The 60,948-nt window shown below is 37.9% G+C and overlaps 4 protein-coding genes across 6 annotated transcripts in view; 2 read left to right on the top strand and 2 right to left on the bottom strand.

The window, feature by feature from the left end:
- Positions 1 to 1,297: 1,297 nt before the first annotated feature.
- LOC146456645 (crk-like protein) lies at positions 1,298 to 12,487 on the bottom strand. Of its 2 annotated transcripts, XR_014858807.1 has the most exons (9): positions 12,215 to 12,487; positions 12,025 to 12,144; positions 9,370 to 9,511; positions 7,084 to 7,122; positions 6,157 to 6,285; positions 5,499 to 5,663; positions 4,310 to 4,390; positions 3,560 to 4,182; positions 1,298 to 3,462 (listed from the first exon to the last, which is right to left on the bottom strand). XR_014858807.1 is itself a non-coding variant. In XM_085093047.1 (8 exons), exons 1-8 carry the CDS (start codon positions 12,241 to 12,243, stop codon positions 4,048 to 4,050), a joined length of 840 nt encoding a protein of 279 aa, XP_084949173.1. In that variant the 5' UTR covers positions 12,244 to 12,487; the 3' UTR covers positions 1,298 to 4,047. The 2 variants fall into 2 exon arrangements, 1 of the variants encoding a protein (XP_084949173.1); XM_085093047.1 differs by having other exon boundaries at positions 1,298 to 4,182.
- A 56-nt stretch (positions 12,488 to 12,543) lies between these two features.
- LOC146456644 (NSFL1 cofactor p47-like) lies at positions 12,544 to 23,622 on the top strand. Its single transcript, XM_085093045.1, has 12 exons — positions 12,544 to 12,692; positions 13,224 to 13,304; positions 14,684 to 14,727; positions 14,927 to 15,025; positions 17,100 to 17,180; positions 17,807 to 17,883; positions 17,973 to 18,055; positions 19,489 to 19,598; positions 20,123 to 20,263; positions 20,477 to 20,602; positions 21,409 to 21,468; positions 23,218 to 23,622. The coding sequence occupies exons 1-12, from the start codon at positions 12,582 to 12,584 to the stop codon at positions 23,348 to 23,350; spliced, it is 1,146 nt and encodes a 381-aa protein (XP_084949171.1). The 5' UTR covers positions 12,544 to 12,581; the 3' UTR covers positions 23,351 to 23,622.
- A 1,790-nt stretch (positions 23,623 to 25,412) lies between these two features.
- On the bottom strand, positions 25,413 to 28,019 carry LOC146456643 (uncharacterized). Of its 2 annotated transcripts, none has more exons than XM_085093048.1 (5): positions 27,861 to 28,019; positions 27,546 to 27,732; positions 27,374 to 27,455; positions 27,152 to 27,289; positions 25,413 to 26,351 (listed from the first exon to the last, which is right to left on the bottom strand). In XM_085093048.1, exons 2-5 carry the CDS (start codon positions 27,705 to 27,707, stop codon positions 26,317 to 26,319), a joined length of 417 nt encoding a protein of 138 aa, XP_084949174.1. In that variant the 5' UTR covers positions 27,708 to 27,732; positions 27,861 to 28,019; the 3' UTR covers positions 25,413 to 26,316. The 2 variants fall into 2 exon arrangements, with proteins under 2 accessions (XP_084949174.1, XP_084949175.1); XM_085093049.1 differs by having other exon boundaries at positions 27,834 to 27,974.
- Positions 28,020 to 45,718: 17,699 nt separating this feature from the next.
- The window catches only part of LOC146456642 (uncharacterized), a 23,354-nt gene continuing 8,124 nt past the window's right edge, over positions 45,719 to 60,948 (top strand). Inside the window, exons 1-2 of the mRNA XM_085093046.1 lie at positions 45,719 to 46,411; positions 48,294 to 48,428. Coding sequence (XP_084949172.1) covers positions 46,244 to 46,411; positions 48,294 to 48,428 — 303 coding nt within the window. The 5' untranslated portion in view covers positions 45,719 to 46,243. The remainder of the gene's footprint in view (positions 46,412 to 48,293; positions 48,429 to 60,948) is intronic.

Here is a 60,948-nt window from a genome sequence, read left to right as displayed (position 1 = left end):
GCCAATGTTTTCATAGAATTATAAAGATTTTAAAATTTAGCGTCACAAAACTTATAAAACTTGACTTCTGTTGGGCTGAGAAGCATTTCCCACCAAGAAACTTTTCGTCCCCGGGGGCTTTCGAGAAACGACTCCCAGGGAACCGTTTATTCATCTGTGCTGTTCTAGGGCCGGCACTGAGGTGGCTGCACTAAAAACAGTCCCCAGTTTTTGAGACCAACAGGTTTTTAGCTTTTTCTTTTTGCAAAATACACACCCAAGAGCACGTAACAGCTTACGTGACAATTGAGACGCGTAAAAAGAGGGTTTGCTCCTGATTGGAACAAGATTTTGTGAAGGTGGTTGTTAGATGGAGACGTTCGCTAAGAAAAATTTCCCATTTGATGATCTAAAGCTTGTGACTGGGACACTTCTGTTAGTGACAACCCACTAAGACAGCTCTCTTTAATATTAGAGGTAGCTTACGAACCGAAAATTATGATTAATGCTAACCTTCCACTGTTACTTAGACCGTTTTCCAAATTGGCGGCCGAAAATTCAAATAAATTAAAATTAAAAACGTATACCAGCACTAGAAAGAGCACTTTTACTTTAGTAACGTTGCAAAGTTTTAGCTTATCAGGTGTGATAGCGGCTGAGAAAATGTAAGTTGAAAAAATGAAAAATTTACAGGCGTTTGTATGACTGGGGGTATGACGTATACCCCCAGTAATACAAACGTCTGTAAATTTGTCAAATTTCATCTTACATTTCCTCAGCTGATATAACACCTAATATGCTGAAACTTTGCAAGGTTACGAAAGTAAAGGTGCTCTTTCCAGTGCTGATATCAGTTTTTCATTCAGTTCAATTTAACTCATTCAAATCTGTTACCGCCATTTCGGAGGTCTGTTTTTAAATCTTTTTACACTAATTCCAATCCCAACAAATTCCCAATAGGTTTTGGACATGACGTGCTTTGAGGAATATTCTTTTTTCGGAAAATCCGTTAGTGCGGCTTCAGTGTATCAGAGTATCATTTTCCTTATTATTAAGCCTGTCGCACACTTGAGGAAAGAGCTCAGCAAACTCGGCTTCGCAAGGCGATTAGCTCAGCTGTTTCATCACGTGTGCGGTTGAGTTTTCGAGAGGAAAATATCTGTCGTGTTTGATATTTGAGATTTCGCGAGGCGAAATTCTCAAGAAAACTCAACCGCACACTTGAGGAAACAGCTGAGCTGATTGCCTCGCGATGCCTTACAAGGCAGTTTGCTTAGCTCTTTCCTCACTTGTGTGAAAATATCACAAAACAAGCAAATACAAACATTGGGCTGATTTATTTTGACAACTGCTTTCTTGACAACTTTTATCAACAGACTAAACATCTCACTGAGGTCAGTTTTTTCCTTTTTTGTACAAAAATATCTTAATAATCTACGCTACGATGAAAATCAAAAAATCTATTACAAAAGGAAGGTTTTCTTTAACAAAGTTGAGAGAAAGTATTATTAATAATTGTTAAGGGTTAAAATAAAACAATAAAAGAGCATGGATAATTTAACACACAATATGTTGTATAAAGTAGAAACATGACCACTTTTGGATCTTTTGTAATCTTTTTGAGGACCGAGTAGCAGGCCTTCCTAAGCCCCCCTTTCCCCCCCCCTCTCCCTCCCTCCCCCTACCCTACAGCCCAGGTTAGATCTTTTGTGTCAGCGTTGCCAACATGAAAGAGGAACTCACTGGTAAAAGTTTCAGTCAATGCTACCTGTATTTTATTCCAAATTGCCAAGAAAACTATAACAAGCAGCTATGCCTTCTGCCTTGAAGAGCGCAATCGTGAATTTATTAAGTAAAAAATCCTAGTTTTGTTAAAAGCACTGCTTTACAAGGTACGGTTATTTTGCGTTTAGAATTTGGTTTACTGTTCAGGGCTCATGCCGATCTTCTTAACTGTACTGTACACTTGACTGTAGATACAAGAAGACAATTTTACGGATGGAACCAAAAGTTAATTGAGAAAAAAAATTCAAGGAATTTCTATTAATAGCTTTTTTTCAACTAAAACTCTGAAGAAACTCCACCTACAGTGGCCAAAGTTGCTGCAGATTACATTTTGACAAAAGACAAGAGCTGCCTAATCTTTTTGCTCAAAAATCTAACTGTTCACAATCTGACACACATCTCTCCAAAGTCTAGATAACTTACATATACCAGGACCAAAGGCAATTGTCACATTTGAAATACTTCTAAACAGCGTCAACAGGCAACTGTCATTTATTCTGAAAGCTAATTTCCAAACACCTAATAATCGCTGGGAGACTATGAACTAACAATTTCCACAAATCAATAACTCATTTCAAAAAACTACTTGACAAGCACGAAAAGTTATCAGGACTTTCAAGAAATAAGCACGCGAGTTCCTAACCTCTGAGCTTTGGGTTCCTTAGTTTTCTTAGAAAAGACGCTGAAAGACATTGTCATTCAATAATCACTACACACAATAAAGGTCTTCTTTTACAAACATGTACAAGTTCAATGTTTTCCTAATTTTTTTTTAATATAAAAAATAGGAAACCAGGGACAAATATCCAAGTGTAGCAAAGAAGCCTTTGCAATAATATTATTACACTAAAAAAATGTTACAAATCACACATCGGCAACGGTGACATGCTTATGACGAATTGTTTGCTAATCATCTTATAATAACTCTTACCATAATAATAATTATTATTATTATTACTATTGCCTTTTTTATTTTGACAATATCAAAATTCTGACCAGTTTTTTTTACAACAACTGAAGATAGCAAAATAAAAGAAGTCGTAATTATTAGAGAAATACAAATACCTAAACTTGATGTTGCCAAGCTTAAAGGCAGTGCCCTAATTGTCAATTCTTGAGATTTTGTCATGACAAAACTTGATTAGTATTGCTTCTTGTGTACATTGGTTTGAACATAATTATGCCAGGTCCAAAGAAATCAGGTCACTACATACTATAGATGTGTATTTCTAAAACCATTACTTAGTCATAGAGAAAACAAAGAAAATTACGACTGTGACATGGTTTTGATAACTGTTCCAACTTTTTTGTCAACTTTAGCCTTGAATTTCTCCAAGAATTATTGATCATTTGAGAAGCCATATCAAACACTCGAAAGTGTGTTTCATCAGATATCCAAACGCCTTGAAGTCGTTTAAAAAAACTCGGCTGCACCTCTTTTTTCCAACCTACTTCTCAGTATTTGGATATCTGATGAAACACACCTTCTTGTGTTTGAAAAATTACTTTTCAAACTCATTACTAATTCCTATGTATTACTAATTCATGAAGAGAAAACAAAGAACATCACTACAGTGAAGGAGGTTTGGAACTGTGATCTTGATTATCATAACATCTGAAGAGCATTTGCTTTGAATTTCTCCAAGAATTATTGATGGTTTGAGAAGCTATATCAAACACTCTAAAAGAGTGTTTCATCTTATTTCCAAACACCTCGAAGTTGCTTAATAAAAATGAGGCACACGCATTTCTCGGTGTTTGGAAATAAGATGAAACACTATTCCTGATGTTTGACATATTACTTCAAACTCATCCAGCTGGCCATTAACACCCTACTGTCGTGGCTTGAAGGCATTTTGTTCATTTTCTCTTTCAGCAAGTTGCTTATTTCTGACCTTGATTCAGAGCTTTCACTTCAACTTTGTAGTTTAAAGAGTTACCTAAAATAATGACCTGTACTTGTCAAGACCATTAAATCACAATACTCTCAGTAACCGCTTGCCTCCCTCCTTACAAATACTCTTAATATTCATCATTATTTTGCCATAGCCAGACTGCTTTTTACACTAAAATGTTCAACTTTTAAGTGATCAAATTGACAATACTATCCTAAGCAATAACACTGCCTTCTTGGAAAATGTTGCTAAGCTCAACACTAACACCAAGAAGCCATTCTGTTATGAATAAAGCCTAAGGTGGTTCACTGACAGTTGATCGACAATGAAAAGTTATAGCTATGGGTTATTTCTAACTTAAAAGGTAGTTACATTTCGCTGTGTCAACCTAGTGACCATCTATGTCACTTTCAGATGATGCAGCTTGTACATAAGTAAACTGAAAATATCCTGTTCTGTCTCCGTTCTGGCCAAACCAGATTCCATTATCATTTTTCTTAAGAACTTTGATGATGTCACCTTTCTGTTGAAAAAACAATAAAAAAAGAAAAGAAAAGCATTAGGAATGCATCAGATTTTGTACTAGTTAAACAACTGGTTGGGAATTTGCTAGAATATCAAGGCGCATTTACACAACAGTTCAAATTTACCTCAAAAGAAAGCTTTGACTCATCATAAGGTAAAACATGTTTTCGTACTGCAACATACAGATCTGAAGAAGAATTATTAACCTGCAAAAATAGAAATAAAAATCAGAAATAGCACGCCAGACGCAAGAGATTTGAGTGATGTTTAGAGTGTTAGCCTTTCATCATATTCGCGCTAACGGAGGGCTGACGCTCGGTATGACAGCACGCGAATCTCTTTACGGTGATCAATAACCTCATCAACTCTGTTGATAAAACCACATATTCACATTGACATTTTAGGTTGATCTTTTTAATTTTGTTATTTTTCTGTTATCGTAAGAAAATAGCAATTAATATGTTTTATTAAAAAATTTTTGTCATTAATGAGTTTTTAAAAAGTGCCACCCTGAAAAATCCACTCTTATGTAAGTGCTGCTTTACAAATTGAAAAACATCTAATTACAGTCGAACCTCCACTAACGGCCACCTCTCCACAACGGCCACCTCTTTATAAAGGCCACTTTTTTTTGTCCCGGCGGACAGTCCATACATTAGCTCTTGTTTAAACCTCTCTACAACGGCAACGGCAACGGCCACTAAAGCGCGTCCCCAACTGCCAAAATAACCTCTCGACAACGGCCAGTATACAGTTCTTCTTCATGTGTAAAAACCTTTTTCTATAAACTGATGCAGTATTCCACATTTGTCTTTGGAAAATTACGTTTCTGTATCCATTTTAATGACATACAAAATTTAATTGTGTGCCATTTATATGCTGCAGTAAGCATAAATTGTCTACAATAATATAGCGAATGTTGCGAACCTCGTTTTGTCTTTCCGGTTAACATTTTGATTCAAAACATTATTTACGTTTTATTGTTTTTTTTTCTATATATATTATTTAAGATTGGATTGTCAGTACAGTAAGCATGAACTTGCCACAATAAACATGTTGTACTTCCCGAAAAAAAAGGTGTCATATTACACCCCCACCTCTCCATAACGGCCACTTTCTTCTGTCCCCAAGGTGGCTGTTGTGGAGAGGTTCAACTGTAGTATTGAAGGGCATTTTCTGGGTAAACACTACGAGCAAAAGATGTCAATGATAAACACTGAGTTCAAGGAAATGGCCGGGGAAAGAGACCTAACAGAAAGACAAGAAAGACTGAAATTAGAGAAAAATCAAAATGGCTGAAACGCCAAATCTTACCGCTCCTGGGTGTGGTCTCACATTAGGTGGGACTGACGTTCTTCTTGAATTCATATTGTCAGAAGGAGAAGTTGCTGGTGGAGGCATTGACCTTCTTGAGTCAATTGCCAATTGCTGTGATGAAGGCGACTGAGCCGCCACCGGTGCTTGCTGAAGATCCACAACCTACAGAAAATAGGAGGGCAATAATATTATTAGGATTCAACCAACACATTGAGAAAATTAATAACACTTCAAACATTCAACGGCATTAAGCACATTTCGTGTCATTGTTATAATATCATGAATCCTTTGGCTGTGTGGCCACAAATTAAAGTTATTCAAATCATCAAGAGGTATTTTCGACACAATGGACATCAAACCTAGCTCTAGACAGGATGGAACTTTGAGTTTTCCCTAACTTGAAGCATATGTCCTAGTTCAATTCTTTTTTTGCTTTAAAAATATTCAAACCAATTTGATTTTTATTTTCCTTTGTCTCAGATTATGGTAATGAATATTGCACCAAGGCAAATAAAAATTAACTGGTTTGAAAAATTTTAAACCAAAAAAAAAAAAAAAAAAAATTAACCAGAAATAATTATACAAGATTCCGTGAAATTCCCAACCATTACAACCCTGTAGATTCCCACCCATTCCAGAAGAAGTACTTATGCACCTTTTTCACGTATGGTTCTGGTATAAGACCTTTGTTGCCCTGTTCATCCATGGCAGTCCACCAATGTTCTTCGGGTTGTTCCACAACAACTAAGATATCATTTTTTTTGAAGCTGAGGTCTTCAGCATCCTGTAGAATCACAAGTAATTATGAAATGTTTTAATCTGGAGTATAAAATAATTTGTATAATTATGATTATTATTACAGGTATATAAAACAGCTAAGCTTACACTAACAGTTCTTGGTGTTCTATTAAGCAGGGCTTAATCAAAAGAACGTTAGCATTTGTATGCCGGATTTAAGCGGCGGGGTGGGGGGGGGAGTATTTGTGGCAGGGCTCATAGATCTTATCATGGTATATAATGCCATCTTGAATTGGAAGGCAAGAAATTGAAGCCAAGGTTAAGAATCTCTTCATTACAACTATTTACAACATTTCTTTACACCTTTTTTGCAAAACAGGAGATCTTTGGACCAAATAAACTCAGAAGGGTGGGTAATTTTGCTCTGTTCACAAAAAAAGTTCCAGAATGAAATTAATTTCTTGAAGATGGAGTTGCTTACCATAATCAAAATCATTTGCTCAAAATCTTTTATCAGTCAGAAGATTACCATGTCACCAGCTAAAATAAATGTTGTAAACAGCTGACATGTACAATGTATAGCTGTGGTACATTGGTGGACACTAAACCATGGCCACTTGATAAAGAATTAGAATTACCTATGGAAGGTAATGTCACAACACCAAGTAATGTTTCAGTCACAGATATAACCAAACCATGATGACATGCACTGTTGCTAAACTCTGTCCAAACTCATACTGGAATATATCAGCTAATGATAATTTAATGTGTACATTGAAAGACTCCATATAAAAAAAAAATGTAATTAATTTATTCTATTTCCAGTACAATATTTTATCCTTACCTTTGCTGCAAATGGATACTGAGCTTGTACTTTAAATATCTACAACACATAAAAGTAATCTTAAGTATTCACACTACAAAAAAAAAAGTCACTGAGTTTGTGACCTAAACAGCTTGTTAGCCTGTTTTTATCCAAAAGAGCAAACAATAAATTATTACTAGGTCAAAAATTAACTAGTAAATACAATTTTGACAGTATGACAGAGGCTTGGGTATTGAGCAAGAAATTCGAATCACGCTGACTACAATGGTCAGTCTACCAAATTTGCTGCTATTTTTTGTTTTCACTTTTATTTTGTGCAAGGGCTTTTTGTGTTATTTTTGTACCTGTTTTTATTGTCAGGGAATTGGATGGAGAATATGTTTCCACACATTCTTTGACCACATCATAAAAAAAATTTGAACAACCTTGGGTCCAAGATAATAGGCCATTTTCATGACGGCGTCATTTGACTACAACTACCAGAATTCATTTTGTTTTCCTTTTCAAATTCAAATTTTGTAATCCCAGTGGAGAGCAAAGAACAATAGCTCTAATTAGCATGAAAAAACAAAAAAAACTGAAGGATTCTGGTAATTATAGTCAAATGACGCCATAGTGAAAATGTCCTATTACATGTAAGTATGTGGAAACAAACACTGACCACAGTGACTTTGAGAAAAAAAAAAAGAAAAAGAATAATAAATCACTTAAGACAAGTTTTCAACTTCAATTAGTCCCACCCTTGCAAGAGAGTTAATTACAGGTATTAAAGTTAAAATGCAAGGGCTACTAACCATTAAGTTTTTACATTACTCTACTTTTGGCATGTACACTCAAGATACGACATGGAGTGGAATTTGCAGTAAGATGCCAGCGTGCAAAGAAAGTCGTGTAAGATTGCCCGGGGCTAGTGAATTTTACAATCGGGCTGGTGGATTCTGACCATCACTTGCCCGACGGGCAAGTGAAGCTTTTTTGGGAATTAAAATTACAAAATTACTGTGAACCAAAAGCCGTTTTTCAAGCTGATCTCACAAAAGGAAATCTTTTTGAAAAAGTGTTGCTTTAAATGTACATTTCATGCCCGACATAATGCCTGAAATGTTTCCTTTGTAGTCTAGTCAACGCAATTCAAGCAAAAATAATTTGAAATACATGTATGACTAACCCTTGCTAAATAAGAATTATTTCAGAGAAAGCTAGTTGTCTGTATTATGCTTCATCATTCAATGAACGTACCAAAAATGTTTTCATCCTGTACTGCGGTGAGAAAGTTATTCAGTTGCATTTATGGTTTTTGCATTGACACCTGCGTTTCAATAAATTCTACACGGTATGTTTTACAGTTGATGAAAATTTATCGATCACGTCCTATTGCTTTCGCATAAATTAACAGATGTAAATTACAAAAATGAAACATTTTTTTTCCTTTGAAACCTTTATGTGAATTTTTTTTTTTCAGGCTAGTTAAAATGACTTTCGGGCTAGTACATGCCAGCCACAGCTTTGCCCGAAGGGCAAGCTGTAAAGCTGACTTTCTTTGCACCCTGGATGCACACAAACAATTCGCACAAACGTAGATAGAACAAGGGTTAATAATAATTACTTAGGGTTCCTTGTCATGTGTGGCATGAAAGGCACCAAAGTGGTCATAAAAGTTAAATTTAAGCTTTTATGGTTGTTCTTCTGCATTTTTGTTTTTTGAATGGAGTTTTTGTTTTTTAAATATTGTTGCTAAAGTATGTAGTGCCTCTGTATTTTTACTTCGATTTTAGCTGTAATGCACTTTTGATTATACTCATAGACTAGAATTAGAGCATTATAAATGTTTATTATTATTATTATTATTATTTTCTCTCTTTAAACTCTTAAGTTTCTGTAACAATGTCACAATATCAGCGATTTCAACTCAAAATATTTTATAGATGCAGTCTGCTAGAAATTTTTAAATGAATTTTGAAAGGAAGCCATCGGGTTTGATATACTTGTTGTGATGGTTTCAGACTTTTATCCAAAAATGTTTAAATTTACATATGCATGTCGCACTATAATTTAGTTAAATTATCTATAAGCATGCCTTTATTTACTTATACATGAAGTTTTATACTGAGATTTGAATAAAATTGATTATGATGATGATGATGATGATGATGATGATGATGATGATGATTATTATTATTATTATTATTATTATTATTATAATAAAAGTAATTTATTCTTTTTTTTTTTTTGCTGACAAAGCAAAAGAGCGGAGTGCCATATAACTTCTTTGTATCAATAAATGAAACAAACTGTTTTCCTTACCGGTTCTAATAAGTTTGTAGAATCCAAGAAGTGCTTTTTATAAAATTCTATGATGCCAGGTAGGTCAGCAAATGTGTTTTCTCCTATCTGGTAATGATTTCCTTTGTTGTTGATGATGTAGTGACTTACTTTGCTATTTTCACTGAAACATAAACATAAAATGATTAAACCCCCTTAAACCAATGAGTCTACAAAAGTATATATATATATATATATATATATATATATATCTGTATATATATATAAAGGAAATAAAGGGAATGTAAAGAATCGACCATAAGAGGACACAGAAAAAAATCTGAGCCCCAGATGGGATTCGAACCCACGACCCTCCGTGGCTTTGAATCCCATCTGGGGCTCCGAATTTTTCTGTGTCCTCTTATGGTCGATTCTTTACATCTCCCTTTATTTCCTTTATTTAACAATTAGACGGCGAGCTCGAGGTTTCTATCGGCTGATAGTTGGCGAGGGGCGAAGCCCCAAGCCAACTATCAAAGGTGATAGAAACTGAGAGCGAGCCGTCTAATTGTTTTAGCATACCTCAGTGATAAATCTATGAAGCAAAAAAATCTTTTTATTTCATAAATTTTAATATATTTGTGCAATGATGCATGCTAAATCACGCGCACTCTGACAAACTGCCGTCTATAGATCGATAGATGGCACCTGTGTAGCCAATCAGATTGCACGTTACGCAATAGTCGGTCGCTGGGGTATGCTAAAATTCTAATATCATATGCATAGGTTGGTATATATATATGCCACTTATTTTAAATCTTTACAGCATTTGATAATGATGACATGAAGTCATCAAAACGTCATGTAACATTTTTTTCGTTAATTTTTCTTTTAAAATGTTTATTATTCAGCACAGTTTTATTACGGAAAAGCTGGAGACCATCTTTATTTTGCCACTTTTCTCCCAGACAAACAAAATTACGTATATTGCAGGATATCTGTTGACTATGGACAACAAATACTGAGTGCACCAATAACCCATCTGAGCAGTGTCACAATATGTTGAATAATAAATACATATAAACTGTAGACAAAATTCTGGGGGTCTAATTTCTTACATTGTAAGTATGGTCACAGACTGTGAAGACAAAACATAGTCACGTTGCTAGTAATAATTATTAATCATGTCCATAACATTACCAACAATAGTTTTATTTGTGAGATTCCACACTAATCAGAAAATTTGTAAGTGGATGGTTGCCTTTTGAAAATAACTGGTTGGCCAATGATAGAAAGAAATGCGATAATATGCAAAGAATTACGGCATAGAGTAGCCAGCCAAGATAACAAAGTGAGGGTGATTTTCACTGTTAGCAAGTGTGGCTACTTTTGATATCTCTGCTGAGCAATGTGAAAAAGAAGCGATTCAAGTATTAAACTGACCAACTGGACAGCAAAGAGCACATACCATCTAGTTACTAATCAAAATTGAAATGCCAACACAATCTGTTATTAATAATTCAAGCTCAAATTATGGCTGCTGATAGCCATTTTGTTATAGTTGTGATTAATTTAACTCTAACAATTTGATGCAATTGAATGAAAACATTAGACCTGGAATCAACTTGGCTTGCTTGTTTTCTATGTTAGATAGAACTGGACATTCAAGTGATAATGAATCAAATAGAGTATACTGTCTAATACTAGTCAGTCACATGATTTTATATGTCTATCATTTGTATAATAATTTGTGAATCTGAGTAACAATATATTTATATATATATATACTTTGGTGAGTGTTCCAGCTGTGTATGTCTTTGTTTATGTATATCATGTATCCAAAATAAAAATGGCATATCATTTAAATGACACTGGAAAAGGTTATAACAAATATTTCTATGAAAACAGCATATTAATCAATCACACCAGATTACTTCCTCTTTCTAACTTACATGTATGCCTTCAGATAATTACATGAATTCTGGTCGGTAGTCACTTCTCAAGTTTCCAACATAAAATGATATTTTTCTTAGTTTATAAAAGATGATACTTTGTAAATAAAACGTGCTCAACTGATTTGACATGAACAATGCAGTGAGTCATAACGTTTTTTTATTAATAAACTTGTACTTTCATGATCAACTTCCCATTAGCTCACGTCATGTCACTTTCTTAATTCATACACAACGTCTACTTCTTATAACTTTGTTACTCACAAATTGTCTGGTTAACGTTTCAATTCTTCCCTTAATAAGCATCAATTCACGATCAATACTGGATTGTTTAACAAGTTCTCTGCCCGTTCATTTGACAAACTTTGACGGAAGCCAAACGGCTGTAGTTTTACATAGCAAAGCAATGACATGATCAAGATGCCATTTTAGCAACGTGTGCTGCCAAAATGCCTTCTCATTTTGGAGTACAAGAATTTGAGACAAATGAACCTATAATAAATGATTAAAAAATATGATCTTGCTGATACTATTACAAAATAACATGATAACAGTGCGAGGGATTTTTGTTCGATTGAAACGAAGCTTCCGTAAAATGAATATGAAATATACCAGCTCATATGTTAGTAGCATATATTTGGCCATTACTTAAGTGACTTGCATACCGATCAGAATTTAAAATCATTTCAACTAAAACAAGGAAACTAACTCGGCTATGGCTACTGCAAAAACACTGCGATCTTACCTTACAGAAAGAACAAAATCGCCAGGAATCGATCTGCTATCGCGAATAAGATAAGTACCAGGCTTTCTTGCAGACAAATATAATTCCGACCTCTCTCGCGTTATACAGCCAAAATAACAACTACAACAACAGAGAAAATAACACATTAGCTACAGTAGTCACATTTGGATTGAAAGCAGTCACTGCTTACCTGAGTTGATGGTGGTTTGAGCGACTCATGTTGATCACAGCACACAACAATCGATCGTTCAAACAGGACACAATTTGCAAGGTTCTTCTTCAAGCAACTTTTAAGCTAAAACATCACCGTCACACACAAATCCCAGGTGCATATTCTTCTACACAAAATATTGCTGTTCAGTTGTTATTTGGCCTGTCGCATTGAAACAGCCGCAGTAAACAACGATCAAAAAGTCAAGTTGAATAATGCTGATCAAGTCGAAGTTACACGAAATCCGGAAACACTCCGTGAGCGAAAAGGGGAGGGCTTGCGATGAAGGGAAGGGTCATTAGTCACCAGGCCAGACCGCGACTAGCCACGTGATCTTCGAATCAACATGGCGGATGAAGTTGAAAGAAGTCGTTTGGTGGCCGAATTCTCCGGAGTTACTGATACTGATGCCGAACGGGCTCAGTTTTATTTGGAGTCTTCCGGTTGGGATCTACATGTAAGTGTTCTTTTTCGGTTTGTTTAAATTACCAGAATTTTTGTATTTTCTTTGTTTATTGCATATGAAGTTTGATTTCACTTCCTCTTATATTTTCGCTTTAAGGACGGTGCCTACAAATAGCAAAGTATTTTTGCGCAGTTTATCACTATGCGGGAAAAGCAGATCTTAGTAGCAGCTATTGATTTCCAAAAAGAAAATTGGGGGTGACCACGCATTTTTTAGAGATAACTAAGCAACAATTATTCTAAAAAGCAGCAAAATACAAGGCAATGTATGGCGCTTTTTTCCAAATTGAAGCTTTATTATTTTCTTTTTGGATACAAGAAGCACTTGCTAAGTTATGCCTTCCCCGAATAGATTTAAACCGCGCAAAATATCCCTGTATTTTTAGCCCCCACCCATAGGAAACCGAGTATCAAGAGATGCGCAGAACATATGCGTAGTACCAATAGTAGGCACTGTCCTTAAAACCTTAATAATAATAAGCTTCAATAATACAGGATAGTACTTGATTTTAACTTGATTTAGCTCGCCATCAGTAGTTTTTATGATACAATGGGAGAAGACGATGGTAACGTAAGACAAGAACCACCTGAAGAAGTAGAACAGGTATGAAACAAATTAACTTAATTATTTTAAACTCTATCTAGCTTATTTAAGAATTTCACTCATGCAAGCTATAGAAAATGAAAAGACTATCATAAGCTTTAATCTCTATAAAATCTGCCAAACACAAAAATTAATAGCCGTAAATTAAGCTGATCTTTATCTGCTGGATCACTGCATAGATGGAGAGGTTGTAATAGGCCTTATCACGGTTTTCTACACCATTTTGATGAGCAGGCAAACATATCTTGAAATGAAAGTGTTTTTATGGAAATCTGATGTCAAATAATTTTCATAATACCTCGCTTCTGAAAAATTCATGAATTGGAAACTTTAGGCACTATGCAAAGGATTTTACAGAAAATAATGAGGAATTTAGCTGTGCAAGAAAGCATCTGGTTGTGTTTTGACATTTCCATACATTTGTCTGTATAGCGAACCAGCCGTGAACTGCTACTAAAAATAGTTTGCAGGAAAAAATACAGCGAAATGTATTCAAAGTTCAAAACACAACTGGACGCTTTCTGGCACAGCTACACCCCTCCGATTTTTTTTTCATAAAATCCTTTTCCTAGTGCCAAAAGTTTCCAATTCATCAATTTTTCAGAAACAATGCTTTATGAAAATTATATCACATCGGATTTCCATACAAACATTGTTATTTCAGGATGTGTTTGCCTACTTGTCAAAATGGCATTGAAAACCGTGATAAGGCCTATTTTTTGGGCGTTTTGTCGGCTATCAAGGGGCCTGTCTTACTGGTGAGGCTGGGAACCAGCCAGTCCTTACACCAAGTGTTGTAATTCTTCTGTGCTGCCATGAGCCCTCAGTGGAAAAAAGGGAAGAGAGGAAAAATCAGGTACCAAATTCTAGACTATGGAAAAACATAACCATGTAGTACCTCCTAAGCTACAATAATTTCTTGCCTCTGCATTGACCAGAATGCAACATCACTGACAACTTGAAGGTGTAGCTTGAGTCAACAGATGTCGTTTTGCCGTGCCACCTCTGATCTCCTTGTGACCTTGTACAGCTTGAGGAAAAATGCCCTGGGAGAGGGGAGTCTTGGAAAAACCCTATGGAACACAAAATCCAAGGGGGTGGGAGAGGGGGTGAGATCCAAAGGAAAAAAATCCGCTGTGAAGAGGGGGGGGGGGGATATTGATATTTTCTGGAATTCTTGAAGCTCTATTTACATATTGATTCACTTTATGGAATAATTGCGCTACAATAAAAAATTATTGAAACAGACTTCCAGTGTAGTGCATATGATCCATCGCACTATCATGTTGGTCTTTCGTGTAACTATAAAATTTAATAATCTAATTTTTAGCTATCAGACAACAGTAAATGTCACATGTTTCATTTTCTTATACAAACAGCAGCCTAGCACTAGACCAAGACGAAATGTTGAACGCCGGACAGGGTAAGTCAACATGATGTAAATACGTAATTCAAAAATAAAGCTTTCATTGAACTCTATAGACTGTTTGGTGTAATAATTCACATTTCATGCACAGCAGGTTAACAAGCTTTTCACATATTGCATTGTTTTAATTGTAGGCAACTGCATTTTTGTCAAACACACATGTATTCACATCTATTTCAATTGAACCTATTTTCAGAGGGAATATTGCATCCTTGGCAAGTACACGGGCTGAAGAGAATAGCGACAGTGAAGATGAGGAGGGGCAGGCTTTTTATGCAGGTGGCTCAGAAAGAAGGTATAATGTCCTATTAAAACAACTTTATAACAATATTGTGCCCCATGAAGATTGAAACCTGTCATTTTGTTTCTTGTTTGTGTGACTGTTTTATTGTAAATTGGTGCTGCCTCCCCTCAGGGTATGTTAAATTGATCAAACAAGTTTCTTTGTACTGAAATTCCACCCAAAGAGTCTTTTGGTTAAGTTAAATTTACTGTGTTTTTAATAATCCTAATATCTCTTTCTTTATAATATTATAATGTTACTGGTTTATTAAAAATATTTTCACACTAAAATGAATGGCATAAAATGTACATTATTAAATTCTCAGCCTCGGATATTGCATTTCTAGCGTTCTGATTGGTTCACTAAATCTCGGTTATCAGCTCATATACCGTAGTTTGACCTTATATGGAAAGCGAAAGCCCCAGGTGTCGCTAAGCTAAATTTTTTTTTTCGGCGGGAAGCAAAAGTTTCTTCGGAAAAATGTCGAACAAAAAGGAAAAGAAAGAAATACCAAACAATGCCATCTCAATAAAACAACAATAAAAGCCACAAAGTTTGGTATGACACTATTTAATGGTGCGTATCTCTGAAGTTTCCTTGAAAATCTTCAAAATTGCAAGATTTTACGATTTTTTAGATCACATAACAAAAACAATAACCACCGGTTACCTTCAAAAATTTCAGGATGGCTTGCAAATCCTGGCAGTAAGAGGTTAAAGCCAATCGAAGAAATTTCTCAGGAAGGGCTTCATGTCTGCCTTTATGTTCTTACGAATTTACGAGGACTTCAGATGGTTCATCTATGAAATCCGTACGAGCGGCGGCCATAATGTTCGTTTCCGTCGCTCGGCACGACAAAAGCAAAACATTTGCATTTATGTGCACAGGTCTTACGCTTCTCAAATAAGCTTGAAGTTTAAAAACTTGCACTGAATGCTTGTCTCAGTGAGGTTGTACCTCGTACACTTGGACTTGCCTGAAGTGTTTTAAATTGTCTGCGAGGAATTCAGTTCAGCATAAAAAAAAGCCGTCCTTGCCCTAATCTCTTCCTTCCCTTGGCACCACACAGCAGAACATTTGCTCAAATGTGCACAACTCTTACGCTTCTCGCTGAGCTGGAACTTCAATTTAGCACTTGAATGCTAGTATCAGAAAGGTTATAATTCGTACATTTAAATGTTTCTTGAATTTTAGATGTCCGACTTTGTCCGATTTTCTTCGCTTTCGATTTTCCATTCAACTCCGTTTGCAAAGCGCTGCGCGTGTCGTGTGATCATTAGTTTTCGCGCGCTTTGGTCGGAGGTTGCCTCAACATCCGGTCATTTAAATTTGAAAGAAATTTTTTCTTAAAATATGAAAATTCAGTAAACTTCAACGGCAATGCCCAAACGCGGAGAATTTAATAAAACAATTATTCCATTCACGCTTGTTGGATATGAGATCAGTTATAGGCGGTTCGCGCCTCGTTGGCTATTTACCACCTCATATCCAACGCGCGCTCATGGAATAATTGTTAATTTATTTATTAGTTTTGCAAAGATCAATAGAATCTGAGATTTGCAATGTAAAAAGGCTCTAAAATGCTCTACCAAAAAAGTTATGTGGAGACTGGATTACCAGCTTAAGATATTTTGGGATTGTTCAAAATACGTACATCAAGACATTGTTATCACAAATAATCACCAGGTTCTTAAACTTGGTTGTACCATATCCACAGTGGTTTCCAGTTAATTTTTACATATTTTACCCAGTACCCAGTTTGGCCTGATCTTGTTCTTAATTGTGATAAATGATCTGGCTTTGAATACACCCATTCTCTGTAAATACTGGACGTACATGTATGAACATGATGTTGCTTTAGTGGAGGCAAAAACTTGTGTAGCAAGCCTCTAATCATACAGCAGGATCTTTACCACGTTTCTACATGGACATCCAGAAACAACCTATAAGAAATGCAAGGTTGTAGATACTATTATTACCAGAAAGTCCTGGATCCCCTGTTCTTACCTGCATGAGATGATGTTGTAATACTAAACATCAATGTGCCTTTTGTTTTAATGTTTGATTTTTTCTTTTTACTTGGTAGTGGACAGCAAATTCTTGGTCCACCTCGTAAAAAACAGACTTCAGATGACTTCACTCAAAGTATGTTTGATGAGGCAAAAAGGTATTTGTCTAGAATAAGGTGGTGGTCTAAGGTTGTTTTATTGTACATGTATTTATCCTTTAGGTTAGGTAGTTAAGTAACTTAATGTATTTTAGGCCAAATTTACACGACTCCTAGGAAGACCATGTAACATGATACCATTTTGTGTATAAACAGTAAAGATTGATTGATTGTCACAGCCATACTATCCCCAGTCTCAAATCTTGCGCAGTATTGTATACCACAGAAAGTGCAATTTTATGTCTTTAGATGCCCCAAACACTGGAAAGAAAAATTGATAAGGAAATTTTTTTTTTCAATTTTGTGTATAAACAATAAAGATTGATTGATTGTCACAGCTATACTATCCCCAGTCTCAAATCTTGCGCAGTATTGTATAGCACAGAAAGTGAAATTTGATGTTTTTATATGCCCCAAACACAAGGGAAAAAAATTGAAAAGGAATTTTTTTTTCAATAAAGTAAACATACAAGAACAACATGAACATTTGATCAAGCAAATGAAAAGTTCTGTCATATACACTTTAACACAACAGAAACTAAGCTGAGAGTTGTTCTTCCTAACGGCAGTTCTTGCTGTACAAAGAAGAATGAGAATCAGTTGACTGTGTTTATTAATTTTTTGAGACATGGGGCTGAAGTTGTTGCTGATGAAGACGTTGCTGGACCCACACAAAAACACCAACCTGCTTTCAAGGGTGCAGGTATGAAAACGCTTAAGGTTAATTTTGAGATTTAGTTGTGGCTGGATCAATAAATATTAAGAACTCACATCTCCTTGTTAAACATGCAGGGTATCGTCTTGGTGCAACAGCCGGAGAAGGTTCCCAGCCTCTTCCGAACACTGTGTTGAGCACAAACAGTCCACCAGAGCAAGTAAGAATGAATATCTTTTATTACATTATAATTATTATTATTGTTGCAGTACAAAACAAATTAACAACACTTATTAAACTTATTACATCACTTCACTACTCACTAAGAATAAATATCTTGATTGTCTTTAGATGCGGTGTGAACGTAAAATATCAAGACTGTTGTCATGACAACCTCACTAGTTATTTTTTGTGGTACATGTAGGATGTCACTCACTCACTGGTTCACTGGTGGAAACTTGGTCTTCAAATATTTAACATGATCTGCAGGGGAAAACGCCTCAGTTTTGAGCAGATATTCAAGTTTTCACCAATTTTATCATCCACATCCGCTTTTTGTTGAGTTCTTTAGTTATCATAACTCATTACTTGGAGAGCTGTTGACAGAAGTAACCTAACATACATGTACATGTACATTCCAAGTGAAATCCACTCTCAGGGACTCATGGTTTCCCTTCAAAGATTCCTGCAAGGATTTTCAGGCATTACTTTATCATTAAATCCTATTGTTGAGGGTATCAAGAGAATCATTGTTGCAGTACAAAAAAAATTAACAACACTTATTTAACTTATTACATCAGTTCACTACTTACTAAGAATGAATATCTTGATTGTCTTTCTGTGGTCTGAACGTAAAATATCAAGACTGTTGTGATGACAACCTCACTAGTTATTGTTTGTGGTACATGTAGGATGTCACTCACTCACTGGTTCATTGGTGGAAACTTGGCCTTCAAATATTTAACATGATCTACAGGGAAAAATGCCTCAGTTTTGAGCAGATATTCAAGTTTTCACCAATTTTATCATCCACATCCACTTTTTGTTGAGTTCTTTAGTTATCATAACTCATTACTTGGAGAGCTGTGGACAGAAGTAACCTAACATGTACATGTACATTCCAAGTGAAATCCACTCTCAGGGACTCATGGTTTCCCTTCAAAGATTCCTGCAAGGATTTTCAGGCATTACTTTATCATTAAATCCTATTGTGGAGGGTATCATAGAATCAAGACTTCATACTCTCGCAGAATATTAATAAATATTTGTAGTAGAAATGAATTCACTTGGAACAACGATGAATTAGTACTGAAGCTTTTGCCCACAAATTTGTCTTTAAATCACAATCTACACTGTAATATAGTGCCACTTGAACACAAAACTAACACAATGCATGCAACCCAGAGAACTCATTCATCTTGATGTTTCTGACCAGAGATAAAATGTACATGAAAAGTGCACATTTTCCATTGGGCTTTTGTACATGTGCATTCATACCGTCCTGTGTGAGGTGCAGAAATAGTCTTAAGGCAATTTATTCATGGAACATTCCACGGACATCAGATCTACAATATGTTACTTAAATGCGAGCAGTTTAGGTCACTTTGATCTCATTTTGTCAGCCTTGTGACCAAGTTGTTTCTTATCCTTCAGACAGAGGTGGTGTTAAAGTTTTGGGCAAATGGCTTCTCAGTGGATGACGGTCCCTTGAGGTCTATTGATGACCCTGCAAATGAACCATTTTTGAATTCTGTAAAAAGAGGGTAGGTCTTATCCAACAAACGTTGATTGTACTTAATACTTTGAAGCATTCACTGAGCTTGTTACATGCATGTACAGTGCCGTTAAAATGTTATGTGACCTTAATTAGTTTCAAGAACTTTTAATGACTTTTATTTTGTATTGCTGTTTTATTTGAATTTAGAGCAATTGCCAAGGATAAAATTAATGGTGATTAGGCATTATCATGATCACTATAACCAATGTCATCGCCATCATCAATATCATCAGGACCACCTCCACTATCATCGTCATCATCATCATTGTCTTTGATCATGTGACAGTATATCTGAAAAGGATTTATAACAATTCTGGCAGCATTATCAAACTAAGATATTTTCTGTGAAAGCCTTCATGTTTCTTTAAGTCAGATTTGTATAATATGCACCATATCATCTTGCCATTGTTGACTGCCAACTCTGTTTTCCAATCTTTCCTTCTAGTTGATCCCCTTGTGTAAAATTTGAGCAATTCCTTTGCCTTAGTATTTTATGTCCTATTTCGCCAGGGAAATTCCACAAGAGTTATTACGACTGTCGAGGGGAGGAGAGGTACATGTGAACATGGAAGATCATAGACATGAAGATTACACTCCGCCACCCAAACCCAAGGTCCAAGCATTCTCTGGTGCAGGACATAAATTGGGAAGGTTAGAAAAATTAGTGTTTTCCTTTTCCAAGTAGCCCGTGGAGAAAAAGGAACTAATGAAACTGAAATCTTTTGTTATCAATATGTTTCGACGTGTGGTGATCATTGATGTGACATTCAAATCAAGAACATATATTGAATTATGGAGAATGTACGAGAAGCAGTTTAAAGAATTTCAACGCTGATAACCATTTTGTTGGTGTTCCTGTTTTAGTCCAGCCCCGGAAGTAAAGTTCCATCATGCAACAGAACAGGGCTCACCAGCGGCCAGCGGTCACGCGCCTGTTGACGAATCAAAACCTGTTACTAGCTTACAGATCAGACTGGCGGATGGTACACGGTAAGCTACTATGACCGTATGTAAATCCCCTGTTTGGGCTCGAAATCGCTCGGTGTAAAATTGCCTAAAATTGTATAAAATTGACTGGTTCAATTTTCGTGGAAATTCGATGAAAATTTTCGCGAAATTCGGGTATACCCTTGCAAAAACGTCCTAAAAAAAGTAGTTTTACTTTTTCGCCGGAGTAGTTTTTGCAGTCTGTTCACACTGCTCGAAAATAATGACATTTACTGTAATGTGAACACAAAATCAAAGGCGTTAATGTCTCCTTAAACCCCACTAGGAAACATTTTGTTGCCGAAACATTGTTCACCCAAAAAATTTCCCCTGTGTGGAAGCGGGGAAACAAGATGAGCCTGAAAAGAATCAGAAGTATTTTGGTTCTCGGAGCAAAGAAATGCTTCAGAGAAAAATTGTTCGTGTACGCACAAGCGGAGAAACATTTATGAAGCAATGTTTTCACAACCATGTTTCTGCAAAAAAAATATTACCTGGTGCGGAACCTTGGGAAATAAATATAGGGCGCGCGAGGGAGGGAGACACGCGTGTCTCCCTCCTCGTGCGCCCCGCTCTTTTTCGCCTCCTATGTATTTTTCATGCGCCTGCCTCGCAGGCTAGGGTAATTATAAACATCCAGTTACCTCCCAGTTTTAGAACCGTAGACGTAAGTTACTCGTTAGGCCCGGGGACGATCTTGAAAATTTGAAACTCGGTGCATTTGAAATATTCTCGTTAGGTAGCCTCGAGCACGTTTATAGATTTGCCATCATGTTTTTGCAAACGGTTTCACGTTGTTTACTTTGCAGCATGGTTTCAAAATTCAACCACACAAATACTGTTGGAGATATTCGACGGTTTATCTGTGCGTATCCTTTTTCTAATTTAATGTGGTGTCTTATCATATTTTTAATATTCCACTACTATTGAATTATGCGTCGTTTTCACAGGCATACCCCGGGCATTTGATCATTTTCCGTGCCCAGGGAGTAGGGCATTTGACGCGAAAGGCCCTCCAGTGGGTGAGGGATTTGAACTTTACCTGGGTAGGGTGGGGAATTTGAATCTGAAGTGTCAAGTTTACACCTTTCTTCTTGTCTGCCGGAATACACGTGGTTCCTAATTACCCTAACCAATCAGAACCGACGTAAAAAGCACAATGAACCAATCAGAACTCGCAGCAAATACATGTACCCGGCGTCAAGCGCGGGAAAACGCGTGCGACCAAAAAAGATTGCGTTTGGTTTTGTTTTTTCATTGGTTGAGAAAGTGGCGCGAATTGTGCCAACTGATTACAGAGTAAAGCAAACGCGAATCACTTTTTACACTCAGTTGAAAACCACTCTATCTGTAACTTGCTCACTTTTTTGTTTGTTTTTTACGCGATTGAGATGCAATGTTCAATTTTGGAGCTACTCAGGTTAGGGCAGCGAAGTAAACATGTTCTCCAATAAGGTGATTCCCGCGAAATAAAAGTTGTCGTGAACATTTTCTCAAACTTTCTATGATTGTTCACTACTATGTACTATTTCAAGAAATGAAATAAAAAACTAAGATAGGTCACCATATCCGCCAAGGACCTACGATCCACTCAATTTACCCCATAGTCGCTTGCAATATTCGCTTCCAAAAATGAGTTTCTTTGATCAGTTATCGCCATGTCTGGTGGTAACAGAAGTTACATAGATAAAGCACAACTTAGAAAAACATTATACATGGAATGTATAAAGCGTAATCGGCAATGAGAGGTGAATTTCTTGGCAGGGAAGCAAAATATGAAACAGTATCGACCCAAACCGTTTCTTGCGTGCGAGTTCTCAGTATCACAATTTTATGCGCACGAGTGGTGCGCAAGCTCGTTTTTCTAGCAATAACTCATTTTTCTGTCGTCAATTTTTTTTAAAACATTTTTTAACATAAAGAGGATAATAGCTAAGTTAAAATATCGAGACTTATATGATAACAAAGATAGGTCACCGTGCTCGTTTAGGAGGAAATAGCCATTTAGTTATTGCATAGGCGCAGCATATGGGAAAACAGACTGTTTTCAACGCGCGCGCACTAATGACGGAAGAAATTATTCGCCGTAAGAATGCGCAATGCAATACAATGGAATCACCCTAAAAACGACTGAAGGATTAGCCGTGGCAAACATGGTTTCTTTTGGTAGATGTTTTCTTTGTTGTGGCCTTGAACGTTCTACTGTTATATCAGTGGCAGACTCGACTGGACTTTTAGGCGCAATGGACCCGGAAGAAAGAAACAGCACAATGATCCAGCGCGGGAAATCGCGTGCGAGCAAGACACAATTGGTTTGGGTTTTGCTTCTCGTTGGATGTGAAATTGGCGGGCTTAGTGAAGCAAAACCAAAACAAACGCGAGATTACTCTCGATATTAATATCGATAATGTCGAAAACCACTTATTTCGTTACTTAATTTACTGTTAATTTATTTCGTTGGGGTGGGAATGCTTATTATCTGGGGGAGGGGGGGGGGGGGTTGTAGCTGTTGAGCATATATAGGCTGTTAATAGATTTACTGATGACGTTTCCAAGTTGGTTCGATATGCAGGACATATTGTATGTATTTTCCTTTACTAAACCCGTTTAACGTGAAGCTCAAGACCACAAATGGCTGGGCGGAACTTTATTCTGATGACGACGTTTCCAAATAAGGAATTAACTGATGATGGACAGACTCTCATAGAAGCAAACCTTTTAAATGCGGTGATTGTCCAGCGTTTCAAGTGAGTGAGATCTGGGGCTAGTTGGACGTGGTGGCAGTCGGAATCTAGGAGTGAGTCAAAAGCGCATGACAAGCACGTGCTGGTGTGCACGTGACTAAAGTCAGTTTTCCTATCGGCTAAGCTGACGGAGTTCATCTCTGACATTGCATTTGATGGGCTTTGTGATATTACTGACTTTAATTGCCCGATAGTTTAAGCAGATAAGATGTTTTTAAACGAGAAATCGGCTTCATGGAAGCTTTCTCCTCTGGAATAAAATTTCGTTTAAACGCGAAAGTTTAGTTACTTTGTATGGGTGAGGTTTTAGCTGACCTTTTTAAAAAGGTGAGCAAATAATTATAGCAAATATGTTATATTTAGCGAGCGCTGGGTTGGCTTCTCCCAGCCTGGTTCCCAGGCCTATTCGACCTTATCGAACAAGCCGAGCTCTCTGTCTGAACTCACGTTCGACCGCGCGCCGAGGACGACTGCAGACGATGCTGTAATTCTCCCATGTTTTGTCAAAAGACCATCAGATAAGAACAATTGAAGAGAATTTAAGGGCTAAATTGAGATGGTCTTGTTACCTACGCGCTTCTCCTCCACCAATTTTCCTTATTGAAGCTTGGTTAGGGTATGTATAAGCCAATGTTAGTTGATTACATGCAGAAATTTAACGTAAACAGAACAGCAAAATTTTATGTAGGTGGGATTTCGTTCAACAGATCGGGTCTTCTTGAGCTCTTATATCGCGAAAATTATATTTCATCAATTCAATCCAATTTTGTCATATTATTGTTGAATGGTAGCTTTAAGCTTTCCCAAAGTTTTACAGCGATCGCAGTGAAGCCGAAACAGTTAGGACCCAATGTTTGTTATAGACGAGAGTGCATGAAATAACCATTAAGCTGCCTTAACCTTCCTATAGAGTGTTTGATACAACCAAGAATTAAACCATAGTTTCTTTAAATTGAAAACTGGCAAAGGAGACTTGAGTTTCTTTTTACCCCATGTAGTAAAAGATTTCTTTCTTTCCAGAAATGTTCACATCAAAATTTCCTTTCTCCTCGATTAATAATTGAATTAATCTGAAAGCGAAAGCTTTTGTTTTTGTGGTTTTAGATGGGGGCAGTCATGTATAGTATGGTAATTTTAGGGCCTACGTATACCTCCGCAATTTTGCCAAATTTTTATTCAAAGTCAACCTTTGCATGTTTAATTTTGTGTTATTAAGCAGATACGCGTCGTCCACGTGAAGCAAGACAAAGTGTGGTCGCAAAAAAAGCGTGCACACCGCATACTTTTAAGTTGGGAACGCGCACTTGTGCGTGTAGACTGCGTACTTATGCTTGCAAAATGCATACTTGTGCGAGCAAATTTCGTGCTTCTGCGTACAGAAAGGCGTATGAAGCGCTTGCTTATGCGTGACTGGTGGTGCCATTTTTGTTTAAAGAATTTCGCATTCCGTGTGCTATTCATGGATGTATGTTGTCTGTGGACCGTCTGATATTGGACTGGGAGTAAATATAAAATCAATCAGTGCGTTTGGTAAGAGGAAAGATCAGTGGTGAAAAGAAGAGGTTTTTTTTCGTGTGTACAAAAGCGGAATAAGTGCGGGCAGTGGGGCAGGGATGGCGCTGTGGTGAGAGCACTCGCCTTCCACTGTGGCCCGGGTTCGATTCCCGGACTCGGCGCCATATGTGGGTTGAGTTTGTTGTTGGTTCTTGTCCTTGCTCCGTGAGGTTTTTCTCCGAATATATTCCAGTTTCCCCCTCTCCTCAAAAATCAACGTTTCCAAATTCCACTTCAATTTGGTTATTTTATTTTTCATTTATAAAGATGAAAGCCAATTCAGTTTCAAGTTTAGAAAGCTAAATTCTCCCTACCGTTGTCTTTAATCTTGTAGACGAAAGCAGAGGTACGGCTATTTCATGTTAGAAGAAATAAAATCGTGATCATCATTGGGAATAAAACGAAAGCAGGAAAGAAAACCAGAGAAAGAATTCCTGTGTTTCTAGTTAAATTAGCCGTAGTATAACGACTTCCTTATAATTAAATTAGAGTGCAACATTTAACCACTCCAGAGACAGTTTTCAGCATTTTGCGGATTTATTGTCTTTTTATATTCAAATACATTCTGTTCCGCTGTAGCTGTTGTGTTCCGCTTAAGTTGGAGCTGAAAGCAAAGTCCCATTGAAATTATCTTCCGACATGTTAGCTTATTTTATTGCCAAGCTCAAATGCTTTGTTCAAAGTGTTTTATTGTCATCGTTTCTCTTTCGAGTGATTGTTTGGAAATTACCTATCTGATTTACGATTTTAAGCAAGAGCGTTCCACACTTTAAACTTCCTTTTCGAAAGGAAAAGGGCGGGTTATTTCGCCACCATTCGCTTGTTCTGTGACTGAACAAAAACGCGAAAAGCGAGCCGTGTTTATACGAACCCTTAATAAAAGCGAAAAGTCTCGACTCTTGACCAAATTACCCTTGTCACGCTACTTGCTATACTCTGTATCTTAAACAATCCTTATTATTTTATTAAACCTCACGTTTTCTCTCCATTAATTGCCTACTTGTGGCGTTTACGTGCATTTTCAAAAATTGAATCAAAGCGTAACTAATTGAACAAAGCTTTTAATGCAGGCTGCAAAGGAAGTTGAAATTGGCAGAAGAGGGAATTTCGAGATATTTACAAAAGCAGTCTTGCAGTTTGGCAACTCATATCAGCTTCAGCACGATATTCGTTTTCTCTCAAACGCTGTTTCGTTTTACCTGGGGGCCTCTTTCTTGAATTAACTTTTGTATTTCAACGCGAATTTCTAGACATTTAACTCTAAACTTAAACTGAAAAATGGCGCAGCAGAACTAAAGACTGTAGCTAGCGATTGGCTGACACAGCTTGTAAATTGTCATGTCAAGCTCGCAGCTTCTAATTCTGTTCGTTAACTGCGTGTTCTCTTAATTTTTCGGTTTGTCACTCCACAGCAATCTTCTATCTTGGATGTTCGCTTTCTGTGTTGGTTTGCCCTGTAAATTTTAAAAAGAACGGATAAGAATCTTCCTAATGTCGCTTTTTAATGGCGCGAAATTGTTTACTCTAGCTTCGACGTAATGTGCAATAAATGAGCGCATTAATATTTTGTACTCTCTAAATTTTCCCAGGGTGCTAGCTGAAAGAGTAATTCTATTATAATTCTTTTCTTTTCATTGGTAAACTTGATAAGCCTCGAGGAGGCACTCACGTGCGAAGAAAGAAAAATAGAAATAAAACTACTACTGTGTACGAACAGATTTAGGACAGAGCTTAATTCTCTAAAGGAGTGATATGTAAATTGTCGATTTTATTTTAATAAGTTGAAAGGTTATAATATAATATTGGAATATTTATTTCCATGTTGAGGAGCAAAATACGTCCTCGGCCAGAACGGTTACTTGGTGACCGAGAAAGCCATGAGGCAAAGTTGCTCGGTTAGCGAAAAAATTGCTTTAAAACTGTTCAAAGCGGGATTTGTAAGCTAGTTTTTTAAGCTCGGACCTGTCTTGGGGTATTTAGAGGGAGATTTATCTCAAGCGCGAGAGAACTTTATTTTTGCACCAAAGGCCAGGTGCAGATATCCTCAAAGGGACATATGTTGTTTTTTAAAGTGCAGCTGCATATTGCAACCAAACTACCGGATGAAAAAATCGATTCAACCAATTTTTCTCCTCGAAATTTCATTTTCTAACGCTCGAACCCACACTAGTTGCAAGCTCAAATCGAACGCCAGTCACTCAACTTTCAAATTCTCAAACAACGAAAAGAAATACACAGATTTCTACTGACTTACTTGAAAATTTTCGCCGCACTGGAAGAGAGTGTCTTTGGGTTTTAATCATATATGAAGCAAAACGTTGTCTTTTTTGCCTGACAACTTTCGACCTTCTCTCGTCCTCTGCCCGCTCAACTGTTCCTTCATTGTTGTCGCCTGCGAAAAAAAAAATCACCCAAGTTTTAAACTGTGCGCTCAATTTTTCCCGGCCGAGTTCCGGCACATTTTTCTTGAACTTACTTTCGTTGTGTTCTTCGAAACGCGCGCTGAGTGTGGCCTGAAGGTAGGCGATGTACTTGATCGCTTCTTCGATAACTTCGATCTAAAAGAGGCACGAAAAGCAGATTTACCTTTTGGAATTTTTCTGCGACTTACACACCGCGAATCCGTGGCGTGTTCTATAATTCCTTACCTTAGACACACGAGGCCGCGAGGCTGTCGATGGAACCAGTGATCGGAGTCGGGAATACTCCAGCGATTTCATCTGTTTCTTGTAGGTTCGGATGCATTTTCTAATTTCCCGACTTCTTGAGTCTTGGAGCTGTTTTTCGCCACTGTTCTCGTTGCTAAACATTTTCTCGAACTGCAGCGTTGTAGGGCTAGGAATAAGCAGATATGAATAAGTTTTACCGGCGTACCCAAGAGTTTGAAATCTGTTCCTAAAGCAAACGTTTAGAAATTAAATTACTAAAAAGCTTACGATGTTACAAGTCAAGGAGATGTCTACCGTAAGGTTTTCCTCGGAGATTTTCGAGCGTCTTACTCTACTCTCTTTCTCGCGCAAACGAATGAGTGAAAAGCCCTGTATTCTGGCGCTAACTATAAATTACCAACATTACAATGGCACAATTCACCTGTAACGGCCGGCAAGACAATGAATTATAAACACAACTGTTTTCAGCCAATCACGGAGCGAGTTCGCCCGGTTAACAATTAAATGTCCCTTTGTGTCGACCAATCAGAATCCACAACATTTGACTACCGAACTACTGGTACGATAGCTAATGAAGTTTAGTGTATTTTTTCGTTTCTTGGCGCTTTTTTTTCTGTTTCGAGTCTTTAAAAAATTGTTCTTTGTAGTCTAAAAGTAGCTCTGTTATCTATTGCTATGAAGAAAGCTTTGCGTTACTTTAGAAGTCGAAAGCTTTTGTTGAAGCTTGTGTCGAGATAAGATCGTCGAGGAGAGCTGAAAGCGAAATGTGGTGGTTTAGTTGAGATTCCATTCAACGTTGGAGCGTTACCTAGAACCAAAAAACCACTCAGAGTTTTTCCTTATTATTTCCAACACATTGACAAGAGCACTCTTTCGTTTCCATAGCTTTTTCGTTTTTAAGTCGGTGAAAGAAAAATTAACATTGGAATAACCAGAGAAAATTGCTTGCTAAAATTAAACTTTCATAAGCTCCCTTTTCACTCCGTGGTCGAATTGCTCGTAGATCTACATACATGTCAGTACAGCTGTTCCATGTTATTTTTGAATTGCTTACTTCGTGGCGAAAATTTTAACACAACAAAGCCGGTCGAAAATCCAGTGATAAAGTTCAACTTTGCGGTGTTTATTGCACATTTCTTGCGTCGCTTCTTCGGTTTGTTCTTGTAAAATTGGCGCGTTTTGTCGAGATAGTACTTTATTTTGCTACACTTTTTTAAAATATATATATAAACACGTGTTTGTGTACAGCTGCAGTGCTTAAACGCCTGTTCAGATAGCGACAAGAATGAAACCCGTCTCGCGCTTGTTCTGGTGGTTATATTGCTGGGCAAAACAACAAGAATGATCTTGTCCATTCGGTCAAGTGGCAGAATTTTCTTCCAGTTAAATCAAATCGAGACTATTCCGTAGTGCCCTTTAAGAGTGCCAATAACAACGTTAAACTTGTTTTGCGGCCAATTTTTGGCAGCTATTTTCGGCTTGGCGCTATATTTTCTTTTTTCCTTGGTTTAATTCAATTACAAAGTTGCTTTCTTGTTAAGCGCCAATGCTACAGTTTGCCTTTTTGCCAAAATGAAATGATAATGACATTTTTTTTGATAAAGAGAGAGCACTTTATATTTATAGAAAAGCATCCCAAGAACACAGTAGGGTCTTAATTACGTCTTCCCTTTTATCAATTTTTTCCTTAATCCTCGCTACCGAATCGCCAGATTCTACAATTTTCTATTTTTCTCGAGCACGCAATTCGCGCGTGGAGTTATCGTGGCGCTAAATTGAGTTGTACTGGTTTTTTGATGCGGTAATAAATACGCTAGCACTCCGATAGAAAATAACACGCAGATTAGAACGACAGCCAATGAGAGTGAAAATTGTGACTTTGTTTATGAAATGAACAGCGGGGCCATTTTATCAAACAACTGTTTTTGCCGGCTACAAAGTGGCATCATTTAGAAAAAGATATGCCTTCGTGGCCTCTCGACTACGGAATTGTTTTGACATCTTGTGGTAGTTTCATATTTATATCGTGTTTTAGAAAAGTAGAAACAGAATTAGCTGTCAAATTACGGCGTATTTAAATTTCTTTAAAGCACCGGTAAATAGCTCATTGAGCAGTTTTCCTACGCGTTTTTGCGAGTTTAATAAAACCGGCTTATAACTCCGATGGAAGTTGTTTCCGATTCGGTGGCCTTTCGAGACGAACAAAGCTCTGCTTTGCCTGCTCTCACTGGCCGAGAATATTTTCGTTAATTCAAATTTGACATGGTATGTAAATTTATGAAAGTGCTTTCTTTTTTTGGAAGATCTAAATGTGAAACTGCCTTTTATGGATGGTAAATAAGACGATTTTTCCAGCTGGTACTGAAACGTCGAAATTTGAACGCCATTAGTATCAGCACATTTTGTCATTAGAAACAGCTTAAGTTCGATTAGATCTTCGAGCTACAGATCGAACGCATATCATTACCAAAAAAATGTAAGTTAAGAAGTTGAAATGCCCATTGACATTGATGCAGCAGAGAACTCGTCTTTTTTTTTTTTCCACGACAGGTAAAAAAATTGACCGACATTACAGTTGTACGTTTTTAGTTTCTGGCGAACAAAGTTGTTGTTGTTTTAGATTCGTAACTTATGGCTTGGAAGATTGGCGTAATTGCTGTAATTCTATACAAAGTTCATGTTCAGCATACCCGCAAAATTGTCACCGTGATGCACTCTCAAACGATGCCGAGAAAACAGGTGAAAGGCTTTGTCCGCGAAGGACCTTAGGCAGACACTGTCACGTGCTGTCACGCACGTGTGGCGTGTTTCGCGCGCGTGTTAGACGACTGAGGGTGCTAACGCAACAGGATTGCAGAGCAAGAAGACTGTAAAATGGTTTTTTGTGTGTGTCCAGAAGGACAGCTTTTTTTTCTATATGGTGACGCAATCTTCTTTTTCTTTTTCTGGTTGTTCATGATTCGATCACAAACGGAATGCTGTCACTCTTGTCAGCACACAAGCTTGAGGAAATTCTTCCGTCCTCTTTCCTTCCCGTTCTGTTTCATAAATTCGCTAAATATTACATTAGTTCAGCGTGATTTCGTCGTGTTCGCTCTACGTTCTTTTACATGAAACTGGTTCAAAATCTCGTAATAGTAGCAGTCTTAGCGTTGCAAGTTCATCTCGGTCGCTATGCAAAAACATACTCGTTTTGAGACTTTCAGACCAAATGGTTAAAATCTGTAGTTTCAGACGAAAACAGCTCAAAAGTGGTACGCTTTGGCACCGCACCCTGGCCGGTTCCTTTGCCAGGTGGAATCAGGATCACGGTCATATACTAGACTCAAACCTCTATATTTGGCAAAACCACAACGACAAGGTGCTGAGAGTTGAACGGATCTTTAAAGATCTGGATCAGTAAAATACTTTGAGATAACAATTTATAGACAGCAAGACTGATCCTTATGGCAGTACAAAAAAAAAAAAAAAAAAAAAAAAAAAAGACGAAAGCCAAACAGGTTGGGTGTACAAGTTGGACATTTAAATCTATCTGGCTTTTAACCCATCAGCTTTATTTATTCCATATTTTTAAACTTTCACGTATAACGATCCTGTATACGTATTTACTCATTTCATTCTTGTAGTCTGATTATAAACCAAAAACCTTACCAAAGGAACACAATTCTACCTATTCCGATTAAACCGAAAACTCGCCGAGTTCCCAAAAGAACGCAATTCCTTCCGTTCCGAGCTAACCGTATTCCGTTCATTCTTCGAACAGAATACTATACTCTGTTCATTCTAAAAACAGAATAAGTCTCGAACGAACCGATGAAATTCGTGTATTTCATGTGTTCTTAGTCCGGAATAGCCCCCAAAAGAACGCACCCCTAACCCTAGGCTCGATTTCCGCCGCTCTCTCGAGTCCAGAACTCGTTTCCCGAGCAGCGGCTGGAAATGGAGCCTACCCTAACCCGATTTCCACGCCGGTAATTTTTAGAATTTTTGGTTTCGTGTTATCCAGAGAATAACTCCGTCCCTCAAACTCGCGTCACCTTTTGCGCTCTGGAGGGCTTGCGTTGTTCCCTTCTTGCGCGGCGCGCGTTATTCACTTCTGACAAAAGAGGGACATCTCCTAAATCTTATTTTTAGTTAAAATTATCCATGCAATCCAAGTCCAAGCGCAACCATAACAGAACTTATGCCAGCTTCAACACAATCTCGACTCAAGCTCGCCGGTAGAAAGTGTTTCTTTTCCCGGCTTATGACCAGTAACTCCTGATTGAAGCCAGGTCAAACGAAGGAGAACGTTTGTTCGTCTTTTGTTCATGCTGCTTGTCTGAGGTTGTACTTGCGCTAATGAAAAAGCAGAAAAAGGGTTTTCCCGCGCTTTCTTGTATAGCGGTTGGCCAAGTGCGTGCCATAACTTGTGGCATAACATACGGAAAGATTTTAATATAACGTCGTTGCATTAAAAGTTGTAACGGAGTAAGATGGCGCGCGCAACAACCTTTAACGAAGCAATTTGTTGCGACAACACATTACAAGTTTTTGATCTGCTTTCAAAATTAAACTTGAAACACTTTGCCGCACTGAACAAAATGTTGTGTTGAAAGTTGTGCGCGCGCTATGTTGCCTCAAAAATCGTCGTTGAAAATCGACAAAAAGACCCAGCGAAAAGTCTAACTATCAAATAGGGTCTTCAAAAAAACCAGAACGGAAACGAATTCGTCGCTTGAAGATACAAGTTTGCGTTACTTACACTACTTCACGATTAGTCCAATTCGTTCAACTTCCACAATGTGGCCTAACTACCCAGTAACAGAACAGGTGGGAAAGGCGTTCAAGTTGAGACAGAGAATAAAAAATTTATCGTTGTGCATGTGCTCATGTTTTCCCCAAAACTTAAATTTTGTCATGTCATGTTGTTGTTTGGCCGAGTACGCCGAGCAAAGAAATGTGTCGAGCCGTGAAATTTCCACGTTATTCGAGGCAGTTTATTTCACCCTGTGGTTACCCAACGTAAGCCGGTGAAAACAAGTTTCTCTTAAGCCTGCATTACATGTGCGACGCAAGCATAAGCATATGCACAAGAAACCTACGTGTAAACCGGTGCGACGTAAGCATAAGCGCCATGTGCTTATGCTTGTGTTTATGCTTGCGTCGTACGTGTAAAGCAGGCTTTAGTATTGTTTACTTGGTTTGGGCGGAAAGGCAAAAAAAAAAGCTGAAGACTTCCAACTCCATCTATCTGTTCTTGTCAAATCCTTTATCTTCCTTTTTTCGCTTTGTCGACCTAACTTGCTTTGGATTCGCTCCGACGAAGGGCCAACACTCGAAACCCTTTACGGTAGCCAAATTACCTTATCAACTGTCTGTTGCCCAAACATTCGTTCCTTCTCCCCCACCGGCGAAAAAATGTTGACGAACATGATTAAAATGAATTTACAGGTATCATAGTTAAGCTTGCACAGCCAGGCGAATTGAATAATGTGTCTTTTTTTAGAGGTCTTTGTAAACAAAGAACTCATTTTGACCTCGTATTATTGCGTTTTCGTTTTTCATTTGCAGACAAAGGGTTTCGTTTTGTAACAAAGCTTCTCGTGTTTTCATTGTTAGCGAAGTTTTAGTAATCCAATGTGTCGTTTTTTGAGCGGACATAAAGAGGTTTTAACATGTTATAGAACAGGCTTTATTCAAATAATCAAAATTAGCATTCCCTTTCATGTCAGACATTGAGTAGAGTTGATTATAAATATTCAAATAAAAAATATCACTGAAAGTTTGTGAAGCTAGAAAAGACAGCTCTGTACGAATTTGACTGGCTTAAGTTTATGGACTGACATCACCAAATCAGTTTGAAAAACTACAAGATTAATGCGACGGTCAATTGTTGGCGATAAATGGCTATCATTTCTTTCATTTGCTTGAATTTGACTTAGCCCCAGGAAGCAAAAGAAAAATACTTTAATTTGATCTGACAATTCTAAACTCGTCTTGATTAATTATTGCACACAGTGATTACTGAAGTTTGTATTCAAATTTTGTCTAATAATCATCATCATTTGAGTTATAATCTACCCATCAACAAAAGTTGAAAGACAACAAATAAAATGACATATGGCAAAGGAAAAGGATTCGTCTCCTTTTGTATCACGACAATTACGAATTTTTATATAGGCCAGAGAAGGAAAATCCTTTGACACTCCTGGAAAGAACACCTTGAAATTAGTAAAATGGCCAAGTTCGGGAGTATTTTCTTTTAAAATGGCGAGATAAATAGTTCTGAGAATTGTACAGACCTTTGTAGGGAGACGGTCAGTTTTTGCCCGTCTGCCTACAACGTCTGTACAATTTCCCGAATTTACTTTTTCCAGGGGTGTTAATGGGTTTTCGTTACCTTGGCCTAAATCAAAATTTATCCCTTATCCCTTCGAGGTTGTTTTTTTTTTTCACAAATCTAAACATTATTTCACACGCAATTTTCCATTTTAAGTTCGTCGTATAGTTCTAAAAAATGACACCAACTTTACTTTAAAATGATTGCCAACGATATTTCGAAATATTCCTGGAGGTCATGGATTAGATTCCCACCGAGGTCGAAGAATGTTTTTCTTTGCTTCGTGTGATTCTCATTTCCTTCCTATACCTCAGCACTTTATTAATAAGGTTCACTGCGGAGTTCATTCTGATTCCGCCGGGGGACCATTATTTTTATATTAGTCTGTAAATCACACCATTAAAATGCTAGTAATTTATTTCCATCCTTGATTCACTTTGCCATCTCCGTTTGAAGAAAAACTGATATCGACTGTAAAAGCGATGTTTAATCTTTATTTCAGTCAACAATTGTTGCTTTTGGTAGTTTTCAATGGTTCACTGAAACACTTTATTTCCAAATCTACATTGGAAACAAAGGAAACCCGCCAAAACTAATGGTTCAGCTTTATTAAAAAACACTCTTCTCGTTCTCTGAAACTACAAATAGGTTTCTGTGGCTACAGATGGCTAAGATGGAAGTGGATTGCAACTTGAAAAAACTGGGCCCGTTCTTTTTGCAAGTTCTCCCTTTGTGTCTTACAAAAATAACTTGAATCCGAACGTGGTTTGTTCTCCCAATCGGAGAAAAGGTTGCTACATTCCTCTTGTTTATGGCAACATTACAAGAAAAGGTGCTTAGTTTTTATGTCAGCACAGTTTGGACTCAGAAACGGGAAACTCCCCATGACGAACCCGCTTTAAAATAATCTACTTTTATCAAAAAGATTTTTCTTTGCTCGACTTAAACTAAAAAGATGATAGCTATGTTTTTTACTGACGAAATTATTAAGTCCTTCATGAAGTTTGTTCAAAAATGTTTCACCTGATTACGCACAGTAATCATAAGTTCTAAGGTTCCAACCTTTTTGAAGCCTGAAAAGGCTTTAGGGTTTCTCTGCAAATGTCACTAAAATCACTGCTGTGGTCTTGTTAGAGCCCCAACTCAAATCCATGAGTTACTGATGTATAATTATTCGCCTCACTGTTCCGGTTCAACATTTTGTAGCAAAAGGTTTGATTCTCTAACATTAAATATTGAGCCGAGTAAGAATACACAAATCATAATTTAATTCAATTTAGTTTCAATCCATTTGTTCAAACGAAAATTAATTGTAAAGAAATTCTGTTCAGGGATTTTTCAGCATAAATGGCAAGTCCCAAGTATAGAATTATGGCAAAGTGGTGTTCGTGGTTTCTCAAATATGAATACCGCCGCAATAAAATCAGCCTTTTGCTCTTTGTAAGTCGATACTCACGAGTTTGCTAACACTTAGCTACCAGCCCGAGTTACCATTCAATCATTCAATGAAACTCTTTTGTGAGACTGTTTCATTTTGTGAATTCTACTGCTTTTTGCATGTTATTGATATTTAGTTCAAGAGCTCATTTGAGTGGAAACCTCAATGTGTCACCAAGACAAAGTTACATGTCCGAAAAAATGCTTTGTGTAGCAAGTCTTTCGACACGTGTTATTTGTCCTTTTTGTGTCCAAGTACACGCTTGTTTTATTTTCTCTACAAGTCGAACTAGCAGCTGTAATTTCTCTTTGTTCCCGAATTCATTAGCAAGAACTCTTCTTTGAATGGTCATTTGAATTACCTCAATTAAAAATTAATTTGTAACATCGTACTAAAATTTTATAATCAGTTAAAGCAACTCAGTATTGAAGGATTTTTGTTCGCTGACAGTATATTGTACTTTTGATATTTGAAGCTGAGTTTCATTGCTGTATCTTTCAGTGATAAATGTTGCCAGGGAGGAGGGAGTGGGGCTTTTGTTTTTTACTACAATACCATTGTTTAAAATAGTGACTAAAACCTATGACCTTCCGGTTACTAGTTAATTCGTATGCTCAATCACCGAGCTATATGAGGCTCATGGGAGCTAAAGGACATTAAACTTGGTTCATGCGGCAAAATTAAAACAAGTTTACTGTGTATGACTGGTACTTTGTCATGATTCCATTTCAGTCATTTATTTCATTTATCCATTGGGGGATTGCCATTTATGCTGAAAAATCCCGAACAGAATTTCTTTACAATTCATTTTCGTTTAAACAAATTGAAACTAAATTGAATTAAGTTATGATTTGCGGATTCTGAACTCAATATTTAATGTAAGAGAATCGAACCTTTTGCTACGAATTTACTACTGAGCTAATGCCGCCTTTCGAAACTATCAAAACTGGCCTTTTTCTCGGGGTGACCAAACTCCGCTGCCACTCATGTTTTATCAGCTCCAAATACTGCATGGATAACGTTAGAACTCACTGAGAGAAAACTAGAGAGATTGTTTTACTAGTAAACGGCGCATTTCAGTCGATTCGAGTTCGATTCAAGTCAAAAATTAAGTTCGAATTTGCAATGTTCGACTTTTATATCATTCACCTAGTCTCAAAGTGAAGTGTATGAAGTATGTATGTACTGTGATTTTTTAATTATTCTACACGATTGAAATGCCAGATATATGGCCTCAAACTTAAATTAAATTCTGTGTTAAAAAAATCCCAGGAGACTAAGGACGCATTCTTTTGGGACAATTCTGGCTATTCTTGTATTCCGGTTCAAGGAATAAAAGACTAGACACAATACAGGATTTCGTGTATTCCCACAACTGGTTCTTAGCGGGTTTTTATTGGGCCCAGAGGAACACGGGCGCAGAAAATCCGCCACTCTCGAAACCAGTCTCTTCGAGATGGCGGAAGACATCCAGTCTGCGGCTTCGTAAAACCGACGTCATCAAAGGAAATTGTAAATTGTATCAGTATGTGGGTTGGGGAGATTTTCATCATAGTGTCCGGATGGGATAACTCCGAAAGATGCACTGAAGGCTGAACGTACAGCTTATCAGTTTTTAATAAGATTTGTCAATATTTCGGTTATCCAAAGCTATTAAAAAGAAATAAAAACAATACAATTATTACAATATGTGCTTAATTAACGGCGAAAAAGAATATCCCGGCAGGGTGTATTACTATCACACTGAGAAATCAAATGTTTGCAAATAAACCATAACAAATGTACCCTGCTTCTTCCTAAAAGACATCTTTTTTTACGAAATTTAGAGCGTTCTTCCTTGCCATACTCACGCAGAGGAAATCCGTAGGACTGCTGATCGAAACCTCACCTAACCATTACTCCTTTCAAGAGAACCCATGTTCAAAACGAGAGGCCGGGATGTCAAACTTTTTTCAGAAATATTTAAAAAATGGACATCATCATAGGTTGCATCTCTCCTAACAGCTTTCATCTGAATGGTGACTAAAGTATTTAATTTCACCTACAGACTCACAAGTTTCTACTTCGATACTTTTTCACACGAAACTTGGTTTCACTGGAATCGGTGATACTGTTGACCAAGTTAAACTCCCGAGGTGCGGTAATTATTAACATCCTGCTCTTGTCTGCCGGCGTTGAACAACGGTTCCTTTTTCCTTTGATATAATTAAAATTATTAAATTATTATAATTAAAATCATTAAAAGATCGATGATGTTTTGTAGATTGTTCTCGATTATAGACAACAGAGCTCTCCTGCTATGAACAATTTCAGTAACTGTGAGTTACTATAATAAAAAACTTTGCCTAAAGCTATGATCACCAATTTGAAATAACGATGAGTTTGGGGTTTGAAATGGGACAGCCGGTTCTCTGGCTTGGCAGAGCTGAGAGGTGATCAGTGGCCTCCGTTTGGCCTTACCGTTTTGCAGTTCTTACAGAAACAAATCGTGTACGTTTCGTGGTAATCCACAAGAGGGTCAAACGGTCTGTTTACAATTAACACAATTTATCTCTACCACCTTTACAACCCCATGCCCCGCTAGGGTCTTTCTGTGTATGATTTATTATCCTCAGACATGCAATTGGCAAGTCTTTGACTTTTGTGGCGGCCCATACCGCAAAGATATTCGTGGTCCTGTGTTCAAAATTCACGAGCCAACATGTGCAATGGCCAGAATAGGCGACTTAACAAACTACTGGAAGTTCTTCAAATACCTCGTTGGTCTTTAACTTTCACAAAGGAGCTAAATAACTTCTTTTTAATAATGTAGGTATGGAATTAATCACTTACTGATTAAACTTCTTTAGAGCTACTCCATTGTAAAGCCGCTAGAGTGATTTACAACCTCGGCACTGCAACTGGAACACAATCAGTTATCAATACAAATACGTTTAATTAAATTAATCAATAAACTGCTCAGTGGCGAAGCCCCACGAACGCTGTCTCACTTGGTGAACTCCAACCATTCGGAAAAAAAAGAACTCCAACCCTTCAGGCTACAATCATAGATGATGTAACATGATTATTGTACAGCGATTTGAAACAACTTTAGAAAAAAAAATCCTATAAGTCGTAGGGGCGCTATTTTACGGAACCCCTTCTCAAAGTACAGAGGATTTACAAATAAGGTGAAAAAGGACAATTTTTTTAAGACCTTGATTCTTTAACGTTAACATCCAGTCTGTGCAATCACTCCCCAGCCGGACATTACACCGTTTATAAATGTTATTAGGTTTTAATATTCAATACACAATTTTTTTTAAATTTTATCTTTTTATCCTCTTACTCCTAAATATCACTATTAACGTACCATTTGAAATGTATTTTTAATTTTTTTTATCTTGTGGTCTTATAGTTTACACGACCCCACAAGGTTAAATCAGATCGTGTTTTAATAAAGGATGTGTTATTGTCGTTGTTGTTGTTGCCGTGCTGATTAGAAAATGCATATCAAAAATGTGTGCGCTTTGACTTTAATGGTGGGTTTGCCCGATAGACCTCAACTTCAGCAACTTCAACTGGAACTTGGGAAAAAAGTCATTTAAGAAATTCGAGGATCGTGAGTTCCCTGTTGACTGTCGGTCTCAGTCACTGAAACAAAATTAACAATAAAGTCATCTCCAATTGTGTAAGGGAGAAAATTTCTTTTTTCGGTAAAGATATGGGTGTGACTTGTGTTTAAAACCATTTATAAAAAGGAAATTGTTGAACCGGTACAGAATGTCCGATTCAAATGTAACTGCACGCAAACCTATTTGAAACAAATTTCTGACGTAAGCTGCCAAGCTCTCACGAATTGACTAAAGATCTTTCAAAGCGGGTTGTGCGTGTAATTGGCTACATGTAGTGGATAGCGGAGGGCATGATTCAAAAGATAGTAGAATAGCAATTTATTGCGCCGACCCACCGTGAGTAGGCTACGGTTTGATCACAAAATGATTTTCCGATATCAGCACGCTTATGGATAATTGTACACACATGACGTTCATTTTGTCTAGCTTAGCGCTTCGGCAAGTTAAAGGATATTTGGACTAAATTAAACAGCACCGACCGACTTATGATATGCTTCCGGCTACCCGCCGCTACGTGCGCAAATCTTTCTAAATTAATAATGGCACCTTGTTCTAATAGAGAGTGGTTACAACGCTAACATTGTTTGGACTTACTCCAGTTAATATCACCCTTTTTTAATTTGTTGTTGTTGTCAAGTTGATTGTTGAAAGTCAAGACCTTGTGGTTTTATTTTGCTGTAATTCAAACCTTTCTCCTCCAAAAAGCATTGGCAATAGGAAATTAGAAAAGTTTTCCTTAAAGTAATTACTGCTCAGTAGTTTTCAATTGGAATGCTCACTCTTTAGATCCACAGACTCAAACGTTAAAACATCAAAACAAAACCTTTGAATGCAGGAGGCCGGCAATGCAATTCACAGCGGCTGCAATTCGTTTGGTTCAAAACATTATTGCATGGCTTTAAGCGATGTGGGATTGCAGTAAACAACTAGACATTTTAACTAATTTTCTTTAATTTTCTCGTTGGTATATGGGTGCCCTTGAATTGAAGAAAAATGCACATTATAGCATGACGCATGCGCAACTTTCACGTTACGTAATCAGACATTCAAGCAGAATACTAAGGGTCAGTTGTGATGGTATTTAACAAAACCACGTTCTAAACCATTTTCAGTTTTGCCAACAGTCAAATCTAAACATTTTCTGCTGCTGAAGGAAACAAGAAGGTTTGCATCCCAGACTAGAAAACTACTTGTCGTATTTACTTAAAATAAACCAGTAAACAGATTTGGAAGCCCACTGATTGTCTTAAACCGCGGCCTACGTGTGTCTCCAGAATGTTTTGTGCTGTATTAGACACATATTCTTGTAACCTAATACAGTTTGGTCTGTTCAGATAGGGAACGAAATCTTATTCCCCTGAATTACTGACCTTTCTTCGCAGTTTTAACGAAATATTTGCCCCTTCGAAAAGAAAAGGAATTGGTTTTCCAGTGAGATGGAATTTTCAGCTGACACTTGCCTAAAGTATTCTTTAAAGCTATTTCTGATGCCCTCCGAACCGGTATCTACCGAAAGGAAGCGTTGGGTTCCGTGATCAGTTTGCATGTTACCGCTGGTATTGAATTTGTTCTGCCCGCGACCTCAATTGTCAATGAGGGGAACTCCCATCATGACTATTTTCTTGACAGCTAGAAGCCAAATAGTCGAAGCCAAGCCATAGGAAAGAGAGATATTGCAACTTGTCACACAGAAACTGTTTCAAAATTGATTCTGAGAAAGGTTACGTTTAATTTAGCCCGGCTAATTTTCGATAATTTGGCATCAATTCAACAAAACGTGTGCTTGATAAGCAATCTAAGGACGGTGGAAGGTTCAATAATGGATTAGTAAAGATGACCTTAGGAAAGTCCTTGACTTCAGCATAATGGTCATTCTTTTCCCATCCATGGCGCCAAGGCGCCCATAGACAAGAAGTTCCAGAAGACAGAAACCGCTCACGAATGTAGAATGGTGTTTATAAATGCATACTATGTAAAGAAAAACAAAACACACCCATGGTATAGAGTTTAACTGACGACCCCAAACAAGGAGCGAACTGCGCCGTTTGCAACGCCTCGCATTAATAGTAGAGAGAACAAAAGAACGAAAAACAAGACAATACGCCTATACAGTGGAGCTGCAGGTTATCAGGGTCCAGTGAAGATAAATCTTGAGAAAGGTGCAGGTCTAATACCAAACAATCAGTTCACATTCTGAGACACTGACAACCTTCATCCTCTCTTGGTAACTGACCAATAACAGGTCAGGTCAGGCGGTGTGCTCGCGTTTTCCCGCGCTTGGTGCCAGTTGCACAATGAACCTGCAATAGACCGTATTCGTATTATCGGTATGAAATTGGATCTAGCTTGCAATGGAGGCTCTTTCGAGGGAAAATATAAAAAGAAAACTTGCATGAGAAACAATTCCCCCACTAAAGCCTCGTGTGCAAGCTATTTCGCGATATTTTTACCCCAGTTCACTAATTTGGTTTGTTCTACTTGGTTGTTATGCATTTGCATTTCAAGGCTCGGTTGTTCGCGACCGAAAGCTAGCTGATTAACGCTAATCTACGACCAAAAATTAAATTAACCGAGGTTTTTATCTCGCTCAATAAAAACGTTTTTGAAGTTAATTTGATAAACAAAAGTCCAAATCAAAACTGAGGAACAAAAATCTTTTTGAAGAGTCTTCCTATTGTTTAGTAATTAAACTCGAATCAAAGTTCACATTAACCCAGGATTAGCTTAATTGGGTTTGAACAGCAGGGCCCAGTGTGATCACCTTGGTTATTTTCATCGCAGCCGTCACAAAACTATTAAACTCCCTCTCGTTACTTGTGCAGGATCACGGCCCACCTTCAATTCATGTCGCACCTATTCCCTCTATTCTCTCGGCGTCTTAGCACAGAGAATTCGGAGAGAATCAAGAAAAAGAAGACGGTCTTCTGATTACTCAGTTTAGTAACTATTTTCCGTTTCTCTAATTTATTATGTTGCCGGGTTTTTGGTGAGTGTCGAGAAAACTTCGCGTTTTCCACGTTCTTTCGGAGTACACTAATGGCTGCCAGGACTGCGCCCCACGCTTTGTAGCGCGCCTTTCCTCCCCTGCCCAGTTGTTGAATCATTAAATCCAATAATTATGCGCTGTAATTATATGATATTTCCAAATTTTAGAAGCAGTAGAGTAGATATATATATTTAAACATTTCAAAACAACGACATAACGTTTGTTTTTAGAAGACATGTTTCGGATACTTCAGGACCCATCTTCACGATAATTGACAATGGATACTGAACAAAATAAAATCAAACGTTATGTCGCTTTTGTGTCTTTGTTTTGAAATGTTTAATGATTATGTAATATGTGTAATTATATTATATAATATATGAGTCACCGTTTGGAGCAGGAACGAAATTACAGAAGAAAAGCATGATGTAAAAATTTTTAACCTGGGTTATGGTTTATCAATAGTGCGACCTTTGAAATTTGTAGTCATTTTATTTTAAGACGTAGGCTTATCGTTTTTGATCAGTCAATTGAAACTTAATTGTATGGCTAGCTTCTTAAAATACCGGATACATATATGGAATCGTTAATCCTCTGACCGTAAACGGAAATTCTAGTATCGTAATTAGCCATTTCAGTCACTGGGAATTCTAAAATTGGTTGTCGTTATATAATATAACTCCCCTCACATATTCCATTGCAAATAGGTACTGAGATGTAAAATCGCTCTAGGGCTAACACTTTCACATTTCCGACTGAGTTTTCTTAGCTTGTGCAAAAATATGGCAGTTAATTCTAGTTTAGTCTGACGAAATATTGACGAAAGTAAAGTACTAAATTTCACCGTAACTTGACCCAATCGTCGAGTCCGACAAAACCTAACTGTGTTTTCTATAAATGGCGTTAAAAGCGCATATCACCATGCTTATCAAAAATTTCTCACTCCTATTCTTAAGATCATTTCAGTAATTTAGCCTCGCATTTTGCACATTTGAATTCGCTGACTGACATAAACCTCTGCAACAGTGTATCTTTGGCCTTATCGATCTATTTTTAGTGTTATTATTTAATATATTATTTAGTATATTATTTTAGCGTTATTAGTTTTTAGCGTTATTATTTAGTATGGCACCGTCCTGATTATCTTCAGGAACTTTTAGACTTTATATACTTGGCCGTAGCCTTAGATAAGGAAATATGCAACTTCTGAAGACACAATCGTACAATTTAAAATCGTACGGGTTCAGGGCATTTTCTATATGTGTACCCCCAGCTATGGAATGCCCTTCTATGGGAGCTAAGGATGTGCGATTTTAAGAAAGGCCTGAAGACTTTTCCTGTTTAGAAGGCTTAATGTTGAGATTAGTTAGGAACAAGTTTTTAAACACTGGGAATAGATTTTAAGTGTTTATTTATTTTAGTTATTTTTTTTATTTTTAAGCCAATTTTGATGTGAACTCGCTTGTGGACTTTTAGGAATAAGCGCTTTAGAACTATTATTATTATTATTATTATTATTATTATTATTATTATTATTATTATTATGAAATTTTCATTTTTTAATTTATAGACAGTTGTTTATATCTGCTCTGTTGAAAACCACCAGACCACCAAGAAGTCTTTTTTAACTATAGCTTTACCAAAACTTGTATTTAAATTTGTATTTAATTTTTCAATGAGAAGAGTTTAATAAAATTTTCATATTGAAAAATTATTATTATTATTATTATTTTAATTGAGATTGGATTTTAATTGAGGTTTTGTAATAAAGATTTTATTTTTATTATTATTATTATTATTATTATTATTATTATTATTTATACAGCGCAACCACTTCAGTTACACAACTGCTATCAATAAGGGCCCTGTTAAAATAATAATAAAATGAAATAATAAGAACATAATATATAAGGCTAAAAGATATAAATATACAAAAAATAAAAAAAACTGACAAATATAGTAGGTTCTAAGAACAGTAGAGTATTAAAAATGCTAAAAAACGCCTTATAATAAAAAGTACGCTTAGAAATTTCGAACTTAATTTTATACAGGCTGTTAAGCTTGGACTCCTGATCACATTGTAATTTACTCTAACGATTGCTCAACTAATCTAATGTTCTTCAATTCTTGTAGAAAACGAAACCGTTTGGGTCTACTTTATTTTGTAATTAATTACCTAACGCGATGGAAGTAATAACGTTGAAGTTGAAGTTGTATTTGGTGTCTGTAACCTAGACATCGAATAATTGTTCGAGGAAGAGGTTGCTGGAGTCTACACCGAAACTGCTGGCGAAGAAGGCTCTGGAAAGAAACGTATCTATCGAGAATCCAGAGCAGAAAAATACTGACCCACCCAGCGGGGCTCGGTGACGAAAGACAGCTAAGCAATCTGGTCTCATGCAGCTAACTCAGTAGCCATCCAGCTGCCTTCAAGTTGAGCCCACTGTGGGGGAGGTTGCCACGCCCAAGTGGGCCCCACAGTCATTTAGAATGCTCTTTCTCTCAATACTGACTAAACCGACTCTAGAGGAGATCGTTCTATTCTGAAATAGACAGTTGACTACACATGAAATGGACGTTCATTTTGCAATGAGGCGCCATCACTCTAAAAGATGTTCACTTTAATAAATATGTGTCAAACACTCATATCATGAGTGAGCCGGCTCTGAGCTGGTTTAGTCAGTATTGTGAGAAAGAGCATTCTAAATGACTGTGGGGCCCACTTGGGCGCGGCAACCTCCCCCACAGTGGGCTCAACTTGAAGGCATCTGGCTCGGGAGACTAGTAAAGTGTATTTGACATTAAATAAATTATCTTATCTTATCTTATGATGAAATGGTCTTTTTTTTTTTACTTTTCGGCAAAAAACTAGGTCGGTTGGGAGTGGGAAACCCGCTAAAATTCCTTATTATGGGGATGTCCTAATGTGGGCTTTATTTTGAAAGAAAACAAGCAAAAGTAAACGAACAGACAAACTTCCCTTGCCATAGGCCCTTACATACGAGTCTCGGCATCTCTGGGACACCAAGAACTGAGAAAATCTAAAAACGTTTGAGTTTTGGAACGAACTATCGCGAGGACAGAATCACAAGGAGAGCGTTGATGTTTTCTGAAAAGACTTGCTCGTTTGCCCTAAAATTTCTGCATTTATTAAAAAAATCTAGCTAGTGAAATGCTGAAACAGCCTCGACGGTTTGACGGTGGAATAGCCTGCATATGAAGCGTTTCAGTGGGGCCTTGTGCCTTTCTCGCTTGTTGACCGCGCTGAAAAGCGCACAAAACCAACAACAACAACAAACCCTACTGGCTGAAACGATTGCTACGCAGGCCAACGGTGGTATCGGGTTGGAGTTTCAATAACAAAAATATCACCGCATAAAACTGGCGCTCTTCATTGTTGATATATTAGTGTGATCTAGCAAGGATGCATTTGCTTATGTTTGTGATTTTTTTCCATTGGGTGAAAGCCATGCCGTATGAAACTTTTCAAGAATTTTAATCCGACAGAGATGAAGAGATATCGTATGTTTTTTTTTTATTTCAGTCATGGTAGGATCCCAAGTCTAAGAAGATTTGAGGCAGACCCAAGTTGGAACGTCTAGTGGAGATTAAAGGCTTATTCTCTTATTCTGGAAGTTTTGATAGCCATAAAGTAGCCAAATATATACAAACAGTCTGTTTTTAGAGACGGTGGGGGAAAAAAATTCTTTCAGCTGTTAATGAAACACAACGCTTAAAAGCCGGTTTCGTTTGCCGATTTCAGCCTTTATGCTAACAAATGACATTAAAAGTTTTCCTGTACGGTCAGTTAAGTCCAGATTAACCAAAATGTGAAAATTTGCTGCTAATTCCTCGCATTTCCGTGGTCTTCTTCCCGCTATCTGTAATCCGTGGGAAATTTTTTTCTGGGTTTATCGCCAAAGGAAACGACCGGCATCTCACTGAGCACCGCGGCGAAAACGCAAAGAAAATGAGATCCCCATGGAGAAAGATTCCTGAGAAATGATAGTTAGAGCAATTTCTATTCACTTCAATGCCCCCCTCTCCCCTTGAATGAGATAGCTTTACATTTCAAACTGGGCGGAATTCCTCGCAGATAACTATAGCCCGTGTTACAATTGGAACAAATCTAATGAACTTGTTGAGTGACGCCAGCCCACAGAGTGAGGCGCCGAGATTTAATTGGCTGCCAGCGAATAAGGGGGCAACATAAAAGGCGAACTGGCAAACGAGAATTGAGTTTAATTCGCGGAGGGTATACACGCGATATGTCATTCAGCTAGATCTGTGCATTTATTAGCCATTACTTCAGTCAACATGGCCGGCAAATGTGCGAATCGAAAGTCCTTGCAGTTAAGATTACGTGGTTTTTTGACGATTACTATCATAGCGCTTGTGGTTGCTGTAGCGTGTTTGGTAGACGAAACAGAATCGGCCAGAGATACCAAACGATCCGCGAAAAGCGTGAAATCAAATAAGGATAAGGTAAGAGAGATATTTCATATTTCCGTAATCGAGCGCACTTCACTTCAACAAGTTGCCTGATTGTTTAATTTCATTCACCCGCAAAGCGCGCCAAGTGATGTTCTTGGAGACTTGTGTGCTGAAAACTCGCTGCTTCAGCGGAAAGATTTAAATTTTAGCGTCTTCTCCTATCTTGTCATAGACTCATTTATCTGTAATCAAACTAAACACATAACGTGTGTACTCAAGGAAGTGTGGTTTATTTATTGTTGCAGATACACAATCGTTAAAAAGGATAATTATATTGTCTTAAGATCCGCCGCATCGTCGATTCAGTAAGCACACTTTTACTGTCAAAAATTTCATGCTGAAACTTTGAAGCTGCCAGATGTCTCACCGATAGCCACCCAGGCGCTAAACAAAATTTATCACAATGATATTACACAGGTCAAAAAAAATCCTGCCAACATATCAATTAACTCTGAAAATTAAAAGAAGATGACACTTGGTTGTAATACATATTCCGCCATGTTTTGCATTCATAAGTTCACACTCTAACCACATCAAATAACAAATAAATTATTACCTAACACGAGCGCCAATGACAATATAACGGATGTGGTCATAAAAGATAATATAGAAAATTCCGTTATATTATTTTTACTTCTAAGTTGATGAACTAATTTTATGATCATGAGTTTAATATTAATCCGCCTGTTTCTAAAAAAGGGCGTTCAAAGTATAGCTGCTTTTGTACTTTGTCCATACGTGAGACCGAAAAGAAAAGATCAACTGCAAGAAATCATAGAAAACCCAGATGTGATGTAAATTTATTTTTGCCACCCATAAACATTTTCCCAACCAGCTGGAGAATTTATAAAAAAAAAATGAAACAGTTATCAACAATTCTTTTATCCAAAAAAAAAGTAGAAGTTGTCTGCTTATGACTTTCATGTGAGAAAAAAAATTGAATCACAGAGCATTATGTTTTCGTTAACTTAGGAAGATATGTTCGGTGCCAAAAATGGAGAAAATCTTTTTAATCTCTTGCAAGCCTGAACTTTAAGGACTTTCTCTGCAACGGTTTAAGTTGCCAACGCAAGAAGCGAGCCGGTTTAGATTGTTGAGCAGTAAAATTCCTTGAAAACAAATCACACAGTCTTGGGACAAACATAGCGTATCCGCCTTCGAGAGGTTCTTCAAGGTGATGTTACACGGGACAGCTTTCAACGACAATTTCTATCCAAATGTAGTGCACAGACGGCGGCAACGTGTTATAAGTTTCTGAGGACAGTTAAAAAAACTTGCAGTTTGTTGCGTGTTTGGTCAAAAATTATCCGCGCGCTATATGTTATGCGCATCAGCAAATTTACTTTAAAAAAATTGTGCCGTGTAATATAACCTTACCGAAGCAAATAGCTCCCGGGTCCTGCTTGCTTGTAGAGCGGATTACTTCACTTAGTGAATAAATCTCTCTCCAACGAATACGATGAACGGCAATTAATTCATGTTAACCACTGCATGGATAGTGACTTATCCACTTGTATTGAGTTATCCGCTCTTTGACCAACTTGGACTAGACAAACAGTAGAGACACACTACCCTTGTCAGCTTTGAAGAGATGAGAGCAGCAGGACCCAGATACATTCGTCAGTCGTGTTGCAGCAAGAGACGTCCGCTACAGAGCGATATTGCAAATGAGTGAGGCGTGGCAAAAGCAGATGCACGTGTCTCCCACAGAAAGTTACCCATCCTATAAACGGATGGTGTGAATCCAACCCCACCCGCCCTCCGTGTTTCCTTGAAGACAGTTGTTCGTCTTAGAAGTTGACTTAGTGTTATCGAACACAAGTTGTCTTTAAATTTGTTAATTCTTCTTCTTCTTCTTTTTCTTGTTCCTCAGGAGAAGTGCCAAGTCGAGAGGGACGAGGAGGGAATGTACTTTGTACGATGTTTCAACTCGTCGGGTGAAAAGGAGGAAAGAAATAAAAACAGGAAAACTAACAGGCCGGGAGAGAGCAGAAAACGTCCGAACCAAGTAAGTAAAAACATGAATAGTATCACCTTCGAGAACAGCTTTTAGTTTTGGTGGGGCCTGTTGTTCAGGGGTTGGGTTGTTAACAATAGTTCATTTTTATTTTAACAATCGTCTCCCTGATTGTTTAATAAGAAACAATACTCAGCTACAACCGCTGAAAGAGGGACCGCACCCCATTTGCAGCGTGCACACATTGTAGCTTCCCAATCGCACGAGAACATTTCTGTAATGTTTATTGCCGGACACTGTTTTACAATTACAGCAGCGTTTCGCGGATTAGCCGATCAAAGATGATGATGATTATTATTGTTGTTGTTGTTAAAGAACTTGCCAAACAAACGAAGCATTGTTATTTGATCAACCTACAATTTCAAGTTGAATCGATCATACTTCTGTTTTATTGTATCCTTTAATCAACGATTGTTCCGGATGACAGTTTCGTTCCACACACTGATCATTCCACGTTCTGATCCATTGATAGGCAGCCCGATAAAATCACCATCCGTACGATTGCAGTTCCTAGTCACGTAAAACATTGGCATTGTAGAACACATTAAGGGAACATTACTTATCATCAAATGACTGTTACATCGACGAATTTGACAAATTTGGTTTAAAGAAAGAATAGAAGACAATGGAAAAAAATCAATTTAGAAATTTCGGGGGAAAGGCTAATTTATACCACAGGCTATCTTTATTGGGGGCTGTATATCAAAATATTATATTATTGATTTTGATTTAAAGACTGACAATCTTATATCTTTATCGTCTAACGTCGTCTCGAACATTTCCCAGAATATCGTTGAACAAACTCGATGAACGAGCACATTTTACTTCCTATGAATTGATAGCTTGTGCAAATGTAACTTATGTATGTCCATGTCTAAACCGTATCATGCATAGCACAGCAATTTTAAGAAACCCTGTTTTGTTTTTAATATGCCAGATGTAAGAAGAAATCTTTCAACGTGGCCCTCAAACACTAGCGTTCGGTAAAAAAGACGGTTCTTTTTCTTTTTCTTTACTTAAATTGTCGGCGTTTTCAACTTCAAATAGATAAAAATTAAACTTTACACTAGGACAACGTTTTTAATTTAATTTAGCTTTCTCTTCTGGTTCTAATTTCCAAGCCGCGAGTATTTCTCAGCATGAAGCAGTACACCGAGTTCACTAATTAATTTGAGGGGATTATGTACAGTCTCCCAACAACATCTGCAACGCATATCTTTGCCGGTACAAGCATTGGCTTTTTCCATGGCCAACTTGTTTGTTATTGTTGATAAATCCGCTTGCACAAATATGTTATTTTAAACTAGAAAATAGCGCCAGGATATTTGTAGTTCAGTATTCCAGTAAAACATTTCCCCCAAAATCCGACTAAAGCTGGGTTAGTCACGGGGTCTTACTAGCACGCATTTTTTGCAACATTCTTCATTTTCAACAAAAAAACTCCGAAAATCCCCTCTCATCAGTTCATGGGTCATGATACGTTATTTTTACCGAAGAAATCCTTCATTGTCGCTCTGCGCCGGTTGAAAGTCATTTTAAAGTCATCGAAGTTCGTTTTAAGAATTCTTAGCAAGTTTTTCAAATACAACAAGGTATCGTGCGCCTGATGTCAACAACACGTGCCTTTTACGCACAAGTTTGCATTTCCTCCTTTCGTTGACAAGGCCGACTAAATACACTGTTTGTTTATCCTTGACTTAACACTGGTACTCAAACGCCTTGATTTCACAAACTAGAGCACTAAATTAAAGCACATGTTTTCTGCGGAATTCTGTGAGAGGCCACATTTTTGGAACGTGTACTGCTGATAAAGCTACCCCAACTATGTTCATTGTAAAGTTGCACTCGTGGCTTTTTACGCCTTTATAAAGAGATTATTTGCCAAGAAAACTTCGTCTCTGTTGATATTAAGTTAAATGATGATGAAATCTCTCCTTTAAGAACATTTTAACGGATTTTACAAGTCACAAGGTCGCCTTGGGGAAGCAGACGTCCCGATATCACAGCGACATTTAATCCAGACTGGAAATTAACAATCAATAAATCAATCAATCAAACGATCAATCGATCAGCCAAGAAATTGATACGACACAAAAACGCCATTTGCTGCAAAAGTTGCATCTGTCCACACGATGTTTGCCACAGTTCCATTAACAGGCCATAAGATTTTCAGACCAACTGCCGGACCTCTGTTCTAATGATTTTATCTTCTCTTTTCTAAACTTGCTTCACTGAGCCAGTATTTTTAACACCCTACCCAATTACCTTTTTTATTGTCACTGACCGCAATCTATTTGCTCAATACAGGATAGAGAGCGCGGTAAGAGACACCGTTAATTTGTCTTGACCTTCGCCAAATTATCACAGGCTTTTTTTGTTTTCCTCATCCAATTCTTTTATTAACGGGTCGGGTTAGTTTATAACTGAGTTTATCTCCAAGACGGATTCTGCGTTTAACACAAGTGTGTCGCTAGTTGCACCAAAAGCAGATACAGGGAGTAGCTCCGTCTAGACTTCCTTTTTCCATGCGGTGATTTTTATTACTATACAGATGCCGACCAGACAATAAAACTCTAAGTAACTTACACTTTTTTAATGAAGAATGTCCCGTTTTTAGCCGAGGCCGAACGTGCGTTCTTCTGGATTTTTCCAAGGTTTCAGGGTACCTCAACTGAGGCGGGGCGCGCTACCATGTTACATTTATTGAAAAATTAAGAGATTCTTAAAATCAAACCTTTAATTACAGTATTTATGTATATTTGTTTATCTCCAATTCTTTTTTCAATATGAACGTGAACTATTACACTTAATATCCTACCTGTTCTTCTCGTTTTCAAACAAAAAGAAAAAAATAAATTTCAAATGCAGGTTTCCTTAGCATCGGTGTTGTTTCTGTTGTTCACTAGGCCCATTGTCAACGTCCTTTAATTAATATGCAATACTAAAAAAAACAACCTTTATCTGAGGCTTTCCTGCAACCGTCGAATTTTTGTTTTTAATGCGCGAGCTTAACAATTCTTAAAGTGATATTACACGATAAAACTTTTGACGATGATTTTTAAAACGGTGTAGTGCGCGGAAAACTTTTAACACAACATTTTGTTGCGGTAACGCGTTGTGTGGTTTTGAAAACAGGCCAAAAACTTGCAATGTGTTACCGCAACACAATTGCTTCGTTAAAAGCTAACCGCGCGCTGTTACAAGATAACAACTTTTAAGGCAACAACGGTGCGTTTAAAATCGTCCCTTGTAACATCACCTTTTCACTAAGTTTCAATCTCATTCTCGGCGCCTCGATCCATGACAATAGTGGTGCTCGACAAGCATACAAGTTTACAATATTTTTTACCTTCCATGATTAAGAACACACTTAAACCAAAGGTGAGCTCAATGATTGCAATTAAGTGATTATCAGTGATGAAATTTTGACCAATTCATTTGGTATTAATGTATTATACTGGATTATGCAAATTTTCAGCATATACAGTCCAAACACTTTGTCTTGTTGGCCTCATTTTACAGTTTTTAAGATGTTTTCAAGTCGGTTTAGCTTTATTGTGTACTTGAGATCTCACTAAGAAGGCCCAATATCTTAGTGGTAGTTATGCAATGAAATGTGTAAACGAAGTGTTTATTCAAGTGATGTCCTCAAAGCTTCTTAGTATAGAACCTCATTCAATCTACTATCACGGTCGGATTTCTCAGGCTGCTACCGGCCGCTTTTCAGGCTGAAAATTCCAGCTGGCCTCTTGTTATCCTACACCGGTAAATGGAAAGAATTACCTTGTTAATATGGAAGTTCTGTGACTTTAACCTTGAAAAAGCTAGGCAGTTTTTTTGTCAAAATTATATCCTATGGATTATTTGTGACGATTCCAGGGCTTTCGTACACAGGAAGGCATTCTAATACCAAAACTTGGCAAGATAAAGATAACCTTTTGGATGTCTCATTTGAGATTTCTCACTTCGCTATCTGTTGTTAAAAAAACCCTGGTTTCCTCTATCTAATAGCATTCTCCCAAAGCATTCTGACCGCCTTACGCACACTTGGCTGATAGAGAAAATCCAGGGCTTGTCGCAAGTCGGACTAAACGTTGCAGTGGTGCAGTGTTTGGCAAGGTTTTGAGTTGAATCCCAGGAGGTTTCGTATTAAGTTGCTTGAATGAAAGCCCTGACAGTTTTTTTATAGACTTGACTTTGCATAACTGGATTGTCTGAGTAACACCTAGCTTGTCGTAACTATACTCTTGAACTATACTTTTAACCATCGGTTGGGGCACTGTTGTCGATTATTGTTCAAGTACGAATAAAACGGTGCAGCGCGTCTGTCAAACATACTAAGAGAGCGGTTTTCAATTGAGTGTCGAAAGTAATTTAGCGTTTGCTTTGGTTTTGCTTATTAGGCTCTATGGTTGGTTGGCAGAGTTCGCGCCATTTACCGCCACCAATGTGAAGCCAAACCCAAACCAATCGTGCCTTGGTTGCACGCGTTTTCCCGCGCTTGATGCAGGTTACATGTTTTTGCTTCGAGTTCTGATTGGCTGATTGTGTTGTTTACATCCTTTGTGATTGGCCAGAGAAATTACTTTGGTTTTGGTTTTACAACACTTGAAAACCTCTCTATTTTTGCGGACAACATCATTTAAAGCGTTTTTATTTATTTATTTTTTTTCACAGCCCTTTATACATAAAAAGTACCGTTATGCACCACAAACTGGTCCTTCTGTTTAGTCCCATGATTCTTTACACTGTACAATTCTGCTCTCTGCTGCAAAAAACTTTCCTATATTTTTATTGAGAGAGACAGTGGCACGGGAGATTCGCTTTATTTTCGTCAAATCTTCGCAAGTACCCGACAAAGTTCTTTCGTCCAAACATAAAAGTTGTCTTAGAACACGCCCGGAAGCCGGCGAAAATGTTACCTGATTTCTCCAGGGGTTTTTTTAGTCATTTTCGCAATTTATCCAAAACATATAGTCAGAAAAAATTGCAATACATTTTCATCTTAGACACCCGAATAAAAAAGCAATGAATACTATTTTCTGTGCACTTGTGTAATCGTTAACAAAACTGAACCACTAATTTAACATTTCCGTCGATACAAATTCTAAGCGGACACTAACTGAAAAGACGAGAAATTGTCCCTTTAAACATAAATATTCTAAATCTGAACCGGGGCGCTAACGGACCAATAGACAAATGTTGACTTCCGCGCGCCTTCGGCGAGTAGCTCGTGTTCTTTCAAACATTCTCACGCGCTTTCGTTAAATATGAACTGTCGTCAGCTCAATATCTCGCTTAAAGGGGAAGTATCACGCAAATTTGTTGTCATTTCAAAACCCAAAAATGTTTCTATGTCAGCAGAAACAAAAAAATAATTATCTAGTTTTGTTTTAAATTATCATCCCAGTGCGATGAAACTGTCGATTAGTGCCTCTGGCTAGAGACAGAGTAGGCCATTATGGACTGAAACTTGAAAAATATTAGGCTAATGTTTTCCAAGTTCTCGCATTTTTGTTTCCAAAATGCGCCAGAACAGATCACGAGTTGCTCCTTTCAAGAATTGAGTTGTTTTCTTTCCTCTCGTCATTCTATAATTATTTGGCAGCTGATTGAAGGTCTTATTTCATCATTTTGAACAAAAGATACCAAAAACCCCATGATACTTCCCCTTTAAGCCCGGATTAACGATACCACGACAAAGGTTCTTTTAGTATCCGGAAACCTTGAGGTTTTTTATTAACAAATTGTTGCATATTGTCACGTACAACATAACAGGGCACGCTTGTTTAATTAGGGTTTCTAATATTACCCACATCTCTTCGAGGTCAGTTATACTCATATTTAGATTACATGTACAAGGAATACGAGAAACTACTTCATGATAAAATGTGTAGACCAAAGCCGTAACAAAACACTATACCTAACAAAGTGTCGTTTAGAGCAGTTTTTTCAATTGTGCCGAAAGTACTTTTGCTTTTGCTTCACTGCCTCTTTGATTGGTTGGCAAAGTTCGTGCCATAGAGCGGTTTTCAAGTGAGTGTCGTAAAATCAAAACCAAAGTAATTACTCTGGCCAATCGCAACAGATGTAAACAACACAACGAGCCAATCAGAATTCGAAGCAAATACATGTAACCGGTGCCAAGCACGAAAAAACGCGTGCGGCGAAAACACGATTGGTTTGGTTTGGATTTCCATTGGTTGAGAGAGTGGCACGAGTTTTGTTAACCAATCACATAACGTAGTAATGCAAAACCAAAGCAAACGCGAAAGTACTTTCGACACTCAATTGAAAACCGCTCTATCTTCAGCCAATGTTAATCCAAACCAAAACCTATTGTGACTTGGTCGCACGCGTTTCCCCGCGCTTGACGACAGTAAATGTATTTGCTTCGAATTCTGATTGGCTCAATGTGCTGTTTACGTCTGCTGTGATTGGTCAGGGTAATTACAACAACAACAACAACTTTATTAAATATTCACATCTTTTACAGGAATACACACAGCCCGCATATAGCAGAGCTAATCGAGGCGAGCTGTGTGAGTTAATAATTATTACAAACAGAAAATTACAAACATGCTGGCAAACGGAAAACTTAACTTTAACTTCACTTAACAGATTTAGATAAGGCTATACATCAAAATTAAAGTAAATGATATGTAATTTTTTATTATCATTAATATTACAATAGAGAAGAGATGAAAAGGTAAAAGGAGAATCAGATTATACTGGCAAAGAGAATATCATGGATGATCAGTTTTAGTTTTTCATTTGGTCAATTATCGTTTCCACTTCAATATAGGAGTCTACAGTTTCAAGTGTATCAACTAACTTTCCTTTTAGGGATTCTTTAAAAGATTTTTTTGTACTTTTTTTTAGAGTTGCAGGTATCCCGTTCCAAATCTTGACCCCAACACGCAAGAAAGCATTTCGTGTGGCATTAATGCGAGATTCCTTTGTATAAAAATAGTCCGGAAGATTAGCGACAAAAAATAGCGGAATTGTTCAGATTAGTGATACAAGTGTGAAATTTTCGGAATATGTTCCTTTTACCTTGTAGATTAACATTCCGTTGAGACTTTATCTGGATCCTAATCATAAGCATGTGTTTTAAGACGTGTTTAAGCGGCGGTCAGCTGGTCCGAGCAGCGGGCTCATAAAAAGCCATATCTTTACCAAAAACTAATGAAAATACGCCCAAAATGCCTAAATATAAACGTAAGAATTAGATTTTGCTCAATTAACTTCAAACAGTCTTTTTTAGCCCGTTTAAAATGATAAATTATAAAACTCGTGTGAAAAGCGGCAAGGAACGCCTGACGGATTTTGTTTATGTGAGCAAGGAACGCCTGACTGACAGGTGTGGCGCTTTCCCAGCTGTTGATTTTTAACGCCGTGAAACGTCACAGGGACCCGCAGTCTGATGTTTCAGCAGTCAGGCATGATCCGAATAGAGAGTCTTTATTACCCGTCTATCTGGGACCGTTAGTCCACGCCGAAACCAGGAAGAAAACTTTAGTAGATAAGTTCTTCAGATTAGGAATGTCTATTTCGTACGACCGAGTGATACAAATTTCAGCTGATCTAGGAAATAGCGACTGTGCGCAGTTTGAAGATGACGGCGTGGTTTGCCCTTCAATGTTAAAGAAGTCACTGTTTACTACTGGCAGTGTGGACAACATTGACCACAATCTGAGTTCACGTACAGCAAAGGACTCATTTCACGGAACCGCAGTTTCTCTTACCGAGCACCTTACCAATGACTTCGGTGGCTTTGACAGAAATCGAGTTCTTATAAATCCTGGCCTTTCAAAACGGAAAACAGTGTGTAATCTACCCGAAGCATACACTGCTATTCAGCCTTATGGGGAACGAGAATCAAAGAAAGATTATTTTGTTCCAGCAGGATGTAATACTAACAAACCACAGTCAGAAGTCGTCACTGAAAATATGAAAAGCGAGTACCAGTGGCTCACCAAGGCCGAGGAACTGCTGGAGAAGGAAAAGATAGAGGAGAGAGAATATCTGTCGTGGTCTGCTCACTTTGCTTCTTTGCAAACCGCTCCTCTCTCGTCTACTGCTATAACATCGCTTTTACCATTATTTGAAGACAACGCACACAGTAAAGCAATGATCCAACATTCTATGAAATTAGTAAAGAAGGCAATCGCATACATTAATCCGGGACAGACGCCAGTCATTGGAATGGACCAACCCCTTTACGCTCTCGCAAAGCAGATCCAGTGGGAAAGGGCAGAAACGTATGGGGAGAGCAGCTATGTATAGTGATGATGGATGGGCTTCACATTGAGAAGGCCTCACTGAAGATGGTCGGACATTGGTTAACTAACAGTGGGTGGGGCAGCGCATTGGTCCAGGCACACATCACATCCCGTGGAAGGGCACGTAACCAGTTCTCGCTATGCACATCAAGTGAGTGCATGCGCACTTTACATCTTACAGCGACGGGCTTACATGGCTAGTATCGAGACCATCAGGGAACCAGATGATTTTAATACCTGGATGCAGAAGCAGTGTGAGGCACATCCCCATGTTCGTTTCTGGTCAACAGCACTTGAATTGGAACTGTTAGTTCTCGAGTTCGTCAGGTATATAAGAGAAGGCAACTTTTCCAAGTACGTAGAGATTCTTGAACAGCTTGTTCCGTGGATGTTTGCTGTCGATCAAATACATTATGCGAGATGGCTACCCATCCACATTAGAGATTTGGTCAACCTGAAGGAGAGGCACCCATCAGTATTCGCCGAGTTCGAACAAGGAAAGTTCGTCGTTCAGAAATCTCAGTACCTATTCTCCAAGATTGCTCTAGACAACAACCACGAGCAGGAGAACGAGATAATTAAAGGGGATGGTTGGGCAGTTGGACTAACAGAAAGTCCTGCAGCCCTTCGGCGCTGGATGGTAGCAGGACCAGAAATAGCAAGAGCAGTGAATGAATTCGAAAGTACATATGAAGTACGGAAACCTGCTAACACGTGTCACCACGAACAAGTATCATCTGTTCAGAAAGCCTTTGCCAAAGACGTTCAAAACCTGATTGAAGTAATTGACGAGATGGGGAACCCTTTCAGAGAAGAAAGTACCGATCTCCTAGTACTGGACACTAAAGAAATCGTCCCTAAATCTGTCGTGGAAGCTGTTTCAGCAGCCAAGGAGAAGGGACAGTCAATCTATGACACGTATGTTGAGGAGCGACTTACAAAGCGGTCCAAAGCAATCACTGACACAATACGACTTTGCAACTTACCTTTGTTTGGCACACAAGAGAAACGGCCATCAAGTAAGACCAGTAATGTACTTGCCAATCTCAAGAGTGACTGTCGCCTCTTTTCTAGGCTGTATATTGCTTGCCAAGCAAGGGAGGGAAATCTCAAGGAATTCTTCAAGCACGAAAACAGTTCAAGTCCACCTGCACTTTCTTGTAATGGCAAGATGCGAACAGGACAAAAATCGGAGCTTATCGCATGCGTGGAAGTTAACACAACATTGGAGCGTCCTTCGGTTGATGTTGTTGTTCTAGATGGTGCGGCTATTGTAAACATGCTGTCGCCTGGTAAGTGCAAAACCTTAAAGGAGTATGCAGAAACTGTTTTTCATCCCCTACGTCATCAGTTACCGTGCCAGAATGTAAAGAGGATCGATTTGGTATGGGATCGCTACCTGGAGAACAGTCTCAAGCAAGGCACTCGAGAGGCCAGAGGCACAGGAGCTCGCAGACGTGTGTGCGACAATGCAGCGATTCCTTTAAACTGGAAGTCTTTTTCGAGGCTCGATGACAACAAGAAGGAGTTATTCCAGTATCTCGCAGCAAGCGTTCAATCTCTCGAAGAAAGTGATGTAGTGGTATTAAGCGCGGCGGATGTGGATGTAATCAGTTCCACCACAATAGACAAGACAGACCTGGCACCTCGTAATCACGAGGAAGCAGATACTCGTATATTCATTCATGTAAAGCATGCCTCTGAGAATGGTACGTAGAAGATTCTTGCGCGAACAGTTGATACAGACGTGGTTGTATTGGCGATCGCACTTGAGCGCAAGTTGGAATTAGATGAGCTGTGGGTTGCCTTTGGCGTCGGCAAGCACATGCGCTACCTGCCAATTCACAAGATAGCCAGTTCTCTTACTGAACAGCAATGCGAGGGCTACTGTTCTTTCATGCCCTTACCGGATGTGATACGGTATCATTTTTTTCTGGAAAGGGTAAGAAGACCGCATTTCAAGCATGGAAGTGTTATCCCGAGGCGACCGAAGTTTTTGGCACTTTAACATCGCCACAGTCAATGCTTTCCGAGGAGCAATCTAAGGTGCTGGAATGGTTCATGGTTATAATGTATAGCCGAACAGCCCCCCACCAGGACGTCAACACGGCACGACAGCCCATGTTTTCTCAAGGCAGCAGAAGCATAGAGAGTATTCCGCCAACCCAAGCGGCCCTGGCGCAACATGTAAGGAGAGCAGCATTTCAAGCTGGTCATGTCTGGGGTCGTTCACTTGATCCATCCAGGAACTTCCCACTGCATCTGATTGGGGCTGGTTTAAATCTTCAGACGGATGGGTACCGCACTGGACATCACTCCCTGCAGCCTCCAAAGCATGCAGTGAACTGATCAGATGCGGCTGCAAGCAGGCATGCCGGGGACTTTGTAAATGTACAAGGGCAAACCTTCCCTGTACAGCACTGTGTACATGTAATGGCAGTTGCTATCAAAAGTAAACCAAACTTGAAGAGAAACACACTTTTTTCCTTAAAAGCCGAATATAACAGAAGCTTAGACTGAGGTGAAAAAAAATGTACCTTCAAATACCATAGAGCAATATAGCGTAAATGGCCTGTTTATTTTTTTAATGAAAAGACAAAAATTTTTAAGGCTTAAAAAAAATTTAAGTGAGAAGGCGTCACGGTGTGTTTTTAAAAAAGATTGTAGACACTTTGAGGCGAATGTGCCGTGAGCGAGATTGCGATCAAAAATATTACCTACAAAAAGCAACAGTATAGTTTAATGGCTCTTCAGTTATTGTTTTATCACGGGTTGGGTGCCCTGTGGTTTTATAAATACGACTTTGCAGACTCAAAATACGTGTAATTGCACGGAGCTACATGCTAGATTATGGGAAAAACTTTTAAAATAAAAAACTACAGGAAAACATAGCTTGGACGGCTCTTTTTTTAAAAAAAAGTCATCTTTCTTTAGATTGGGTGTCCTGTGGTGCCTTATAGGAAACATATGAGAACTTATTAACCGCAAAAAACTATTGAATAAGTTAAATTCATAAGTGAATCCTTATCGCTTATTATTTCCTACCTAAAAAGGATTAAATATGCGAAATTTGGTACTTGTATCACCTATTTGAACAATTTTACGCTTATCTTCCGGACTAAAATGATCAGAGGTAGAGGAGCGCGTTTTATAGAAATGAACACTAGAAATTCGAGAAAACAGGTTCAAAATATTTGTTGGGGCAGTGTTTTCGTTTATATCAAACATGAGGTTGAAAACAGATTCATAATACAAGAATTTTACTGGTAATATATTTGCTTTGACAAAAAAAGGTATGGCATGGTCGTTTGTTTCAGCAAAATATATTAGCAGCAATGCGTGCTTTTGAAGAACAAGAATTTGATCAAGGAAGGTTTTACATGCATTGCCCCAAGAAATGAGACCATAAGTTATGTAAGGTACGATAAGAGACTGATAAATATTCAAAAGAGTGCAAGTAGGAACAATACGCCGTAAACTTGCGATTAGCCCAATTGTCTTACTTATTTTTGTTGCAATGGAATTAATATGTGTCTTCCAGGACAAATTTTCATCAATTAACAATCCAAGATATTTAATGAAGTTTTTACGTTCAAGAGAAACCTTTTTGTTGTTTTCATTGTCAAAAATATAGATCTGAGGTTGATAGTTGAGCTTTTTCTGGTGAGGGCGAAAAATAACATAGTTTGATTTTTTAATATTCAAAGTACGCTTGTTAGAAGTCAGCCAGGTATATAAGTTGTGTAATTCTTCATTAGGTTTTGGTCTTACGACACTCAATCAAACACCGCTATATTTTAGTGCTTTTCAACTGAATGTCAAAAAACAAAGTAGTCACTCGAACCAATCAAGTGTCTTTTGTCAGCGTTGTTTATGTTTGCTGTAAGCAACGACAAGTGGCAACGGCAACGAGAACGTCGACCGTCACAAAAAAGCAGGTGAAGTGAGCTAAATAATCACTGTGCACGTGAGTTGTACATCTTGGTGTACTTGAAACAACAACTTTAAATGACCAAATTCAAGGTTTTGCAGAAACTTTGAACGCATAGTGGTGGAAACTTCACTCGAAATACACCAGTAATTCCGTCACATCAGAATGAATCACGCACAAATTACCAAAGCACAAACATAAACCTTGTCAGCGTGACTAAATCGCCTATCTTCACCTTGTTTCGCAAAAAGGTAAAGTCGCACTATCAGCCAAAGTGGCCTACACGGCCGGAGCT

This window comes from Pavona decussata, unplaced genomic scaffold (genome assembly GCF_977016875.1).
Source record: "Pavona decussata unplaced genomic scaffold, jaPavDecu1.1 SCAFFOLD_254, whole genome shotgun sequence".
Lineage (NCBI taxonomy): Eukaryota > Metazoa > Cnidaria > Anthozoa > Scleractinia > Agariciidae > Pavona > Pavona decussata.
This window is presented reverse-complemented; position numbering and strand designations above follow the sequence as displayed.

Coding starts and splice junctions, on each gene's coding strand:
- LOC146456644 (XM_085093045.1), top strand. CDS start 12,582: ATGGCGGATGAAGTTGAAAGAAGTCGTTTGGTGGCCGAATTCTCCGGA. Junction 18,056..19,488: donor CAAACAGTCCACCAGAGCAA/GTAAGAATGAAT, acceptor CTTATCCTTCAG/ACAGAGGTGGTGTTAAAGTT. Junction 21,469..23,217: donor ATTCGACGGTTTATCTGTGC/GTATCCTTTTTC, acceptor TTTAACGTGAAG/CTCAAGACCACAAATGGCTG.
- LOC146456645 (XM_085093047.1), bottom strand. CDS start 12,243: ATGAGTCGCTCAAACCACCATCAACTCAG. Junction 5,664..6,156: donor CAGAACCATACGTGAAAAAG/GTGCATAAGTAC, acceptor TATTTTCTGTAG/GTTGTGGATCTTCAGCAAGC. Junction 4,183..4,309: donor AGTCAAAGCTTTCTTTTGAG/GTAAATTTGAAC, acceptor TTTTTTCAACAG/AAAGGTGACATCATCAAAGT.
- LOC146456643 (XM_085093048.1), bottom strand. CDS start 27,707: ATGTTTAGCAACGAGAACAGTGGCGAAAAACAGCTCCAAGACTCAAGA. Junction 27,456..27,545: donor CGCGGCCTCGTGTGTCTAAG/GTAAGGAATTAT, acceptor TGCCTCTTTTAG/ATCGAAGTTATCGAAGAAGC. Junction 27,290..27,373: donor TTTCGAAGAACACAACGAAA/GTAAGTTCAAGA, acceptor TTTTTTTCGCAG/GCGACAACAATGAAGGAACA.